The sequence below is a fragment of the Nycticebus coucang genome, chromosome 17, assembly GCF_027406575.1.
Source record: "Nycticebus coucang isolate mNycCou1 chromosome 17, mNycCou1.pri, whole genome shotgun sequence".
NCBI classification, from domain to species: domain Eukaryota; kingdom Metazoa; phylum Chordata; class Mammalia; order Primates; family Lorisidae; genus Nycticebus; species Nycticebus coucang.
Genome location: NC_069796.1, coordinates 876,643 through 948,322, shown reverse-complemented (window position 1 = coordinate 948,322; position 71,680 = coordinate 876,643). Strand labels below are relative to the sequence as shown.

The window sequence follows — 71,680 nt, the reverse complement described above, 5'->3', positions numbered from 1 at the left end:
GCCAGTCCTGGGCACTGACAGTGAGTACTATCTAAATGCCTCTGGGAAGCAAAAACAGTCCTGCTTGGCTCACACCAACTCCCAATTATTAAAGGCAGACAAGTTTATGGTCCATTGAGTCATCACATCCTAATCTTCCCAATTCCCTTTCTACATGCAGATTTCATAAGGCTTGCTATTTGTTTAAAGCAACAAAAGGAAATGAAATTCCTGTGTTTCCAAAATGCCACGTACAAATTTATACCTCGCGTGAGTCTCCTGATCACTTTAGCCACCAGAGGGGAGTATGAGCCCACATCTTAGGCTGAAAAACAGAACAATCTATTTTTGGCAGGTGTTTGGAAGGCATGAAATATTGGTCTCAGACTTTCTAAAATAATTTCAAAGATTATAAATCCCTTCTAATATTTTAAGTTGATGTCTAGAATTGTTCAAGGACATAACTTTTGTATGTTACAACAAAGGATGTAAGTTATGTTTTAAATATTGGCACTTTAAAATAAAATTGATAGCGTCTCTTCCACATGTCCATAGGAATCTCACACCACAGCAAGTTGATACCTCTGTCCACTCAAAAATTACATGGTGGGGGCAGCGTCTGTGGTAGGGCACCGGCCCCATGTGCTGAGGGTGGCGGATTCAAACCTGGCCTCGGCCAAACTGCAACAAAAAAAATAGCTGGAACATATTCTTCTTAGTAAAGTATCTCAAGAATGGAAGAAAAAGTATCCAATGTACTCATCCCTACTATGAAACTAATCTATGGCTTTCACATGAAAGCTGTAACCCAGTTATAACCTAAGAATATGGGGAAGAGGGAGGGGAATGAGGGGGTGGATGGGTGGAGGGGGGGTGATTGGTGGGATTACACCTGCGGTGCATCTTACAAGGGTACATGTGAAACTTAGTAAATATCTTAATACAAGACATATAAATATAATTGTCTTAACATAATAACTAAGAAAATGCCAGGAAGGCTTTGTCAACCAGTGTGATGAAAATGTGTCAAACTGTGTATAAAACCAGTGTATGGTGCCCCATGATCACATTAATGTACACAGCTATGATCTAATACTAACAACAACAACAAAAAAATAGCTGGGCGTTGTGGTGGGCACCTGTAGTCCCAGCTACTCGGGAGGCTGATGCAAGAGATTCGCCTAAGCCCAGGAGTTGGTGGTTGCTGTGAGCTGCGACGCAGAGGCACTCTACAGAGAGTGATAAAGTGAAACTCTGTCTCTAAAAAAAATAATAATAATAATACACGGTGGGATGTGGGAGAGAGAGGGCCTGGGGTGCTTTCTGCGGATGGTGGCCCACACATTCCCGTGGAGTGGGAGTATGTATATTATATGCCTTTATATATATATACACATGTACATGAACAAGCTTTCTTTTTTTTTTTTTTTTTTTTTTTTGTAGAGACAGAGTCTCACTTTATGGCCCTCGGTAGAGTGCCGTGGCCTCACACAGCTCACAGCAACCTCCAGCTCCTGGGCTTAAGCGATTCTCTTGCCTCAGCCTCCTGAGTAGCTAGGACTACAGGCGCCCGCCACAACGCCCGGCTAATGAACAAGCTTTCTTTAGCAATTTTCTATTTTGTTAACTTATACAAAAGTTCTATTTATATCACAAAATAGAACAACTCATAGGGTTGTTTTGATTACCTCATGCTTCTCTGCAATAAAAAAGTGCTGACATTATTTGCTGATGAGCCATGTCATATACTGTGCTTACTAATTTTTCTCCCTTGTAATTTGTAAATGTCTTATTTTTCACTTATTTAGTTTTCTGTGTACTTAATTTAGTCCCAAATTCCTGTAATTGTGTAAATCTCCAATTAATATGCTCAAACACAATAGGTACTATGTGGGGACAGGCCAGGAAAATTATAAAGGACAAAAAAGCGGGGAAGTGTTTGTGGTTCAAGTGGCGAGAGCCTGGGTTCTTACCTTGAAAGCTGAATGCAGGCCCAAGAGTAAAAAGCTTACCACAAAAATATGTGAGGTGATGGTTAATTAGTTTTATTTAAGCAGTACACATTGTATATCATATCATCATATTGTATCTTGTAAATGTATACAGTTATGGTGTAATAAAAATTAATTTAAAAACAGAAGAATACGAAGCTTAGCCAGTTTTGAACAAGTTAAAAGATTAGAAAGTAGCCGTTTGGGCTGGATGGGAGAGATCAGCAGTATAGATTAAAAGGTAACATCTCCTCACTTTTGTAGCATATATATATATATATTTTTTTTTTTTTTTTTTTGAGACAGTCTCACTATGTCGCCCTTGGCAGAGTGCCATGGCATTACAGCTCACAGCAACCTCAAACTCTCGGGCTCAAGCGATTGATTCTCTTGCCAAACAACCTTCCTGTTTGGAAATGCTCTCTTCCACACCTAAATCTGTTGTCAGGTTTATAGGGACTGAGACTACTGGTGCCCGGCACAACGCCCAGCTATTTTTAGAGATGGGGGGTCTCACTCTGTGTCTCCAACCTGTGAGCTCAGCAATCCACCCTCCTTGATCTCCCAAGTGCTGGGATTACAGGCATAAGCCACCACACCCGGCCTCAAATATATTCTTTTTAAAAAGTTAATTCTAACCAGACCCTTTGTCCGCTCCCCTATACATGATTCCCTGTAGGTCTTATGTGGGGACATAGTTTCCTTGACTCCTAAACAATGATAAATCAGCTAATGCTACATTGTAAATGTTGCTGAAACATAATGAATGGCCTGTGAGATTTCAGAGCGCTGTCCTTCTGGCCCATCCTTACCCTGCTCAGAGCGCTCGCCTCCCGAGCCTCCTGAGTCGTTGTCCAGCGACAGCTCAGTACGAGAAGCTTTATTTGTCATGCTTACTCCTCTGCTATAGCCAGGCTCCAAGGAAGTCAGTGGGCAAACAGTAACAGTCCCATGCCGCTTTCATCTTTAGAAAGTCTCTTCCAAAGTATTCTGACCTCTCCACTGGGACGGATGTGCCTCTCACCTGCTGTAAAACTGTGAACATGGTCTTCCCTTCACTAACAAGACAGAGCAAATGGACGGTGCACGTGCACTCTCAGCCCTAAAATCTATTCTTTTTTTTTATTTTTTTATTTTTGGCCGGGGCTGGGCTTGAACCCGCCACCTCCGGCATATGGGACCGGCGCCCTACCCGTTGAGCCACAGGCGCCGCCACCTAAAATCTATTCTTTCTATTTAGCTTCCAATGGCGAATGTAGCAATAGGTGTTACTGAGCGGTGTTACACATCCGCTCCCATCTTGTCATAAACAGCTCATTGAATGTGATCTGGGGCTGCTGAGGAGCATCGAGTGCCCTGTCTCAGTTCCGCGGTCATCACAGCCCGGCTTACTGCACTAGTGACTTTGAGAGTGTCACTAGGAATGAGCAGATAGCTTATCTCCCAGGCCCCAGCTACCCAAAATTAAAAACAAAGGAAAGGGGTTGGGAGTGGAGTTTGGCACAAGATAAGTGCTCAGTGTCTATTTAATGAATGAACAAATGGAATTCTTTATTCCAGCCATTTTTATTAAAAAGCTTTATAAAATGGACAGTACACCTTTTGCCTACTTATTTATATTGGATTCATAATGTAATTAAACCTTTTCTGATGACTCAGCTCCACTGCAGTGACCCTCATGGATGGCCTGGGGGTGCTGAGAGGTGTAAGCCCACTTGCCTCCACACGCCGCTTCTAGAATGACATGTCTTTGGCTCTGATGTGAGTTTGGAAGTTCTCTCTTTCACACCTAAATCTTTTGTCAGGTTTACAGGTGTCCTGGAAGTCACTGTACATGGGGGAAACGGGAAATTATAGCTAAAAGTAACTTTACTTATAAAATATTTACAAAATATGGTAGAACCTCTGTGAGGTGACCACCCCAGACACTGTAACAAACTGGTCAGCTTAGGGAGGTGGTCATCATAAGGAACTAGGCCAACTGATACGTCCATGTGGTGCATGTCCAATTTGCGAAAATTAGGTCAACTTAAGGAGGGGGTCAGTGTGGGAGGTGGTCAGTGTGGGGAGGTGGTCAGTATGGGAGGTGGTCAGTGTAAGGAGATGGTCAGTGTGGGGAGGTGGTCAGTGTAAGGTGGTGGTCTGTATGGGAGGTGGTCAGTGTGGGGAGTGGTCAGTGTGGGAGGTGGTCAGTGTGGGGAGGTGGTCAGTGTGGGAGGTGGTCAGGGTGGGGAGGTGGTCAGGGTGGGGAGGTGGTCAGTGTGGGGAGGTGGTCAGTGTGGGAGGTGGTCAGTGTGGGGAGGTGGTCAGTGTGGGAGGTGGTCAGTGTGGGAGGTGGTCAGTGTGGGGAGGTGGTCAGGGTGGGAGGTGGGTCGGTGTGGGAGGTGGTCAGTGTGGGAGGTGGTCAGTGTAAGGTGGTGGTCTGTATGGGAGGTGGTCAGTGTGGGGAGGTGGTCAGTGGGGGAGGTGGTCAGTATGGGGAGGTGGTCAGGGTGGGAGGTGGTCGGTGTGGGGGGTGGTCAGTGTGGGGGGTGGTCAGTTTTGGAGGTGGTTAGTGTGGGGGGTGGTCAGTTTGGGGGTGGTCAGTGGGGGAGGTGGTCGGTTTTGGAGGTGGTCAGGGTGGGAGGTGGTCAGGGTGGGGAGGTGGTCAGTGTGGGAGGTGGTCAGTGTGGGGGTTGGTCAGTGTCGGGAGGTGGTCAGTGGTGAGGAGATCGGTGTGGGAGGTGGTCAGTGTGGGGGTGGTCAGTTTTGGAGGTGGTTGGTGTGGGAGGTGGTCAGTGTGGGGGTGGTCAGTGTGGGGGTGGTCAGTTTTGGAGGTGGTCAGTGTGGGGGGTGGTCAGTGTCGGGAGGTGGTCAGTGGTGAGGAGATCGGTGTGGGAGGTGGTCAGTGTGGGGGTGGTCAGTGTGGGGGTGGTCAGTTTTGGAGGTGGTTGGTGTGGGAGGTGGTCGGTGTGGGGAGGTGGTCGGTGTGGGGGTGGTCGGTGTGGGAGGTGGTCAGTGTGGGGGTGGTCAGTGTGGGGGGTGGTCAGTTTTGGAGGTGGTTGGTGTGGGGGGTGGTCAGTGTGGAGGTGGTCAGTGGTGAGGAGATTGGTGTGGGGGGTGGTCAGTGTGGGGGTGGTCAGTGTGGGGGGTGGTCAGTTTTGGAGGTGGTTGGTGTGGGGGGTGGTCAGTGTGGAGGTGGTCAGTGGTGAGGAGATTGGTGTGGGGGGTGGTCAGTGTGGGGGTGGTCAGTGTGGGGGGTGGTCAGTTTTGGAGGTGGTCAGTGTGGGGGGTGGTCAGTGGTGAGGAGGTCGGTGTGGGGGGTGGTCAGTGTGGGGGTGGTCAGTGTGGGGGGTGGTCAGTGGTGAGGAGGTCGGTGTGGGGGGTGGTCAGTGTCAGGGTGGTCAGTGTCGGGAGGTGGTCAGTGGTGAGGAGGTCGGTGTGGGGGGTGGTCAGTGTGGGGGTGGTCAGTGTGGGGGGTGGTCATTGGTGAGGAGGTCGGTGTGGGGGGTGGTCAGTGTCGGGGTGGTCAGTGTCGGGAGGTGGTCACTGTGGAGGCTCTTCTGTATTTGCTCCATGTTGGCCACCTCTGTAAAATTTTGTAATGAATATTTTCTAAGTGAAGATGCATTTAGCGACGAGTTCCTATCTTCCCTGTCAGCAGTGGCTTCCAGACACCTGTATTTCCGCCGCTGCTGCCGTGGGAGCTTCTGCTTTGTTTGCTGCTTTTCTTCTGACTGAACAGGAAGTTGGTTGAATAAGAAAAAGGGCGTAAGATTGTATCTAAAATAGAAGTAACTAAACCCTGAGCAGTGTGCAGAGAGTTCTCCTGTGAGTGATATTCGGTAATATTTCTTTAGTGGTTCAGACAACTTTGTTTTTTCTTTTTTCTTTTCTTTTTCTTTTTTTTAAAGACCGAGTCTTACTATGTTGCCCTCAGCAGAGTGCTGTGACATCACAGCTCACAGCAACCTCAAACTCTTGGGCTTAAGCAATTCTCTTGTCTCAATCTACAGGTGCGGATAACTTTTCTTATTCCTGTTTATTTTTGACTGTGTTCTGAATAGCTGACTTTGCCAGATAACTGATCTAGGGATAAATGTAATTTTAATCTACACATGAAACATGATACAATATTATGCTGACTAAGGTGTAAAACGCAGAGCTTTCTTGCAAAAAATTCATGAGAAAGATTACACAGTGTTCTTGGGAGAGTCATATCATATGGACATATGGTAATTGTATGTATTTATGGGCACATAGTGATATTCCGATGGGCATAATGTGTGGTGATCAGGTCAGGGTAATTAGCACATCCAACATCTCAAACATTTATCATTTCTTTCCGTTGGGAGCATTTAAATCCCCCTTCTAGATGTTTGTAACTGTATAACATATTAGTGTTAACTATGGTCCTCCTGTAGTGATGCCATACACTAGAACTTTTTTTTTTTTTTTTTTGATAGAGTTTTACTTTGTCGCCTCGGTAGAATGCAATGGTGTCACAGCTCACAGCAACCTCAAACTCTTAGGCTTATGCAATCCCCTTGCCTCAGCCTCCCAAGTACCTGGGACTACAGGCGCCTGTCACAATGCCTGGCTATTTTTAAAGACGGAGTCTTGCTCTTGCTCAGGCTGGTCTCGAACTCCTGAGCTCAGGCAATCCACCTGCCTCAGCCCCCCAGAGTGCTTGGATTACAGGTGTGAGCCACCTCGATGGGCTAGAACTTATTTCTCTTAGCTAGTTCTCTGGGAGAGCGGCAGTGTGCAGGCTACTTCTCGGCTACCATCTTTGCCCTCCTGAGACTTTATATTACTGATTCAGTGGTGTTATATGCTGTTGATCTGCTGAGGTTTTCTATTACTTCTTGGTTCAAACTTGGAAATTTATCTATTTCCTATATTTTCTTGAATCTATTGACATATAGTTATTCACAGTAGTCTCTTATTACCCCTTGGGTTTCTGTAGTATCCATTGGGACTTTTCTTTTTTATTTCTGCGTTTATTTATTTGGGTCTTCTCTCTTTTTTTCTTAGTCTAGCTTTTTTGATTTTGTTTATCTTATCAAAAAACCAACTTTTTGTTCCATGGATCTTTTTTCTTTCTTTCTTTCTTTTTTTTTTTTTTTTTTTGAGACAGTCTCACTATGTCACCATTGGTAGAGTGCTATGGTGTCATAGCTCACAGCAACCTCAAACTCTTGGGCTTAAGTGATTCTCTTACCTCAGCCTCCCAAGTAGCTGGGACTACAGGAGCCTGCCACAACACCCAGACATTTTTTCTTGCAGTTGTCATTGTTGTTTTAGCTGGCCTGGGCTGGGTTCAAACCTGCCAACCTCGGTGTATGTGACTGGTGCTGAAATCACTGTGCTTTGGGTGCCAAGCCACTCTCCATTTTATTTCTGCTTTGATCTTTGTTATTTCTTTTATTAATTTTGAGTTTGGTTCTGCTTGGTAGAAATAATTCTAGTTTTTTTGGTTTTTTTTTGCCAGAGCTGGATTTGAACCCACCACCTCTGGCATATGGGGCCAGTGCCCTACTCCTTTGAGCCACAGGCGCCACCCTCTAGTTTTTTTTATGTAGGCATTAATTTCTACAAATTTGTCCCTTAATGCTGTTTTTATCATGTCCTGCAGGTTTTGGTATATTCTGTTTCTATTTTCATTTGTTTCAAAGAAATCTTTAGTTTCCTTTTGAATTTCTTTCTTCACCCATTGGTTGTTCAGGAGCATGTTGGTTAGTATTTATTTGTATAATTTTAAATGTTCTCTTCTTATTGATTTCTAGCTTTATTCCATTGTGGTCGCATAAGTATTTGGTACAATTTCAATTTGGAAAAATCTACTGAGACTTGTTTTGTGTTCTAAAATATGTTCCAAACTCTCTTGGAGTATGTTCCTTTTACTGATGAAAAGAAAGTACATTCTGCAGCTTTGGGTGAAATATTCTTTAAATGTCTGTTAGGTATATTTAGTCCATAGTACAGTTTAAATCTGATTTTTTTGTTGTTGTTGATTTTCTGTCTAGAGAGCTGCTCAATGCTGACAGTGGGCAATTGAAGTCCCCAACTACTATTGCATTGCAGTTTTCTCTCCTTTTAGATCTAATATTTGCTTCATATATCACAATGCTATTGTTGAAATTTGGAATTTTCTAAGTTCTTACTTAAGTAAATTGTCTTCTTATGAGGACTAAAACATATGGAGAGCTAAGAATTTTTAAGCACTGGGAGAATATTTGGAAGTTTTCCAAGTCTACCTGTTCAAATATGAAGAGATGATAACAGTTTCTCAAAGTTAATTTAGTTAGTTATTGTGAAAATTACATATAGCTATCTTTTATACAGAGCCCTAGGGAGAAATGTAGGGACTTTTTAAGTAATCATGTCTATTGATGGGCAAACAAGAAGCTTGAATCTATTTTTAAGTGAATGCGAGTTACAAGACAGCCTATTGGAAGTTAATTTTTTTGTTGTTGTTGTTGAGACAGAGTCCCACCGTATGCCCCTGAGCAGAGTGCAGTGGGCATGGTAGCTCACTGCAACCTCAGACTCGGGCTGTGGGCCTCCTGCTGCCTCAGCCTCTGGAAGCTGCTGGGATTATAAGCGCTCGCCGTGGCGCCCAGCTGGGTTTTTCCATTTTTTTTTTTCATGAGTTGGGGTCTCACTCTTGCTCAGGTGAGTCTTGAACTCCTGAGCTCAAGCAATTCTCCCTCCTCAGTGTCCCACAGTGCTGGGATTACAGGCATGAGCCACTGCGCCAGGCTGGAAGTTAATTTGGTGTAACTTAATTCTGCTAATCATTGGCAGGGCAACAACTCAATACCAAGGGACACATTAGCTGTCACTGAGATGAATCCTGAGGAAGAGATAATATTTTTCTGCCATTTGGCATAGTTTGTAAATTCTAGGAAGACATAATCTGTGGCTACTATGCTCTTTTATAGCCTAAAACACTTAAAATATTATACAGACATTTTAGTAACTTTTCTTGACTTGATAAAGAACTGAAAGGATGCAACATGCTGAGCTGAGTGTTAGACTGAAGACAATGCTTCAGTGAAGCACTGAAGACAATGCTATGGTTTGTTATCTCACCCTGGACTTAAACACTTATCTGTCTCATGTGGGGAGTATATGTAGTGCACTTGTTAGACTTCAATTATTACTTGTCTGACCATTTGAAAGAGTTCCTTCCCCACCTGAGACATTTCATTTGTTCACCTTGTTTGCTAGGTAGGCGATGCTCTTCTGCATTTAAACGTTTCAATACCAAGTTAAAACAATTTGCAATGAATCATTGTTCAAAATGATGACTCTTCCATTTGTGGCAGATGGCATTTTCCAAAGATATCTAAAACTATCTCTAACCTCACGTTGTCTTCTGCAATGTGGTCTTGATATTTCCCCATTAAAAGGTAGATTTTATTTCTTCATGTCCTTAAATTTGGATAATCCAAGTGCTTTGACCAATAGAATACAGAGGAAGCAACACTACGCTGGTTCCTGGCATAGCCCTTAACTATGTTTGACTTATCATCCTCCCTGGATATTAAGAAATGGTTCCGGCGCCTGTGGCTCAGTGAGTAGGGCGCCGGCCCCATATGCCAAGGATGGCAGATTCAAACCCAGCCCCGGCCAAACTGCAACAACAACAACAAAATAGCCGGGCGTTGTGGCGGGCGCCTGTAGTCCCAGCTGCTCGGGAGGCTGAGGCAAGAGAATCATGTAAGCCCAAGAGTTAGAGGTTGCTGTGAGCCGTGTGACGCCACGGCACTCTACCCGAGGGCGGTACAGTGAGACTCTGTCTCTACAAAAAAAAAAAAGAAATGGATCCTGCTCTGTGCTCACTTGATATACCCCCTTTCAGAGGGTCCTGCTCTGAGCAGCCCAAGTCAGAGTCGCAAGTAAAACCCAAATGCGTTACTCTAGTTCCCAGCCTGAGCTGCCCTCCAGAGAACAGTCACGTTAGCTACCGGCCATTTGAGTGGGCTGTCTCAGAGGTCCAGCCCCATTGAGCCCTTGGATCACTGCTGCCCCAGGTGACCTCTGACCACTGATAGACCCCAGGGACGTACCACCCAGCGGAGTCCAGTCAGTGCACACGCCAGGACAGAAAGTGCTATACTTTATTGAAGTTATGGGTAGGCAGAAAAATGAATTACACTTAATACAAGAAAATTATATTAGCCCATTTAAAAATACTTTATTTCAATATTGAACACTTCAGGTTGACCATAATTCCTTTTCGCTAGACTGGAAGTTACTCAAGGTAAGAAAATGTGGCTATTGAGTATTGAAACTTCACTTTTCAACAGAACAGTTTGTACCTAACAGGGACTCTGTGAACATTTGTTACATGCATGATTCTTCCCTTTCATGCTGTATTCAGTCCAATTTTTCATGCTATAATTGTCCAATTTTTCTACTCACTGAAATTCTTATTCAAATTCCTATTCAATTGTAAAGAGTTATTTTATAAACTGAATTCATAATACTATCCCATGATCGCCAAAGAATGTGGTTCTGATGTGTGGACAAGTTTTAGCACATTTTTATGAAGTGATTAGTAATGCTGAAACTTACATAAGGCTTTATTGGTATTACATATACACACATGTGTGTTTATACAGGTGTTTACACACAAAATAGGCTAAAAATTCTTTACCTTGAGTTTTTGACCCCACACATTCAAACAGAGATGATGAAATTAATTTTTATGATAACTAAACAAGCATTTGATAAGTAAGATTACAGGAGAAATATTTTCACTTTTATGATAACATTCTCAATATTTTAGATGCCATTAGCAAACAATTAAAATATTCAGAAAGAGGGACGGAGGGAGGCGGGTGGGGCCTTGGTGTGTGTCACACTTTATGGGGGCAAGACATGATTGCAAGAGGGACTTTGCCTAACAATTGCAATCAGTGTAACCTGGCTTATTGTACCCTCAATGAATCCCCAACAATAAAAAAAAAAAGAAAAAAAAAGAAAATATTCTGTTTCAATTTTTATGATAACTAAATAACCATTGATAAATAAGATTATAGGAGAAATATCTTCATTTTTATGACAACATTCTCAATACTTTAGATGCCATTAGCAAACAATTAAAATATTCTGTTTTACTTACAATATTTGTAATACTTACATATTCATAAAAGACGGGCAGTTTAACAGGGCTGTATGTCCCGATTCTGTTAGCATTTTCTTTTTTTTTTTTTTTATAGAGACAAGAGTCTCACTTTGTTGCCCTGGGTAGAGTGCCGTGGCATCACACAGCTCACAGCAACCTCCAACTCCTGGGCTTAGGCGATTCTCTTCCTCAGCCTCCCAGGTAGCTGGGACCATAGGTGCCTGGCTATTTTTTTGTTGTTGCAGTTTGGCTGGGGCTGGGTTTGAACCTGCCAGCCTCCGTATATGGGGCTGGCGCCCTACCCACTGAGCCACAGGTGCCGCCCTCTGTTAGCATTTTCTTTCCAGTGGGTGTTGTGATTCCATGTCGACCTCACAGCTACTGTGAGACATGGCTGGGCTGGACCACAGCTTCACGTGGAGAGCAGGGGTGTGGAGTCCGGTGAGTATGGACTCTGTGTAAGCTCCGTCCCCCTTTGACTGATGATCACAGTCTAATTACTCAACCTCTGCTTAGTTTCCTCAGATCTCACAGAGTCTGTGATGCGCTTGCCTGCACTGTGTCCGGACATCACAGGCGACCAACACACTGCCCACCCTTGTTCCTTCCACTGGGTTCAGGATCAGTCTGGCTCTGGAACCAGCTCCTCCCTTTCACTGTCTGGTCACTCATGTGTCCAGCAGGCAGGCATCAGGGAAAGTGTCTTCCCTCCCGCACTCCCTCCCTCCTGCACTCCCTGACTCTCCCTCTCTTCCTATTCTCTCTCCCTCCCCAAATACTATATTTACACATAGTGGGCACCACTGTTTTCCCTGGGGACACAACTACAAGCAGGAAAAAGGTCTCTGCTTTTATAGAGTTTACATCCTGGAGGGAGACACGCAATAAACTCACAACAGAGAGTGGAGGAAGATAGTGAAGAAAAACATACAGCAGGGCTTGGGTAGAGAGTGAAGGGGATCACGCCCCACGGGCTGCCATGGTGGGCTCCCGGAGCCAGGCAAACTGAAGGGCTTTACACCTGCGCATGACTGAGGGAGAGAGACCCGAGGGGCTGGAGATCCCAAGGCAGAGGGGCACCCAGCCTGGGCAGAAAGGCGGCCAAGCCTGCACCACGTCAGCTAACAAAGGGGCTAAGGATTGTTCTTAATTTAATTCTTAATACTTTTAAAAAATTTGGAAAAAAATATAGTACAATGAACTGTTACGTATATTTTACCTAAATTAACTACTTTTAAAATTTTGGCCACATTCACGTCTACCTATATACACATATGTACATGTGCACACAACTATTATTACTTTTTCCTGAATTTGAGGATAATTTGCATACGTGATGATCTTTCACCCCAAAATGTCTCAGTGTGTTTCTCCTAAGAACGAGGACAGTCTCTTTTAAACGTTTCCTTTTCCTTCATCAGAGTCCAGTCCAGGAGCCCACATGGTGTCTGCCTGTCCCGTCCTGTCTTCTTTATTCTGAAACAAAGCCCTAGCTTCTCTTTGTCATCTGTGGCACCCATCTTTCTCAAGGGTACAAGCCAGTGATTCTGTGGGATGTCTGTTAATGTGAATTTGTCCAAGGGCTCAGAGCTTTCATCTAAGTGTGACACAGAGGCTAACGTAACTGGCTTTCCTTACGGCTCAGGGCTCCCTGTGGCAGTGCACGGAGCTGGGGAAACTCCTGGAAGAGTGAGCGAAGCTGGAGGCTGACCATGAGGTCACTGTGCTCCAGGTCAAGCCCACGTGAGCGAGGCCAGAGGGCTGACCATATGGTCACTGTGCCCTAGGTTGAGCTCACGTAAGTGAGGACAGAGGGCTGACCATGTGGTCACTGCTCCAGGTTGGTCCCACGTGACCAAGGCCAGAGGCTGACCACACAGTCATTGTGCTCCAGCTTGGGCCCACATGAGCAAGGCCGGAGGCTGACCACACAGTCACTGTGCTCCAGCTCGGGCCCAGGTGAGCAAGGCTGGAGGCTGACCACACGGTCACTGTGTTCCAGCTCAGGCCCACAAGAGTAAGGCTGGATGCTGACCACACGGTCACTGTGCTGTAGGTTGGACCATAGAGGTGTGCACAGCAAACACTGACAAGTGGCCACATTTGGAATGTGGGTTTTAACAGGGTTTTCTGATGAATTTAATGCAGGGCATGAAATGGAAGGAAGACTAGGCTGACTCTTTCAGGCCACCCCTGGGGCCAAGGCTGGGTGAGGGCAGCACTGTCCTGAGGGTGGAGACCCTGGCTGAGCAGACCCTGGGTGGGAAGGATCAAACACTTGTTCTCAGACCTGCTACCTTTGAGACATCCATGTGGAGCACAAGTCTGGTGTTCAGGTGGGAGACTGAGGCTGGAAAGCCAAGCTCTCCATCACCCTGCTCACAGCAGGGACAGCTGCCTTTATCAAGCTCCACGAGGCACCAGGCATTCTGGCAGATGCCTTATGAAGGGACATGCTGCCCTCCAGCCTCAGCAAGCACCATCACCTCAGCACTAAACGCACCTTCCCAAGACTCCTGCCCGACCTGTCCCTCAGATTCTACTCAGAACCCTGAGAGGCCCACGGGGCCAAGCTATGGGTCAGCGGCTAAGCCTGGCTGGCTAATTGTGGCCTCTGCCCTGTGTCCCTGCTCTGCCTGATGGCAGCTGCTTCCCAGAAATGAGGCACTGATTGTGCTGCCTGCTGTGGCCCCCGAGGTCTGTGGTCAGGCGAGAAGATGCCACTGCCCTTTGTGTTACGCGTCTTTGTTGATCTGAGCTGAGCTGAGGGGACTGAGAATGTGAGCTCAGTGGGGGATGGAGCCCAAGCTCCATCAGGGCGACGAGGGGGCCAAGGGGGGTGAGGAGACCAAGAGAGACGATGGGGACGGGGTGACAAGGGGAGGAAAGGGTGCTCTGCCAGGAGCACCTGTGAGGCAGAGTGAGGGGAAGAAGCTTTGGTTCCCTGAGGCGCCTCCTTTACCTGAGAGAAATCTCAGTAAACCTCCCCTTTCTCCCTTATGCTGGAGATAGTTCAGATTGGATTTTGGGCTGGTTATTAATGCTTTCCACTTCCTGAAGGACACCTCGTAGATCTTGCCAGTGATTTTATAAATCCGTGACTTTACCTGAGTGTCCCCGCGCTGGTCTCCCCATGAGCCCTCAGGCGTTGCCTGGCTTTGTGTCTGGTCAGTAGTTTTATTAATCGTGCACAACTTCTGTCATTCCCCTGCCCTCAGCCACATGCCCCACTTCATCTTTCCCGTTTCTGTTATCTTTATAGTCTTTTCAATGTCTTTTCGTTACCTTTTTCCCACCTTGCCTTTTTACTGAGCGTCTGTGCTGAGTCTCTCACAAGGCAAATGATGTCAAGATCATTCTTTCCTAAGCACCAAAGGAGATAAAAAAGTTTCATCTTTTTCTGCTGCTCCCCTTTAATAAAAAGATTTGTTATGTAGAACTTGGTACTTGCAGACCAGGTTCCCCAATCTCTGAAAACATTTCCACATCCTTTCCCAAAGTGGTCTAACTCTCTTCAGTGGGACTTCGATCTGCTGAGGCAAGGAAGACATGGTCAGCCCAGCAATCTCTGCAGTAATTTCTCCAGGAGCACCTTTCCCCCAGAGTTCTCATGTCCCCAGGTCTCCCAAGCCCTGAAGCTCTGCCAGGACAAACAGGTGCTCACAAGTTGGGCTGCTGTCTCGGTATGAGGGGCTGGGTGGGCTTGGGCTGAGGTGTGGGAGCCACAGTGCAGAGCCGCAGGCACCGATGGGCGCCTTCTGTGGGCAGGGGGTGTCCATCCCTCCTGGGCGTGTCTGAACTCTCTGCAGAACTTCACCCCAGACCTGAATTCTTCAGTGTTCAGTGGAGCATAAACAGAAATTTAGTCATAGGAATTGCTCAGGGTTTTGGCAGTCCACAAGGTGCCCGTCCAGCCATCCAGCCATCCCAGGCCCAGTGTTGAGTGATGTGTATTGAGCACAAGGTGTGTCCCTGGTGCGAGGCTGAAAACTTTTGGTGCACTGACAAACTTGTATCACATAATGACGCTGAGGTGTGTGAATTCTAGTAGGATCCTCATTGTAAAAAGAAACGGAAGCTTCTGTACAGCCTGGCATGTCTAACCCGCACGCTAGGAAAGTGGGGACTTGTACTGAATTGCTCCACAGCTGTGCTCTGGACCAAGCCCTGTCCACCATGGGTGCAGCCTCCTGAGGTCAAATGCATAAAATAGTTATGTGTGCAGGAATGAACCCTTCATAATGGTCCTGTGGTCAAGATGTAAGCAGAATGCACTCTAGATTCGTCACACACCTTCCTCAGATGCACTCTCACCTCTAACCTCTTGATGTTGCCCAAATTGCAATTTGACAGGAAGCTGAGGACCTTGTGTTTTGTGCCTTTCAAGGGGGTGACGGATGCTCATGTGAACACTTAGCCCAGTTCTCTCCATTGCACTTGGAGGGAGCCAACCCACAATTCTACCAGAGTCCCCAACGTTGGTGACCTACAGCGTTAATGCCATTGCTATTTAGTGGCTCAAAAAAAGGCCTTCCTAGAAAATAAATTTGTCCCCCTCAACCCCTTCACTGAACCCTACCTCACTGCCTCCCCTCAGGCTCTGGGAGCCCTCCAGCTGTCAGGTGACACCATTTTCCTTTGGCAGAGTTGCCTTCTTGATCGAGATAATCCTATTTTCTGAAAATTATTTATGACAGGTACATTTCCTCCTTGGCTAAATCATCTGTGGCTTTGTCTTGTATATCCAATCTGCTAACAGGATGCTTGCTTGTTTTCTATTATTGGAGTTGAAGTTATTGTAATTGAAGTAAAAAGTGGGTCACAGAAATATCACCCATGAAGAAATCTCAATTAGAAAACATCGCCCGGCTGCATTCTTCTCGCTGGAACCTGACGGGCCTTCTTCCTCACACTCCCGTGGACAGGACTGGTTTGGTCGGTCGGTCTGAATGTCCCCCTACTGAGGTTGAGGGGACACAGCCCAGCTGTGCAGTGTCCTGCACCTCCCTGGGCCCCCAACATTCCAGTTTCCTGTTAACCTCACTCCACTCTTGAGAAGCCCACGTCGCAAGGCAGGCAGCCATGACGCCAGTCTATTCTATTATTTGGTTGATAGTAGTATCAAACCTCATGCTAATTAGAGGTACTTGGGAGAAGAGAAGTAAATTCAAAGGAAAATACCACCTGAATAACAACAGTCATGTGCATGTGACTGTCCATGTGGGAGCACAGGGGAGGGTGGAAGCAGAAAGGACGATATGTGAGCTGGGCACACTGCTTGCTGGGTGTCAAATGTTCTGGGTGACATACACGTGGGACAGGAGGAGACTCGCAGCAAGGCCCTCCCTCTGCTCAGAAAGGCCAGCGGCCCCCCAAGAGTGTGGATCCCAGGGCACTCTGGGCACGAGAATGCCACCAAGGCGGAGGCTACAAAATGAAAAATGATAAGCAAAATAAACCAGATAACAGAACTCTTAGGGTTCATATCACCATTTGCTATTTTTTTTGCAGTTTTTGGCCAGGGTTGGGTTTGAACCCATCACCTCTGGCATATGGGGCCAGCGCCCTACCCCTCTGAGCCACAGGCACCACCCACCATTTGCTATTTTTTAAAAAGATTATCTCCCTTATAGATTTCTGGAGTTCAAGTTTCAGTCCCTGAAAAGCTGGAGGTCTGCGCATGAACAGAGCATGATGAATTATTTTTGACTTTTAAGCAAAATCTACATCCATCATGATATAGATTACTGGCATTCATTCGGCACAGGCAACGCTCCAGGTACTCAGGGACTATGCGACCGTCCCCCTATTTTGAGTGGTTCAGCTGATGTGCATTTCAGGTTTTTCTCTGAACATGGAAACGCCGAGTGCAATGGTTAAGCTATTTAAGAAACGGTTGTGCATTATTTCCCCCCAGTCAGAACTTGATCCATTTGGTATCTTACCTAGTAAGTCAGTTTGGGTTTAATTTTTTCTCAAGCTTTTCTATCATTTGCCATGTTTCTTGAACAAAGACCAACTTGTGATTTCTGATGCCTCTGTTTAGAACACCCAAGAAGTGAGGATTTGCAAGCTTTCAAAGCCAGAAAGCCCTGTTCTCACAACTTGCCAACAGGAATCAGTGGCTGCAGCCCACACAGCCTGGGAGAAGCCCAGATCTTCCAGGGACCAAGGCTATTACCAAAGACAGAACTGTGGGACAGTTCAGCCGACCACTATCACAGACACCAGCTTATTTATCATCCCTTAACATTTAAAAAGGAAAAACTGCGTAAGTGGTCTGCTGGCTGCCAGTGACGTGAGGGATTAGCTCCCCTCCCCTCCTGCAGCTGCTGCTCAGCTCCCCCAGCAGGCGTCCCTGCAATCACAGAACCACATTCCACAGCATGGTAGCGACTTTATTTTTCTAGCATAATAATTTAGAGTATTTACACACTGCACACTCACTGTTTTACACAGATACGTATTCATGTACCTAGGAACCACATCTAAAGGTTTCTTTGTAAAAACTTGACACTATGGGGTTTCCAAGCATAACAAAGAGGACAAAGAAAGTTTTGAGTCTTTTTAAAGACAGCCATGTGGAGCATCTGTGCAAACAAGTGTTTTCGCCCAAGTTTGAAGCTCCCGGAGGAGACCTCCTCAACAGCTACAGGCTAGTCACAGGTTGGTATCACCCAAAACTCTTCTGGCAAAGGACTTCAAGAACCAACGTGGGCAAGCAGCATTTTCTCTAGAAACCCCAGAGAAGACATCTGCAAACCTTGCCCTTATCCAGAGAATTACTTGTATTTCTGAAAGGGATTTGTGGGAATTGTTTTACAAGGAAACTGATGAGAAGGAGAACAGCTGACCATGAAAGCGACCCTTGGAGCTGAATGGCATGGCAAAACAGCCAGATTTTCTCTTCCCAACTACGAGTAGAGGTGGTTGTTTTATTTTCCCTGAAAAGAACAGAAGTATATAAATCATACCTACTATAAACCCAGATACCATTGAAATTTTTACTATTGCTTTTACTTCACTTTCATACTATTTGCACAAAAATAGTGGTTACAAGTATCCTCCGTGTTTTTCCTGTCCACGCTACTCTACTTGGTACGCGAGTGAGCGAAGTGGCTGCTGTGCACAGCAAGCGGCTGGCAGGCCCTCGCCCAGCTTCCAGAAAAGGACAACAGGTCTCAGCCTGAGAGGCCACGGGCACCTTCATTATTTCCCCAGACTGCCCAAGACTATTCTCTCACACCCCAGAAGGCAGAGAGGTTTGCCCTCCAGATGAACTCACAAATCCACCCTGTGACTGGATGGCAAGTCAACTCACCAAGAAACAGAACTTCCCGAAAATGACATCCTCTTTTTCTGCCAGTCTGGGCCTCTGACAGTACCACTGCTTGATAGGACATGGCAAAAGAAATTACCCGGCCACTTAACTCTAAGCACAGTCGTGGCCTAAATTACTGTGGTTTTTAAACTTCATGCCTTTTGTTTCTGTTTATGTGAACTTGAATTATTTAAAGTACACACTGTGTCACTTCTTCCTGGAACCACACAGACCAACATCCACCACCTGTCCTGGGGTTGACTTTGTCAGTCACTGCTCCTGCCTGTGGCCCTTTTCAGTTTGTAAGGAGGAAGTGACACGGAATGGAAACGGCAAGAAAAGATTGTTTTACTTCATAGGGATCTCACCAAGTCACATGAGCAACCAATTAAATTAATACCCACAGGCATTACGAGACAGAGCACCTGATTTTAAAAAAAGACTGGGGAGCACAGGCCTAGTTAAGGAGAACTGGGGAGTAGCCAGCACCAGGAGCCGCCACACTGAGCCAGGCCAAAGCAGCTTCTCTGTGTGACGGTCTCCACCGTCCCATCACACACAGATGTCAGAGCTGTGGCCAAGGCTGTGGTGTGGGGGACGAGGAGCAGGAAGAGCCCTTGTGGTGGGGTCTAGTTTCTATACTAGAAAAACAATCTGGAGCCCAGGCCCTGGATCCCGGCAGCAAGGTCAGGTGGGCCAACCCAGTCGGGGGAGAGGGCTCCCCAGCACGCAGGACAAGGGCAAGGCCTGGGCTTGCACAGCCCTGCAGAGGAGAAAGGGCAGGCATGGTCATCACGGAATTAATGGTTTCACATTCTGCTCAACCTAGACCAGGTAAGAGGGAAAAGCTACCATTTAAAAGGGGAATGGGATGAGAAAAGTCTGAGAGCTGTTGGGGTCTAGCAAGGCGCCTTGGATTTACCTATGAAATCATCTCTAGACCCCAGGGAGCAGCCGCTCACGTGGCCCGGCCTGACACACTCTCTGCGGTCAGCTGTGTGATCAGAATTGGGCGTCGTAAGAAGGGCGGTGATACCGTCCCTTTCTGGAAGGGTAACAGCGGTTGGAGAGGAAGGGGGCTTTTGGGTTAGCGTCTAGCAGTCAAAAGTCACTGCACCTGTTCGGGGCTTCACCACCTTTCTCATCAAGCAGGGCAGGTCAAGGATGCAGCTCTGCGCTGATCAGCAGCCGCGGGAAGGGCAGGAGGGGACAGCGAGGGCGGCCACGGGCGACCGGACACCTGGAAGAGACGCTGCTGCGTGCAGCGTCTGTGTATGCACTGCACGTGTTAACCAGGTACACACATAAATATTTAATATATAAAAAATAAAGTGCTTTCTAACAGGTCCCCCGGCAGGGACATTATAAAACATTTCACAAAACTGCAAAACAAAATTGATACAATCAAAGAATACTACATCCAACACATGCGAGAACAGGCGACGCAGCTGTACAGTCCCGAGGGCGCGGGGCCAGCACCCCGTCATATACACGGTCTATACACATATGCTCTTTTACTCAATATATTATGACAATATATATTTTAAAATTTTGCTATAGACAAGAAATAAAAAAACGAAGACAACCCTACAAAAACAGGACGAGGGCGCAGCAGGTGAGCCCCAGGCCGGCTGCGGTGGCAGCGGAGCGCGCGGCCCCCGCGCGGGGGAAGATGTGCCAGCGCTCGCGGCGCGGGTGCAGCGCAGCCACATCAGCCAGCGCGCTGTGGGCGGCTGCGGTGAAGTTGGCGTCGCCCGTGGTGAGCAGGTCGAAGACGCAGGAGTGGAAGTAGATGTCCCGCACCGGCATCTTCTCGTGGCACTGGCTGCTGGCCGTCTCCAGCGTGTGGCCCGGCCAGGCCTGCCCCAGGGCCGCGCGAGGTGGGCCGCGCCCCAGGATGGCCGACACCTGGCCCTGGCCGTCATCGATGCGCTCGCTCAGGGGACAGCCATTCACGCACAGCTGCAGGTCCTGGCTCTCCTCGTAGGACATGGCTAGGGCCTCCGGCATGCGCACGGCCAGCGTCAGGTAGCGGCCCAGCTGACGCACGAACACCGTGGTGCCGATGTGGCGCGCGTGCATCTCCACGTAGCGGCCGCTCTCGCGCTCCACGATGAGCAGGTTCTTGGCATCGCCGTCCCCGCCGCTCGTGGTGCCGTCCACGAAGGCGGCGGGCAGGTCATCTGTCACGGCCTGGTAGACCTTCTGGTCTGTGCATTCCTGGTGCGCTTTGAAGATGATGGTGATCTGCGGGAAGAAAACGCACAGGGATTAACCTGGAGGCCTCCCAGCGCGCCGCGGCTGGAGACATCGGCTCCAAACTCAGCCCACTGTTCACACCTGCAAACTAACAGTATGACTCTTAGGAAAGATACCAGAAAGTCCCATGTATTTAATGAATTAACGTTTAACACAATTCCAGGGAATGTGAAACAAGAAAAACTTTACTTTCCTAAGACAGGAAACAGTGTTGAGGTTGGGATATAGGCAATTTTTATTGATAATTTAAATGTTGTCTCCTTCTAAAAATGGGTGAGCCATGATAGAGTTCTAGGAGAAAAAGAAAAGTTTCCCAAGTTATGCAGAAATGTTAAGGAGCTTAATTAACAGCATACTCTGCTTTCTGAAAGGATTCTTCACTGGACCATCACTCCAAACAGACTCTGGGGGCAGGGGTGGCCCCAGCTGCAGCCACCAGCCCTGTCCCTCCAGAAAGCTTCTCCAAGTCCTATCAAAAGTTTCACCTCACTGGCTAATCTCTGTGACTGCGAATCACTTGGCAAACACAGCTCCCAAGCACTGGTAGAGACCAACTACCCTAACGTGGTTACAGCAAATGTTTTCCCCCAACACACCATGCTCCTCTGACTCCTCAGAAATCCTTTTCCAGCCAAGTCTCAATTCTCCACCTGAAGCACACAATTCATAAAGAGAAAAAAAATCTACTGATAATACAAAAGACCTCCCTTTAGCAGAGCTATTTTCTTTACTGGAGAATCCTTTAATTAGAACAATTAAATAAAACCCCAACCTCTGCACACCTCCCACGTGCCCTGTGTCTGGGGACAGGTGGCAGAAGCAAGATAGCAGGAGGACACAGGGACTGTCCATGGACAAAAAGACCAAATTCTCAGATCTGAGTCATTGCTAGTAGCTGAGGAAACAGATTTCTCTTTCCTTCTTGAAAAAGCAAAAAGTATCAGGTGACTTCAGTCAAGGCGGAAGGCAGACAGGCCAAGCACTCTATGAATTACTCTGGATGGCGGAAACCTTTCACCTCCTTCAAGGGAACTAATCAAAACAATAGAGGCTTGTTAAAAAGGCCAGAAAACGCCCCCCTCCTGGGCCCACCCCCCATCCCCCCACCAGAGTTTATGTCTGAAGTCTTTCCTCAACTCAGCCAGCATTTGCTCACACTGTTTAATTCCACATGTTCACGCTGGTGTTGCCTGGCTGGAATTTTCCAGCCGTTTCACTTTACTTCAGCCAGTTATAAAGCAGATCTGGGCCAGCTGCACTGTAGCAACTGGTTAAATTCATATCCGTTGTTTGCAGCTGCAACTAAAAGCCAGACCATGTGCTGTAAAAAGCTGGGTTTTCTTCCTTCCCCACCACCCCAGCCACAATCTGATTTCGCTGCCAGCCTCTCACATTTCAGCACCTCCTTAACAGCCCAAAGGAGATGTACCAGAGATGACGCCAGGAAATCCCTGTGTGTCCAGCCACAGGCCTTTCAGAGTGAAGGGGGCTTTGCACTAGATATCTAACGGGCCTATAAAATAGATTTATTTGGTGGCTCTAATGTCAGTTTGACAACTGTGTTTTTGAGGTAACAGTTTGACAACTGTGTTTCTGCGGTCCCTTGGAAGTGAAAAGGTTAATTCAAAATTTTGCACTTGAAAACACTGATCGTCCACAACACAGATGGCTAGAATAAGATCTGGAGACAGAATTTTATATAATCACTGTCCTCACTTTCAACCATAACGTTCAATGATTAAACAAAGTCTTCTACAAAACTAAGTAATTTCTCGAGGTGGCCTAACAAACCTCAGATTTAAAGCAAGTTGATATTATTTACAAGAACTAAGTACTTTTTTGTCCACTATAGAAAAAAAAAAAAAGAGGAATTACTTTTGTTGGGACAACAAATCAGAGATCTCCAGTTCCAAATAAGTTTCCACAAAGGAAGCAAGAATCCGTACTAGGAGGGGTGGAATAACTCGCATGTCTCCCCAGGCCTGTGTCTCATTCTGCACACCAGTCCCAACCCAGGAGCTCAGGAAGTCACTTCAAACACCACCCAAGCCATTGTCCCCTCTGCCTGTGACACTGACAGTATCTCCCACAGAATTAGAAGATCAAATCAAAACTTGACTTCCACTCCAGAAACTACATCTACAAAATATTCCAGGTAGCTTAACAGATTTGTCTTTCTTTCCAATTTGCTAGTAGTGATTTTCCCTTGTTCCTCTCAGGGCAAAGCGATTTTCACACAGAAAATAGGTACAGAACTGTTCCTTGAATCAAAATGGTGAGGGGGATGAACCAAGTGTACTGAGGAGGTGTCTAGAGACACAATTGATGTAAAAAACACCAGGTAACAGTATCACTTAAGTTTCGTAATGTAATTTCATTCCTCATAATAACTATAACACGAGCTTTTTAAAAGCAAGCACTCAGCTAGGAAAAAGCAAGAAATTAAACTTGTCTTCCTCTTCAGAAAAACATTTATTCATTCTTAATAATTCTCACTTTAAAAACATTTGAAATTTAATTGAATTTCTGGAAATTCCAAACTTTTTATATTTCCAACTAGTAGCTATCAGAACATAAAAACAGCCCAAAGGAGATGTACAGGCCTTTCAAAAGCTCACACACAGATAATTTACAAACCCCAGGCCTGCTGCTGCTCCCTGCTATGAATTGATCTACACGCTGTCATCACTCAGTCTGGCACATCTGTTCCAGGCCACACCATTTATTATTGATGGGTGATATTTCTGTGCATTTAGAACATCAATGCCTTTTGTTGAACCTCCCCCACCCCGTCCCTCTCAACTCCCACCTTAGACCAACGACTCCACTTCTCGTCATTTATTTTTAATGTTTCACTGCCTGAGCTCTTACCACCCACAAGGTCTATCAGGGAGAGGGAGAGACACCATCTACAGATCAACCTTTCCACAGGAGAAGGGCAATAAGAACTTAAGAAGGTTTGCCGTGAAATATCAAAATTAAGAGGCATCTGCCTTTCCTTTCCATCAGGAGAAAATGTAAACATATTAAATAAAAACAAGGCAGCCACCAGAGAGGAAGGCACAGGCGCTGTCTTGTCAAGAGACAGTTATCTTCCCAGACCCACTGGCCTTGCAGACAGCTGCACACGGCCGTAAAGCAGAATCCCGATTGCAGTGTGAGAAGCTATCTGTGCACACTGCGTTCTGAAGGAAGATTTATCTGCATCTCATCAAGCAACTTGGCACTTCAAGTACAAGACTTTTCTGGAATCTTCAAATAACAGAGCTGGACTTGAAGATTGGAAGAACTCACATTGCTTAAGATGGATCAGTAGATGAAACTATTAACAGTCGTAGGAATTAACTTGAAACATATGGAAACATGATTTTGACCTTACCTGGTTAAAATTCTGCTTGTGTCAAAAGAAATTAAAATAAAATTTATTTCATAATCTGCATTTTGCCACATATGGTGCAAGCCATGTATAATACATACTCAAGTTTTTTGTGCCAAAATTTCAGGGGGGAAAAAAACTTAATTTTTTAATTCAAATTTTTATTTATATTCAGGTATTTCTCTTTTTATATTGTAAAGGAATGTTAGCATTTGTTTTTTAACATACATTATGATAGAAGAAATTTTATGTAACAAATAATTTCAAAATGGCATAAGAAATATTACATACTGGTAACAAATTAGTACTATACACAGCAAGATAGGGTAACTAGCGGACACTGGTACATCATATCCTCTTGTGACAACAACAGGCTGAAAACCAGCTGCCCCTACTGGTACCCTCACTCTCACACACATGAGTGGCACGCAGCCTCTATAACCAGTCTCCTCACTAATAAAAAGAAACTGTCCAACAAAAGCACAAAGAAGAAAAAAACATGCATGCTCTATCTTTACCCATAAAACACCCAAATTTTACTTCTGAGGGTCAACTTTTCCTAAGTCAGAGTCCAGGACAGTCAGAAGCACCATCAGGAAGCCGGGGCACTCTCAGGTGCAGCGGGGGATTACCTGGATGCAGGGCACTCGCAGGTGCTGCCGGAAATTACCTGGACGTGGGGCACTCGCAGGCACAGCGAGGGGCTTCCCTGCCCACCCTCCCTACTTACTGGGGTGGCCCTGAAGGTTGGGTCTGGGCCACAGTGGAGCTGGTCTGTCCAGACAGAAAGGTAACTGTGCACTGGTTATATAAAACCACAAAGGGCTCTGGGTCCCTCCCTCTTTGGAGAAGGAAGAAAAGGCATGTTCATTTAAAATGACTCATTTTGTGAACAATTTCATAGAAAACCCAGGGGAGTTTTTCTGTGTGCCATATTTAAGAAAAAAAGTTGGCCTGGAAAATATATGGTATCACTGGTAAGTTTCCTAAAAATATTCAGCTGTGAATTCAATGAACCAGAATGTAATTTTATAACCACTATTCAGCCTGTACATGAAATATCTATAGGAAGTTGAGTGCAAGCCCCACACCAGTATATTTTGTGACAATGTTTTCTTGGACTAGGATGAGACGCCAATAGTAAAACAGTACCTGTGCTTACGAGGCGAGTGGCAGGGTAAGAATCTCACCTGGATGCCTTTCAGGCTTGACACAGACTGTAAGAAACAGACTACCTTCAAAAGAGGTATCAACAGAACAGGCTTCTCTGCCCTCAGCCCCTCCCCACAGGGCGCTGTTCCAGGAGCATGGGCGGGATCCAGGGGATAGAACAGACCAGACTTATCCCTCAGTGTTGGCCTGGGTCACTCACATGTTGGGACAAGGGCTGACTCGGCTGTCCAGGAGTACTTGACAGCAGATGGAGAAAGAAACAGCACAGAGGGGAAGGATGCCCAGGGCTGAAGGCTGCTAGGGTGGTCTGGGGAAGAGGCGTCACGCTCAGTGGCCTGAGAGAGAATGAAAGGGAAGCTGGTAGGCCTTAAGTCTCAGTCACTCCCCCAAATCCAAGTTTCTCCTTCAGCTTGTCACGTGCAAACTCTGCACTGGCGGGAGGCCAGCAAGTGCAGGGCAGAGTGCTTCCAGGTGTGAGGTCAGGCACATGCGAGGCCGGGCACATGCAAGCAGGGCTACAGGCCTGGGCTGCCCTGTGCTTCAGACTGGAGGCTAAACATATTTTGGAAGGGGAGAGCCCGGGCTGGAGGCAGAGACTCTGCTGGAATCTGCCCTGGCAAGTCTCGCTTTCAGGCACCCCTTCGCATGAGGAGGGGGCCAGGCACAGAACCCAGGGCCCTGGTGGACCCTGAACAGTGCTCTGGGTCTAGGTTCAGCACAGCTATTTCCAGACCGAGGGGATTAGGAAATCATAGCCTCTTCCATCATTTCCCGTACCACGGATTTCAAAATGCCAGTTACCTGAGACCTTACAAAACACTACCCTGCTGTCTGCATGTTCCCTGGGTAGGCAGGGAACCTCAGTGCCCCATAAAAGCACACTGGCACACACGCATACCCCCCGACCTTAAACAGAAAGACCAGACCTTGGGCCCCCTTTCAGGAGCACGTGCAGAGCAGATGAGCAGTGTTTAAATATTGTCACAGGGTACACACAGTGTTCCAACATGAAAGAACTCCCCAGAATCAGCCAAACTTTCTTTTGGCTCTAACTCTTAAAATAACCAGCTGAGTGGAGCAGGCGGAGCCCCTCTCTCCTCGGAACCCTGTCTCACCCTAAGTTCTTTCTGGCCCAGCAGCACCGTGTTGTCACTGCCCAGCTGCAAGCTGTGCCCTGCACGTTAGTATCCTGACAGGTTGAGCAGTCTGAAGAGTCCTTAAGTCACCCACCCACAAGAACACAAAATACACAGCAGTGGGAAAGCAAGTTCTACTGCAGTCAAAACAAACAGAGCCACAAAGGGCCAGGCAGCCGTTCTCACCACTCAGCATGGCGGTGACTCTTTACACGCCACATTCCACAGGGGCAGGCACCGTTCGGTTAGCATTAATTGAAGTCAACCAAAAAAAAGCACCCACCATCATCCAGTGTTTCTCTCTTGCCTCTTCTCACAATGTTGACTTAAAGACAATTTAATGGGCCAGAGAGAGACATTTGGAAACATGATAGAAAAGTGTGTATGGGACGTGGCCTCACGCCTCTGGCTTATACTGTGGAGGAGGGGAGTGGGGGACGGGGACAGTCTGCTCTGCAGCAGAGGCCCCTGGCACCCTCGTGGAAGCCTGCCTGGCTGGGACAGGCCTTGGGTTAATGTCGCTTACAAACAGGGGGCTTTGAAAGCCTCTTCCTCCTCCCAAACCATTTCAGGGACAGGAGTGGCACAGGTAGGGGGATTAGCAATGTGAAAGGCTGACTACCAGAGCATTATAATGCACATGGACTGTAACACAGGTGCGCCTGTGTGAGAAGCATGGCAATGAGGAACCAGGCCACTCTGTTCATCTCACAGAGTGATCTTCAAACTTAGAGGCTCCACCTCTCTCTCCCCATATGCACTTACAGACCGCTTCACCTCCAGGCAATGTGCTACAGCTCCATGAAGGGAAGCTGAGGAGCTCGGGAGACCTCACCACCCACCAAACAGGAGCGCACAGGGCCCCAAGCTCAGGAGACCTCACCACCCGACCCAGAGAAGCGTGAAGGGCCTGGAGCTCAGGAGACCTCACCACCCGACCACCACCACCAAACCTGGAAAATGGCAGGAGCAGGCAGGGCTCAAAGACCTCACCACCCGACCCAGAGGAGCGAGCAGAGGCCCCTGGCACTCAGGAGCCCCCCCTGGAGCTCAGGAGACCTCACCACCCGACCCAGAGGAGCGTGAAGGGCCTGGAGCTCGGGAGACCTCACCACCTGACCAAGAGGAGTGGGCAGGACCCAGAGCATGCAGACAGCAGCTGTCACCAGGGATCATGGCCCCTCTGTGCTTCTAGGAGCTATCCTTCAGTGTTTCTGTACTATTTCTATGATAAACTCAAGGAGAATAAGAATATCTAACCCAGGCTTGGCGCCTGTGGCTCAAGTTGCTAAGGCACTAGCCACATACACCTGAGCTGGTGGGTTCAAATCCAGCCCAAGCCCGTCAAACAACAATGACCGCTGCAATCAAAAAAGTAGCCCAGCGTTGAGGCAGGCGCCTATAGTCCCAGCTACTTGGGAGGCAGAGGCAGAAAAATCACTTGAGCCCAGGAGTTGTAGGTTGTTGTGAGCTGTGATGCCACAGCACTCTACACAGGGTGACAGCTTGAGGCTCTGTCTCCAAAAAAAAAAAAAACAAAAAGAATATTTAACCCAAATTTTCCTGAAAGTTTTAGAGATGAGATGGGACCTGGACAATAAATGTACTCAGGAGCCAGTAACCGTGACCGTCAAATTCAGGAAAGCTTTTCGGTATAAAATCAAAGATGAGAAACCTTTCAGAAGTGAGAGTTGGGTTCTAGGACTTGTGAGGTTGAATGTTGGACAGGAAATGAAGACGTATGTGATAAGCTACCCTCGTGTGGGAGGTGGAGCAAAAACAGTGACTTGTGAAAACCACCAAGGCAGGGAGGCTTGACAGCACGGGACAGGCCTTCACAGCTGCCGACTGTCCTGGCCTCTGGACACCTGATTCAACTTTCCATGTCACTTCACTGGAAACCAGCCTGTGAATGTGGCTCTCCAGTGTTCTATAAAGAAACCTGGAAAATGGCAGGGATTATACTATGTACATAAACCGCATACTTTCCCCAGACTGCTGAAAATTTCAGGTAGGAGCTTAGACTGAGGGAGAGGCTGCACTCACCTCCGCCATCTCCCCCACATAGTGGGCCCTTTAATACTTGATGTTTTAAATATAGCACCAGATTAATCACATATTTTATCACAAAAAAACTGTGCTGGCAGGGCGCTATAATTGCAGATTCCTTTTCCAGATGTTCCCAATATACCTCACCAGTCTTATAACTTTTTAGCATCTTTGTAAGTCAAGAAAGATCATGGTAAGGAGCAAATTGCTAAGAGGTGGCAAGAATTACCATCTACAATCATAACAATTAAGGATTAATTACAATGGACCTGCAAGACAGTTTGTGGTCTTTAAAGAAAATGCCAGTGTCTCCAACACTGTGTGTAGGATACAGTCCTGCCTGCAGAAGGAGCCTCTTCCCGTGTCCTAAAAAATACGAGTGGTTACGGCTGTGTAACTCACATGGTCTTGGTGAAGATACTAAAAACATAATTGGCTGCAAAAGTTTGGCTACTTATTATAAACGTACGAGGCCTGGGGTCAAGCGAGGACAGAGTCCCAAACCTTGCTGCAGAGAAACACGGGAAGTGCCAGTAAAGCCTTTGCAATGCAGGCTCATTTGCCTCTGACTTTGTACCCAACAGAGAACAACCCGGAACACTGGCTTACACGCCACGTGCTGCTGTGGAATAACCACACGCTATGGGGCATCATGAAGCAGAGGGGACCCGGCTCATGCTGGGGGCTTGTGAAGGATGAGGCTTCATTACAATGGAGACCTGGCCGTACAGTCCAGGGATGGCATCGCCTAACAGAGCCAAGCCGAGTCTGCCTGGTCTCCAGTATCTTCAACCAGTGGGAGTTTTCAAGAACTTCCAAAGTAGCCATATAATTTGGGATTCGGGGATAATTACAGAATTTAAAATATTTACGCAGACCTGGTGGGCAAGGGCTCCTACTCTGCTCTGGGGCTCTGGATGCTGCGTGCAGGTCCCCAGGAGCTCACAGCCCAGGGCAGGCAGCCCAGCATGTCCACTCCACAAACCATCCGGTTTGGTTGAGCACAAAGAACGCAGCCTCTTCCCAAAGACAAATGGCCCTAAGTGAGCTGCCTTCTCTCCCAGAGGGCCGCGGCGTGCACAGCTCGGTGTCTGAAGCAGGACATGCTGTCACCCTGACCTCACCTTATTTTAACTTTTGTCTTATTGAGGTTGAAGGAAAGGAAAAGAAAAGTGGTGAAAAAGAGTCTGAGTAAAACAAAAGGAAAAATAAAGCAAAGGAACCAAATTATCTGTAAAGCAGTATTGCTAGAAACACTGTCACTGTATTATTGTATATGCACTGCTAAAAATCATCGTTTAGATACAATTTAATAATAAATTAAGTTTTGAAACTTTTTTTGAGACAGTATCTCACTGTCACCCTGGGTGGAGCGCCATGGTATCATCTTAGCTCACAGCAACCTCAAACTCCTGAGCTTGAGACATTCTCTGCCTCAGTTTTTCTATTATTAGTAGAGATGGGGTCTTGCTCTGGCTCAAGCTGGTCTTGGACTCCTGAGCTCAGGCAATCCACCTGCCTTGGCCTCCCAGCAGAGTGCTGGGATTTCAGGTGTGAGTCACCATGCCCTGGCCTTTAAATGTTTGAAATTTTTGAAGAAAAATAATAATTTTAAATGCATTTGGGATACTGGTAATTCTTTTTTTTGTAGAGACAGAGTCTCACTGTACCGCCCTCGGGTAGAGTGCCGTGGCGTCACACAGCTCACGCAACCTCTAACTCTTGGGCTTTCACGATTCTCTTGCCTCAGCCTCCCGAGCAGCTGGGACTACAGGAGCCCACCACAATGCCCGGCTATTTTTTTGTTGCAGTTTGGCCGGGGCTGAGATTGAACCCGCCACCCTTGGCATATGGGGCCGGCACCCTACTCACTGAGCCACAGGCACCGCCCGGGATACTGGTAATTCTAATATACAGTATGGGGAATACATTATTTTGTTGAGATAGAGGCTGGTAGAGTGCCTGGGCATCACAGCTCACCGCAACCTTCAACACCTGGGCACAAGCGATTCTCCTGCCTCAGCTTCCCTAGTAGCTGGACTACAGGCACCACAACACCTGGGCTAGTTTTTCTATTTTAGTAGAGATGGGGTCTCACTGTTGCTCAGGCTGGTCTGAGCTCAAGCTGTCCACCTGCCTTGGCCTCCCAGAGGGCTGGGATGAATAGGTATGAGCCACCATGCCGGACCTAGGAAACATTTCTGTAAATGTATTTCCTTCATAAAGTACAGAATTGACTCCCTGATCACCTCTTATGATCATGGCTTACCCAGGGCCTTACTGGGCCCACTTTAACAGACACACAGGTGCACAGTGAACTAGGCGAGAGCTGAGACCACGAGGCCGGGTCAGAGTGCAGGAAGCCACCCACCCTCACAGGGGCTGCTTCCACCTTCTCCTGAGGGCTCAGGTGCAAGAAAGCTGGTGACGTGTGTGTCCTCAGGAGCCTGTACTGTGCCGTCCCTCCATAACAAACAGAAACCGCCTTTCTTCCCAGGTAACTCTGCCCCCTCTGAGCCCATCCCTCCCACCAGCCTCTCCCCTCACACCTACAGACATCTCTGCCAGCCCAAGGTGGGAGAGAGGCCTAGGGCTGCTGGGGGCCTCAGCCACTGCGTGTGGGTGCGCCAGACGGCTCTGCGGCCCCTGGGCAGGGGGGAAGAGAAGAAAAACCAGCCCTGCTTCCCCTTCAGGAACACCCACTGGCAAGGTGGCCAGCTGCCACAGACTCCTCCAGAGACAGGGAGCACAGCAGGCTGACGAGGGCAAAGCCAGGCACAGAGCAGGCACCCCTGTGTGCGGTCCCTGGAATTGAGCCCCATCTTTCCCAGGCCAGGGGAGAAGGACCACGCAGGAAGAGAGTCACAGCCTGGAGAGGGAGGGCCCAACACCCAGGAGCACAGCCTACCTGCCCTGAGGCTGCTCGCCAGGTGGGGAGATAAGGCTGAACTAACAGATGGCCCCTCCAGCACAGAAGACTTCATTTTCTTTTGCTGCATGTAGCTTTTCCCCATTTTGTTGTTCGGTGTTGAGGGAAAAGAGGGTACTTATGGGCAGGCAGAGCTCACAAGCTTAGGCTTGAAGACGCTCCCAGTGCTGAGCCATCATCTCAGTGACCTCACTAAGCAGCGTGTCCGGTTGCGTGCTGCGGGGCTGTGCTAACTACAGTGGGATCGATGGATGTGGAAACACAGGGACTTCAGTGTCACAGGTGCCAGCCATCAGCCAGCGACACCACCAGCATCTAGAGCCAGTGACAGTGACCACACGGGATATTAAAATGCTTGAACACAAGGATGGCTCAGAGTCTGCAATGCACAGCCACCCAGTATCTGGTCACGGGTATGCTTATGCTCTCCCTGATGCCGGGACTATCCTGAAAACATTCTCAAAAGAAAGTATCAGGGTGGGTGGTGCCTGTGGCTCAGTGGGTAGGGCACTGGCCCCATATACCAAGGGTGGCTGGTTCAAACCCAGTCCTGGCCAAATTGTAACAAAAAAATAGCCGGGCATTGTGGTGGGCACCTGTAGTCCCAGCTACTTGGGAGGCTGAGCCAAGAGAATTGCCTAAGCCTAGGAGTTGGAGGTTGCTGTGAGCTGCGATGCCACAGCACTGTACTGAGGGTGAAAAGTGAGACTCTGTCTCTACAAAAAAAAAAAAGAAAAGAAAGAAAGCTTCAAAAGGCATCAAGGGGACGTTTCAGAGCTCGCTTGGAATTTACTCTGTACTTTGTGCTTCCTGTTTTTTTATTGCCACCATTTTCTCACACCTGAGGTCTTTACAGTTAATATGAGTCTTCAAGATGCTTATGGGAGCTTAAAAGAGCTATGAAAAGAGAAAAAAAAAATTAAAAAGCCAACCACTAGTGGTAGTGAAGGCTGAGTAGTATGCTGGTGAATAGCACGGTCACCAGACGCGGGAAGTACTTTCCAGTTACGCAGCAAGAATCCCAGGTGTCCACTTGACTGTGTCTGCAGCTGCTCTGTCTGTCTTTTTTTTGACTAGGGAAACCTTTACTGCTTACCAAACTGAGAAAGTGAATAAAGTTGTACTTTTTATTTGCTAAAAATTACAAAAGATTCAATAACTGAAATAAAATGATCTTAAGTACTTCAGTATAAATTGTTCCATTTACTTAAGATTAATACTCATGTTACTTGTTATCCCCCAAACATTTTCTCTATAATCAATAAAATGCATAGAATTTGAAAGGTTTAGTAACAAAAGTGACGTGATTGACAGAAGGTATGAAAAACTTTGGGCTTGTGAAAAGAACCACTATTTCCCCATAAACTGGTCTCTTAATCTCTGGAGTCTTTTTTTTTTTTTTTTTTGGCCTGGGCTGGGTTTGAACCTGCCACCTCCAGCATATGGAGCTGGTGCCCTACTCCTTTGAGCCACAGGCGCTGCCCCAATCTCTGGAGTCTTGCTTACAAAGTTCCTTCTTCGAGTCCTCAATTACATGGACAACTGATGATGACTTTTTTTTCCTCTCAGTGGACTGTCTTCCTGAATTCTCAGTCACCCAAAGACTACTCCCAGGTTCACGACTCTGCAGTCATGATGAATTTTTGGCTATGATTTTTCTTATAATTTTATAATTATTTAACTTTATTTAAACTTGTTGCAGAGACATATTCTGAGAGAGAGAGAGAAGAAAAACCATTTGCTTAAGTACAAATCCAGGGTGAGAATGGTTTCAAGATATAGAATTTGGTTGGGGCTCAAGACCAGCTCGAGCTTTTCCTGGCAGTTGAGGACTATATGTTTTGGGGTTCCCTGAGGTGTCTGACTAGGGTAACAGTCATTGTCTTTGTTCAGAGCAATGACCTCTGATCTTAGATTTGTGACACCCCTGGGTGTCTCCAGGTATCTCCTGAGGTGTTGTAAAATTCTCTCCATAGAATGACAAGCAAAATAACTTAAATTCACTAAACAAATATGCCAAACTTGTTTAAAGCAAGGGTGAGGGCACAGGAATTAAACCAACTTATGAACAGATATAGTAAATATAGGAAATTAAACAAGATGAGATGGTCTACATGTGGTTTCGGACACCATTTTAGTGGAAAACCCTTTCAATCGTATTTACTAATAGCCCTGCCTGGCACCAGAAACCTAGTTCGCAGCTCCTTCCTGACACTGGCACCCTAGGGCTGGCATCAAACATCTCCACACACAAAGATCTCTCGGAACAAACACACATGGGCCACAGACACTGGCAGCCGGACATGGCTGAATTTATCAGCTGTTCCCTCAGCTTAGTTCAGACTTAAACTGTGTCCCTGAGATTGCAGGGGAGTTACACATCACAGTCTGCAGTCACCAAGAGGCCGGCAACTAGACCACCCCTGAGGGCTCACAGCGGGAAGCTGGATAACTGCCTAATACTTAACCATAGCTTCCAAGTCACCAGTGAAATTTTACTCTGCCTCAGGCGTCACCCGTTCTTCACTCAGAACACCCACTTCAGTCATCTGATAAATCCAAACCTAGATTTCTCAAGAAGAGTCAGACATAGGCACTCACAGAACAGATGACTGAAAAAAAAGACCATACATTTTCCACTGGAACAAGCCTGCCTTTTCCCTGGAGAATTCCATTTCACTGTTTACTTTTTATTCTTTATATCACTGCCTATTTAAATTTAGAGCCACATTTTACATTCCAGAGAGAAATTCCTTACTAAATAATTTTTATTTAACCCTTTAAGAACTTGGTTCATTGCTTTCCAAGAAGACAAGAAAGTTTCTTGCAAGCCTTTTTATACATAATTCAAAAGTTATCTGAAGAGTCAAACACCCAGCAGTTAATGAGCAGGGAAAGAGGAAAGAGCCATGTACTTGCCTTATTTGTGGCAGTAGCGCTGGATCCAGGGACCACGGGCACATTTGTCACTTGCACCGAAAGATAATTGTTATCTATGAGAGGCCAGGCCCCTTCCACTTTGCACGTCTGGAAGTGATCCTTGAAAGTTCTAAGGTGAGGGTCTCCAAACAAGCCACAGAAAAGGTAGTTGGGAGTATCCTGGTCCCCTCCCCTATGTTCTCTGACGCCTGCCAGGCTGTGATAGTTACAAGGATCATGGGTCACTTCAGGGTTTGTAGAAGACGTGGGTCCGTCCTTGGAACAATTCCTCTGGCTCATGAGGTCACTGATGCCCAGCACAGCCGAGTGGTACACCAAGTTCCCGCGGCAGGCTTTCGAAGTTCGCTGGGTGCAGCCAGCATAGGCTCGTAGGGCCTTGCAAAACTCAGAGTCAAAGCCCTCAGTGGCAGAGTTCAGGTGTGAGGTCAGGGCCACGAAGTCGGTGGTGCATTTCTGAATCCGGCACTGGGCCGGCTGTTGGCAGTCACCTGTGGGAAGGGTGGTAAGACCAAACATTTGAAAATGCTTCAAAACTCCCTGAGCTACGTGTGGAAATGACATTCTCCCCTGGGCACTGTTTGCTTTACATTCTAGACTCCTATTTTAAGAAACTTTCAGAAATAGGGCTGCCCTGTGCTCCCCTGGCTCTCAAATTAAGCGCTGGGAGGAAGTCTGTGCATGGTGAGCGAAGGTAAAACTTGAAGGCACACGAGCCTGCTATCAGTCTGGTGCTTGTAATTAAAATGGCAAGGGAATAATAAAAAAATTTTTTATCAATGTAGCCAATTAGTCATAGATTTTGAGAAAGATTCTTCTACTCCAGCCAAAGACATGAAGTTTGTTTTGATTTTGAAAACTGTATGAGTAATTTGCTTCGGAAAGCATTGTAAAAGCAAAACCATGATTAAAGTCTTCACACCTCAGGAAGGGGTAAAATCCCAAATTATACTATGATTAGTTAGAACACCTTCACCTGACTTAATTTTAGGGCTACCAGGTAAGAAATTAAAATTAAAAAAAAAAAAAAAATCCAAGTACTAACCCATTCTATGTTTCTTGAGGCATTTTTACCAACAAACTGTAACTGACACAATTTCCTAGTTTCTATGAAATGTAAATGTCCTTTTTAAAAACATAAAGTGATTCATTTGCCAGGCTACATATTTCCCTTAACATTCATCTCCGTTACACTGGGTAGCAGAGCACAGGCCAGACAGAACTGAGAGGCCACAGGCCATGACCTTGAGAGTCTGCTGCAGAGACAGATGGTCCCAGTCATGTTTTTTTTTTTGTTTGTTTTTTAAAGAAAAAGAACCAGAGAACTATAAAGCACAAGATTCTTAGAATACACATAACTACTTTTCTCCTACAAGCAACAATTCACACAAACTTAATGATTTAACAATGCCACAATGAAGTAATGAAAATTCAAGTATGACTGCCCTATATTTGAAAAAACTCAATTTCCAAATGATGTTTTTGCTCCCAGCTTCTCCAAAAAAACCTTAAAAAACCTCTTAAAGCACAAAAAACACAAACAAGAACTGTCAATAGGAAGTTAGCCACTGCTCTATCAGTTTGGTATCCTGTTCCACAAAGAGGAAACTACAGACTTGCTACTTTTATCATCAACCTCAGACTCTGTATCAAAGAACTGGGACACTTATTTGTGCCATTTGAAATTCTTCGTAGGTCTTTAAGCTACGAAGAAGCCTCTTGGTCTCTTCAAGTGTTAGACTTCTCATTTGAGAAATGAATTTGTTTTAAGATAAACTCTGTGATCCTCTCCAGACATGAGCTATCTTATGTACACTCTAGATAAAGGGAAAAATTCAGTGCAATAGATTATTAATGAATATATATTAGTTAAAGATGTAGATACAATAAACTTTAGGAGAATATTAAAATTTAGCCCTTCATTCACAAAAACTTAAAATTGACCTGAGAAAACTACTTTAATATTTTCAGTAGTAAAAGTCTTCTAATCTGAATGATGTGGGTTTCTGTTTCTGGGTTTACTCGGGAGAAAAGGGTGGGAGTGGACGACCTCTGAGGACTGTCATCAGGTTTAAATTTCAAAGATCAAATAAGGAAATATTATAGTCTAGGCTTGGTATTTACTTTAAACCAAGTCAGAGAGCAGATTAACTTATTTTAATATTTTGGAGCTATGGATTTACAGCAATCACCAAATCACTTAAAAAAAAATCACAAACGTTGGTTTGGCGCCCGTGGCTCAAGTGGCTAAGGTACCAGCCACATACACCTGAGCTGGTGGGTTCAAATCCAGCCTGGGCCCGCCAAACAACAATGATGGCTGCAACAAAAAAATGGCTGGGCATTATGGTGGGCACCTGTAGTTTCGCTTGAGCCCAGGAGTTGGAGGTTGCTGTGGGCTGTGATACCATAGCACTCTACCCAGGGCGACAGCTTGAGGCTCTGTCTCAGAAAAAAAAAAAAGAAAATCACAAACGTGGGCGGCGCCTGTGGCTCAGTGAGTGGGGCCCTTGCCCCATATACTGAGGGTGGTGGGATTGAGCCCGGCCCTGGCCAAACTGCAACCAAAAAAAAAAAAAAAAATAGCCGGCATTCTGGTGGGTGCCTGTAGTCCCAACTACTTGGGAGGCTGAGGCAAGAGAATTGCTTAAGCCCAAGAGCTGGAGGTTGCTGTGATCTGCGACACTACAGCACTCTACTGAGGGCGACAAAATGAGACTCTGTCTCTTTAAAAAAAAAAAATCACAAACACATCTTCATGTGTTCAATCTACTTTAGGTTTGCTCAGGCCAAATCTGATGAAAGCAGCTCTGATATTTAAAGAATTTCTCTATCCAAAGCAGTTCAAGTCATTTTCAGCTATTTTTACTAAAAACAAAAAAACCCAAAACGAAACAGAGATCAACCAACCAAAGACTCTAAAGGGTATTAAGACCATTTTACAGATGGGAAAATCAAGGCAACCAAAGTCCTCACCCGAGCGGATCCTTCACAGCTAGTATTAAGACAGGGTTGGTGCCTTTTCCCTGACAACAGAATCTGATGCCTGGAAAAAAAAGACAAGTAACTCTAGTATTATTCTTCTTTTCAAACCAGATTCACGGCAAGCAGAAAGCAAAGAAATAAAGAGAGGCCGAGGAGCAGCTACCCTAGACTACAGATGAGCCACAGCACACAGCCTGGCACTAATCTGCAGTGGCTACTTGTTCTTTTTATGGTCTATACAATCTATCAGAGCATAGGTTTACGTATAATTATTTCAAATACTCATTAACTAACAAAAGTTAGAACAATATGGGAATGCAGATGGAACCGTTTAGAGGGAGTAAAATGTAGATTCTCAGCCCCTTTCTGGACTTCCCTCCCACCTCTAACCTTTCCCTTTGTTTCCCAGGCACTGATTGCTTTGAGAATTTACACAAAAAGCAGAACTCCTCGGGTTCCTCTGCCTGGGACAAGGTTTTTGACAGCCTTTTGTCATAGAGAAGGGAGGGAGGAGGGCTAACTAGAGAGAAAAGTGTGTTTGGGTCAGCATTTTACAGCCCCATAGCAGGCTCCTGTATAATGACTAATTTGTAGCATACACCCAGAAATAGCCAGGCTTCATGAATTTATAATGGCAACGCACACTTTGCCTGTTACAGGCGGTAAAGTAAACCTCTTGTCAAGATGCCAAGACAATGCTGGGGGGAAACAATCCTCAGGATGCATCCAGCAAGGCCAGGAAGCACATGCGAGAGCCCTGTCAGGCTGGACCTCTACTCAGGGCTGCCTTAAGACACAAACCCAACTGTCGGCACTCTTCATTTCCCAAGAGCAGAATTTAAAACTCAGCAGTTAGTAATGTCTCTGTTTTTGGACCAGATCATCAGGGAATGGTGTGACAATATTTTCATGCCAGTCATTGAAAAATGCTTAAAGGTTTGTGAGTCTAGAGCTTTCCTTTCATTTTTTAACAGATCAGACATAAAAGGCCTCACCATTCAAGACAACTCCCTTAATGCCGGTAATGCACGTGTGAAGTACAGCACAATCACCAGTTAGTAATAAAAAACGCAAGATGTGCTGAGGCTGAATTAGTGGAATGCAGGGCCCTGAGGGGTGCTGAGGGCAACAATACGGGGGTCCATCTGCAGAGAACACCTGCCAGGCTCCCTGCTGTGAGGCTCCCAGTACAAAGGGAATGCTCTCAAAGGAGCCTTTCTCCTAGACCAGATTAACAAATGGTCCACTCCAACAAGATGTCGGCAGAGACCCTTCAGCAGGCAGCACTGGGGCTGAACCTAGCCGGGACTTCAGTGAGGGCAGGCTGGGATGAGAGAGGAGCTTCATCCCAGAAGGAGTTCAGGTTCCTAGACTGAGGCACCTTTATTCTCTCAACCTTTGAGACAGGGTCTTACACCTTTCAGAAGCCCATGAAGAAATTTTTAAGGCCCACATTCCAATCCTGTCACAGGACCCTGTCTATGGCAATTCTGGGAACAAGACCCCTGCATAGCCCACTGGACACTTCCATTTCATGAAACACATACTTTAGTGTTACGGACACACTTTTTCACACAAAACGGTCCTGAATACTTTTAAACACACTAACAAAAAATTTCTATATAACTGCAAGCAGACTAACATTTTCCTAAGGTTCTAACATTACTAATTTAAAGCTGTTGTTATTATTGAAAAACTTTCTATTGCACTTGTACTGAAATTTCTAGTCTGCTTCCCCCAGTGACAGTGTTAAAATGCAGCTGTTACATCACAATGCAAAGTTACAATTACAAGGTAAATTAAGTCGTTTCCTCAAATGCCACATTTCCCCATATTACTTGAAAGGCCTCCCTGGTGTTCAGCGTGGCCGGTAAGATTTAACAAACAAAACCACTGGGGCACAGTTTGGTGGCATTAAAAAGTTCAGCATTCTCAGATCAGACTGTCCTGCTTGACCGCGATCATGCAAATAAGGACAAAAAGGCCTCGAAGACAAGAAATTTAATGCTATGGCTCTTCTCAAATTAAAAAATAATTCCCCTGTCAATTATGGCATTAAAAAAAAAGCCTTTGTTTAGGCCGCCACCTAAAAGTGGAGCTCATTTGTGAAGAGCACCCTGGGTTTTTATGACATGATTTCTCCAAGAAAAGCAGGTCTTCCGGCCAGGAGGCACACCTGCAAGCCCAGGGCAGGGACGCCCCCAGAAAGCGCGGCCGGGGCGCAGCAGCTGTCGGCCTCACCGAGCCAAAACACGCAGCGAGTCTCAGAGCATGAGTCCCTCCAGGGACTCAACACTAAATTAAGAGCAGATTTTGCAAAAAAGAAAAAAATCCCTGATCAACAACATTTTCGTAACTTGGAGATTGGTTCCCAGGTCTTCAAACTATGGTGAACACCTTCCCGTCGGGCGCGGTCCCTCCGCTTCGCCGCCCCGCCACGCCACCCGGCCTCGAGAGGGGACAGGGCTGGGAACCAGGCTCGGCTGCCTGAGTCCCCGGTGAGCGGCTGCTAGAGGGAGGCTGACCAGCGGCGGGAGCCAGAGGCTAAGTGCGCGCGCGCGTGCGGAGCGAGTGTGTGCGGGGAGTGTGTGCCGGGGGCAGAGAGGGCCCTCCCCGCGCCCAGGCGCCATAGCCGGCGAGTGTGCTACCGCCCGCGATGCGTGTCCAGGCCTCCTCGGCCCTCTCCGCCGCCCTCCCCCCGGCTGCACCCTCGGGGCCGGGACTGTCCGGGAACAAAGCCCGGCCGGGGCGGGCCCGCGCGTCGTACCTGCGTGGAGCAGCCCGAGGCTCAGCAGCAGCAGCAGCAGCTCCGGCGGGCGGAGGCGGCGGCGCTCGGCCCCGGCGGCGCGGGCGGGCGCGGCTCCCCAGCCCATGCCCGTCCATGCAGGGCCCGCGGGCTCCGGCGAGGGCGGCGGCGCTGGCGCCGTGGCGGGTCCCGGCCCGGGGCCGCCGCATGGGCCGGCGGGCGCGCCTCGCTTCCTCTTCTTCCTCCTTCAGGCCCGCGATGGAGCCCGGGCGCCGCCACCGCCGCAGCGGGCAGCGCGCGGCGGGCGGAGCGAGCAGGAGGCGGCGGCGGGGCGCGGCGGCATCGCGGTGGACGGAGGCGGCGGGGAGAGAGGGGCAGAGAGAGACAAAGGCGGTGAGCGGGCGCCGGGACCGGCTCCGAGCGCGGCGCCCCGGCCCCGGCGCGCGTGGACCTGCAGCGGCGCGCCCAACCCGGCGAGCAGCGCGGGGGCCGGAGGTCTGCGCGGCCGCCCGGGGTCCGTCAATCTCGGCCCCGCACTGCCGCCCCGCCCCGGCCGGCCCGCCAATCTGCGCCGCCCTCCGCCCCGGCTGCGCCCCTCCCGCCTCCGGTTGGCGGCGAGCGCACGTCCGTCGTGCCCGGCCCGCCACTCGCAGGAGCCGGAGGGCCCGCCCCGCGCCGCCTCCCGCCCGCCCGGCGTAACCCGAGTTCGCCCCCGCCCCTCTTCCCTGCGCCTAGTAGAAATGGGGGACGGCTGCTGGTTGTTGCAAAGGGATTGGCCTTTGACCTCTCTCTCCCTGAATTATCGTGATCGGGCTCAACTTGTCCCCGAGTTGCGTTTAATCGCCCCGCGGAGGAGGCCCCAGCGTTCCGGCTCAGCCAGTCCGGTCTGCCGGGCCGCGTCCGCCCGGTTGCCCCGAACCGCGTTGGAGGCCGGAGCGAGCAGCGCGGTGCGCGGCGGGTCGGACCGGCCCGGACGGCGCCCCGAGCCCCCGGGAGTGCGCGGGCGGCTGCGCGGGGCCGTTTCCTTTCCTGAGAGCCGCAGGGAGGGTGTGCGGGTGGGCGGACCTCCCGCGTTTGGTTACAGAGGGGCGAGTTTCCCGCAGTGTGGTTCTGCCACGATTCGTTGTTGGGCGGCGGCTTTTCTGCCCATTTTCGCAGTATCGGTAGGTTCGTCCAATGGCAGGTTAGTTTCTACTTTTGTGATTAGATGGGTGCAAAAATGAGGGGAAAAAATTGTCTGCGGGGAAGGAGGCTGCCGAGTGGAGACGTGACACGGGACGGCAGCTGTGAGGTTGATGACAGGTTCCAATTTGTTATCAGTAGGAGCGAAGTGGTATCTAATCTCAAGAATGGCCTCGAGGCCGTAGCCACTTCCTCAGGTCCTTCCGACAGCCTTTCCCTAAACTGCTCGGGGCTGCCATTTTAAATCCACTGAACTTCCGATCGCAGTTTGCCACTCTACCCCCACCCCCCACCCCCGTTACTCAGAATCCCTGGCTGGGAATTTTCCTATCAACCGCGGATTAGTTAGGATCCCACACGTTCCAATGTGCTAATCAATGCGCCGAGAGAACTGGGGGCGCAAACCCGAGGTCTCCACGGCTGACTCCTAGACACGCTGTGAACTGCTCAGACCACTAGGACCCTTACGAAGGTGCTTGTCTGCTTTCGGGGTAACTTTTCATTACTTAATTGCGTGCTACGACCCGTGGTCGGCCCCCTCTTCACCACCCAGATGTAGTAGCCCCAGTCCTGTGTACTCCTGATGTGCTCAGTAATAGCGTCAGAGTTGCCTGGAAAAATGACTGGGGGTGAGGGTGGGGGGTAACCTGACAGTTTAGATAATACTAAATAGTATTAGAACAAAAATTACTCTTTTGCAATCACTACATATAATGAATGAAATAGTTCATTAAATTTCAGCAGACACCTTTTAAAAAGTATCAAACATAACACCCAGTTCCAAAATATGTGCCTAACAAAGACTAACAGTAAAATGTCTTTTTCTCTTAATCCAAGATTTCAATTCGACCTCTACGTAAAAAAGCATTTAGCCTTATTGACCCTTCTTCAAAATATATAACCAATAGCTCCTGATCAATAAATTCAGTTTGGCTTGGTTCTTTCCACTCGTGACACGAGGAATTCGCCCCCCGCCCCGCCCACATCCTGTTCCTGAGCCCGCGGCGCGCCCGCGTTTCCTGGCACTAGAGGGCGGCCTCGAGTCGCTGCGAGGCTGGCGTCGGAAAACCCACTGTTCAGAGGGAACCTTCACCTCCCAAGGTGCGCTATTGTTCCTCTGCTGTAAAACTTGACAAGCTCGAGATTTATGCGCCTAACAGTTCACTTTTTATTGCTGCTTGAGTGTTCAGCCACTAGAGGAAAATGCTAATTTTCACAATTAATAAGCCGCAAGGTGGTTCCTATTTTCGAGACATTGGGTCAGTGGACACTCTGGCAGGTTCGGGAACCGGATTGGAGCGAGTGTGGTCACCGGTCGCTTCCAGAGCCGCCACCCTCGAGCTCCTCGAGAGTCCAGGAGGATTTTAGGCTCCACGGAGAGGAATCTGGGGAGGGAGCTGGAGCGCAAACATAAAATCTATGACGAAAGTTTTATATTTTAATCAGAAAAAAATTACGAAGCGACTGACAATTTGTGTAATTCATAAGACACCCCGTTTCTGGCCGCTTGTGCTCCCTCCTGGGTCTTAGCTTCCAGGAAGGAAAGAGGAGCGCGAAGAGTTCCCTCAGGTGACCCCGCAGGACACGCCGCGGGCCGGACGCACGAGCGGACCGTTAGGACAGGCCAGGCGCGGGGATGGCTCCGCACACCACGAGGTCCCTTTCCTGGACCCCTGCGTGATGTCTTAACTGTTCCCGGGTTCGTAGCTCTCCATTTCCAGGAAGCTAACCCGAGGACCTCCCAGGGCTGAGGCTCCGGTGCTGAGACCCGGTCTGCGATTCGTGCAGCCCTCACTGGAGCGCGGGCTCCCCCTCTGTCCGACAGCCCAGGGCCAGCAGCCTGCGGTTTGTACTTAGATCATGCTTAACCCTTCCGCTCCTGGACGCGGCAGGGTGGGATCAGCGGTCCCCCAAGCTCCGGAGCGCGCAGGACCTGGGTGGAGAGAAGAGCGCCAGCGCCCGGGGTGAGCGCGGCGCCGCCGCGGGGGGCGGGCGGGTGGGGGCTCGTCGCCGCGAGCTCCCTGCGGCCCAAAGCGGCAGGTGCAAAAAGCACTTGGGAGCCGCTAGCCAGCAAGGAGGTGATGCGCTTCCTGTCCATTTATCTCAGGAAACCAGCGCCGTCTTCCCTTCGAAACCAAATTAACCTCTCATTAGCCAGCCACTCACTCCCAAGAAGGCCTTAAAAGCTTTACCAGCTCACTAATGTATTTAGGCTTTTCTTCCAGGCAAACGCAGCCGCCGGTGTGACCTCTATCATCCCCCGGGGTCCTCTGCCCTCCCCCCCCCCGCGGGCCAACAGCCCACCTTTCTCCAGCCTGAAAAGTAGGAAACTTCGGCCAACCCAGGGCCCCAATTTGCAGTACGGGGCAGACCCGACACCCGCGAATGGATTCACGCAGGAAGCCACCAGAACAAGTTCCCACTAATTCAGCGGACGCCCTTCATGCAAAGCCCCAGCTCCCCTGTTTTCAAGGGTCGGAGGAGGGCCCTGGGTCCTGGGCGCTGACGGCCTTGTGGGTGCCAGCCCTGCCCTCAGCAGGGGCATGGGGGCAGTGTCAGCTGGGACCCTGCAGCTTCCTGGCGCGGAGAATGAATGTGGCTCTGAGCTTCGAGGGACCAAAGGGGCTTTCTGGAGTGTCAGGGTTTTCTCACCCCGGCCCCCCGCCGCCTGAGGCTGGCAGATTTATGCCACACAGGTGGACCGAGACCTAAACGAAACAGCCCCAGCCGTGCCTGCCGCTCGCCCCCCACATCCCCCTGGCCCACCGCAAACTTCAGCAAAATAAACAACTCACCACAGGCATTCCCTTGTCTGCAGCGCGACGCTCGCCAGCTGGGAAAATAAGCCGCGAGCCACGCGGCCGGCGCTGGGGGAAGGCGGCGCTCCCCGCGCTCCCCAGGCGGGGGCAGCTCCGCGCGGGAGGCTCTGCCGGGGGCTGCCCTGGGACCCGTCCCCGCGAGTGTCGCGCCCTTGCAGCTAGCTGACGTCTCCAACCACCTGAGAGAGGGGCTGGGGGCCAAATCCCTCCCCACCCCCCAACTTATCCGAGCTGCTTTCTTCCACTGTGTCTGAGAGAGGGCCAAACAGAGGGACCCCAGCAGCCTCTGCTTCGCCACACTGTCCCCGACCGGCTGCGGGTACTATCCTGTTATCCAGGCGCGGGGGGAGTGGGGGCTGCAGGAACGCCCCAACCCCCGCCCACGGGTCCCAGCTCGCTCCCTCCTCCCCGCCCGCCCTCACCCCTGCTCTTGCACAAAGACTCCCTTCACGTAGCTGGTGCCACCCTCCGCGCCGCCACCCGCCTCCAGCTGATTCTGGGTGGGTGACTGTGCGGGTCGTCGGGGACACCCGGTACCCCCGCAGCGGCGGCAGCTGCGCTCCCAGCCCCGTGCCGCGCCCCTAACAATCTGGGGGAGGGCGCCCCACAGCTGCGTACGTGACACCTTGAGGGTATTCCTGGGGTGTCGGAAGAGCGGGGAGGTGGCAGGAATGGTGGGTCCTCTGGACCTTCGTCTAAACAAGGAATCCAGAGACCTTCCACGACCGCCCGAGGTGCCAATGTGACTTTACAGCTGACAAAGCCAAAGATAAAGATTTGGGAATAAGGAAGAGCTGAAATGCGCCCAGGACCCTGGAGGAGACGCGTGCTCAGTAACGAGCCTGGGAGATGCATTCGGGGACGATGGTCGCTTCCGTCAGCGTGGAGGGCGACAAGAAAGCGATTAACTTTCTTCCAAATTGAAAACCGGCGTGGTAGACAACGCCGCGGCCCCTACTCGGCGCTCCCAAGGCCAGAAAGGAGCGGGCTGCTTCTCTTAGGAAAAAATACTCAGCGTCTTCACCGGGGAGGCCCCTTCCCGCCTCCTTACGCGAGAAGTTGCCTCCCGCTCCAGCTTTTTAGAGGTCAACCCAGTCCCCTCCTTCGCCTTCCCGCCTCGCCAGCCCTCGGCGCAGTCCCGGTTCCCACGCCAGCCGCGGGACCCTCGGGCGGCCTACTCCGGACCGGCCTGGGTTTTCGCTCGGATTCCATGACTTTGGGTCTTGGGGTCGTTATCAAGAGTGTATAAGAGGCGATAGCTTCTTCTCCGTCTGAAATTCTCTTGTAACAGGCGCCTCTTCGTATCATCCGCGGTCCCCTTCCGTGTTTTTCTGCCCAGTTTTATGTTCTCCAAGAGCCAATCAAATTGAAAAAAAAATTGAGAATATTTCAAGATAAATGTAAGATACATTGAAACATACTCTTTTTGCATCTATGAATTAAGAACAAAAGAACCGTACAATACTCAGCTTGTCAGTCCACAGAAACGAGGAGTTTTAATGTCCGCGCCTAGCTTGGGCTTTTTTTTTGCAGTTTTTGGCTGGGGCTGGGCTTGAACCCGCCACCTCCGGCATATGGGGCTGGTGCCCTACTCCTTCGAGCCACAGGCACCGCCCACCTGCTTGGACTTTGACAAGCCACTTGCAGCAGTCAGCAAAGCCGAGCTTTGATTTGGAAACTACAGATTTGTCTCTTGTGTTTTTCTTTTACCTTCCACCAGCACAAACACAAGCTGCAGCATAAAATAAAGATGAACAAGAGTTCAGAGAGCCGGCTCGGGGTGTTTGCGAATCCAGCCCGGCCCTCCCCGTGCCCCTGCCAAGCGCCTGTCACACCAGTGTCATGCCCAGGCCTCCAGGACTCTCTTTCCCTCCCACCTTTTCCCATAAATATTGCTCAGTGGAACCTGGGGCTAACTTGTCAATCACTCATCAAATCATACATTTAATTTTCCTTAATCTCACAATACTTTTTCTGATTTTCAATCACTACCCATTTTGGAATCTTGAACCCCTTTTTTCTCTCTTTGGGCAAATCTGTTCTCTGTGGAATCATCTCTGAAACATGAGCAAAAAAGGGCGAAATTTCATAACGAAGCACCAACTTTCAAGCTACAAATCTCTTCCTTCTTCAGTTTCTACAACAGAATTGGCTAGACTCAATTTCAGAATTGGCTAGATTTCATAGTAATGCACAATTTCAAAAGTTGTCTTTTAAAGAGAATTCTTAAATTTCTTTGGAAAAAAGTTTCTGTAACAACAGCAGTGGAAAAATGTCAACTTGTCTAATTCTGTTGCTTTCATTTTTTTAAGGTATATTTTAATTGACACATAAAATTATGTACATTTATGGTGTAAAACAGGATATTTTGAAATGGGTATACATTATAGAATTGCTAAGTTGATCTAATTAACACATGCATTGCCTCACATATCTTTTTTTCTTTTTTTTGGTGAGAACAATTATCATCTACTCTTTTGGTGATTTCCAAGAATACATGTTATTGTTAACCATAGCCAACAAGTTGTACAATTGTGTTTCTTGCAGTTGTATCAATCTTAACACTCTCGCTGCTCTATTTCTGATATTTCCTAGGATATTTCATGAATAAAGTGACACCCATTGTTTCCTCTTAATTTTTTTATCTTGCTCAATGCTGTCTAACTTTCCCCCCTTATCTTAATCCTCAAAATAAACGGAAGATGGGAATAGAAAAGGGTTAAGAACTCACTTTTTAGTAAAATAGATAGCACTTTTTCTACTGGTTGTAAAGAAACTTTCTGCTTATAGGACCTGTGAATGTACCATCTTCTGAAGGTCCACGTGCACTCGAGCTTTTTTTTTTTTTAATTTTTTAATTTTTTTAGAGACAGAGTCTCACTTTATCACCCTTGGTAGAGTGCCATGACATCACTTGAGCTTTTAAACCGTTCAGCTTCCAACTCTCCAGTTGTCAAGGTCATGGCTTACTTACTTCCTTTTTCTCTGAGACAGAGTCTCACTTTGTTGCAGTTCACGGCAACCTCAAACTTGGGGGCTGAAACAATCCTCTTGCCTCAGCCTCTGTAGCTGGGACTAGAGGTGCCTACCACAACGCCTGGCTATTTTTAGAGACAGGGTCCCACTGTTCCTCAGGCTGGTCTCCAATTCTTGAGCTCAGGTAATTACCCACCTGGGCCTCCCAAAGTGTTAGGGTTACAGGTGTGAGCCACCACCCCACCACTCCATAGCTTTCCTACTTTTGATGTTTCTAAGGTTTTCCTTTTGCAAATTGTGGGTCTCATCTCAATTATCTAGGAGATACAGATTCGTCTTCTAGTCTTTCTTGGATGTTTTGTTAGAATTCTTCTCTTGTCTCAGATTGATGCCTTTCATTACTCATAATGTTGGGTAATAATAATGATAATTGTTCTTTTTGGTTTGAGAAAGACTTATTTTCATTTATAAAGCTTAGTTAAGAAGGATACAAAATTCACGGCTGTTGTTTTCTGCCTTAAGAAGATTAAAAACAGAACCCCAGTCCCCCCAGCTTGTAAGGTTTCTGGTGAGAAATCTGCTGTTAGTTTGAGGGAATTTCCTTTACAGGTGATGAGATGTTTTGCTTATTTTAGAAACTTTTCCTTTACACTGATTGCAGGCAGTGTGATGGTTACAGGCCTGTGCCCCTGGTGTTCTCTGAGCCTGTCCTGTCTGGATATCTGAAGGTCTAGCACAACCAGGGCATCCTCCTTAGTTATTTCCTCAAATAAGCTTTTCAAACTTTTTACTTCGCCTTCTCCCTCAGGAATTTCTATGATTAGTAGGTTGGTTCGGTCATTTCATATAATCCCATACTTCTTGAAGGCTTTGTTTATTTTTTGAAAATTCTTTTTTTATTTTTGTCTGACTAGGTTAATTGGAAAGACCTGTCTTCAAGCTTTGAAATTCTTTCATGTGCTTAGTCTATTCTTTTTTTTAATGATTTGAACTATATTTTGCAATTCCTTCCATGAATCTTTCATTTCCATAAGTTCTATTTGTTTATTTTTAAAGATATCTGTGTCTTTAGTAAATTCTTCAATCATATCCTGCATTATTTTTCTGACTTGTGTTAGTTTTCAACTTTCTCTTGGATCTGATGTTACACTCTTTTTGTCATATTCCCAGAATTATTTCTCTAGTTTCTCCTTATCTCCATTATCTCTGCTTATAGTTGAAGTTACTTTTCTTTGGCCGGGAGTTTTCTTTTCTTGTAGAAGACGTGACTGTGTTATATGTTGTGTGGGTTCATTTGCCTTTGGTTCTAGGTATTTTCAGTTACAAGGCGTCTTTGTGAAAGCCCTGCCTTTCACCAGCGGATTTTTCACACACTGGTTCCAATGGCAGCAATGTGCTGGGCATGTGGACGGGCTCACTGCCTCCCGCAGGGTGGGATCACTGGGGTCTTGGAGACGAATCCCATTTCTAGGTGCTGTGTACGTAGTACAGCAGATTTTGTGCTGTGTTTTGTTCTGTGCTGTGCGGTTCAACCCCGAGGTTAGTGGGTGGTGCTGCAGGTAGAGGCCTGCAGGGGTAGCGGCAGAAGGATTTGTGCTCACTTTTGGTCTCTGGTGTCTTAGAGGTGAACACTGAACTCCAGAGGGGGGGTGAAGCTGGATTGCCCCCCACCATGTTTCTGTGTGTCAGGTGCACACTCACAGGCGCAGCAGGGTTGTATGGCACAACTTTTGGGTGGGGGACACATTACAAGAGGGAATCTACCTAACAAGCTCAAATATTGGGACCTGGTTGTTTGTACCCTCACATTAACTTAAAAAATAAAAACCCTAAGTATATTTTAATATAGAGATGATATATATTTATATATTGCAAGTACTAGCAAAAATTCCAAGGAGATACATTTTAATTCAACTGAATACATTTAAATAGTAATATGACCAAAGAAATCAGTGTTCAAATAATCAGAAGTACAAAAATATTAGATATTCTCCCTTTTCTCCATTTCTTCTTGTATTTTATCATTTTATCAGTTTGGATCCTCTGAGCCACATGAAGAGGCCTGGGTAGTGTTTATGCCACAAGCAAGATTAGACTCAAGCCTGAATGAAGAAGAATGAAGTCAGGAATGAAAACAGTGTGTGTTTATCAGCAGTTATGGTAGAGGAAATATGGCTGAATTTAGGTGTGGGGTTTGTTTCAAAGAAGGGGAAGGCTTGGGAGCTGGAAGGGATCCCCAGAGGCCTGGAGCCCTGCTGTTGAGCTGTTAATGTGCACTGCAGCTGTCCCAGCTGGGACTGTCCATCAAGGGAGAATGCAAGGAAATCTCCTGTTCCAAGGCTGTCTGTTTGCTTTGTTTGTGGTACCCTTAGCTCTGACAAAGGCCTGATAACTAGAATCTACAGAGACCTCAAATTAAACGATAAGAAAAGTGCAAGCAACCCTCTCAATAGATTTGAACAGAAACTTCTCTGAGGATAAAAGATGAATGGCCAACAAACACATCAAAAAATGCTCGTCTTTAATCATCAGAGAAATGCAAATCAAAACCACTCTAAGATATCACTTAACCCCAGTGAAAAAGGCCCACCTCACAAAGCTGAGATGCTGGGGCGATGAAGAGAAGGGAAAACTTCTACACTACTGGTGGGACTGCAAACTAATATAGCCCTTTTGCACAGAAGTATGGAGAATCTTCAAAGATCTTAAAGTAGACCTTCCATTTGACCCTGCAATCCCATTATTAGGTATCTACCCAGAAGAAAAAAAATCATTTTACCACAAAGACATTTGCACTAGAATGTTTTTTTTTTTTTTTTTGAGACAGAGTCTTACTTTGTCACCCTTGGTAGAGTGCTATGGCATCACAGCTCACAGCAACCTCAAACTCTTGGGTTTAAGCGATTCCCTTGCCTCAGCCTCCCAAGTAGCTGGGACTACCAGCTCCCACCACAACGCCAGGCCATTTTTTTTATTGTAGTTGTCATTGTTCTTTGGCAGCCCGGGCTGGATTTGAACCCTCCAGCTCCGGTGTATGTGCCTAGTGCCCTAGCCACTTGAACTACAGGTGCCGAGCCAAAACATATTCTTCTTAGTAAAGTATCAGCACAGCCACAGGAATTGCCAAGGTCTGCAACCGTTGTGGCCTGACTCCCTAACAGGTCAAATTCAGGCCCCACTGTTGCTTTTTTTCAGCCAGGGTGGGGCTAGCCGGAATTCAGGTTTGGGGTGGACGATTTTCCTCTGGCCAGAGTGGTGGAATGCTTCTCTGTGGGCACCAGCAGTATTCTGCAGTGTTCTTTGTGCTGGACTGGCCCTGAGTTTCAATGTAGAATCCTGCAATTCTCCCTCTCCCCAGGCACACAGGCCCTGGCTCCACTTGGCAGGCTGGTGTGCACTGAGGGGATGGAGACAGAAGGTGTAGGCCAGTAGTTCTCAACTTTCCTAATGCCGTGACCCTTCAATACAGTTCCTCATGTTGTGGTGACCCCCAATCATAAAATTACTTATGTTGCACTGAAAATAATTTTATGGTTGGGGGTCACCACAACATGAGGAACTGTATTAAAGGGTTGCAGCATTAGGAAGGTTGAGAACCTGTGTAGGCCATAAAGACCATCTTTTCTGCCTCTTTTTGATAGAATGTTCCAACATTGCTCACCTGAGGTTTGACTTTTACTTGCATGGATGGCTGTTGAATTTGTTCCCACTGCACGTTTCTGCTTGGCCATCTTGATATGCCCCAGCTCTGTGCTGATTTTCTGCCTTGAGGACCTGTCTAGTTCTGCAGTGGGGTTCAGGTACCCCCCGTATTATTATGAGGCTGTTTACTTTAATTCTTAGGTCCAGTAGTATTTTTTTTTTACATACCTGAAGTTTCACATACCTGAAGTCTTTTTCTGGAATGATGATCAGAGCTGTTGTTGTACAAGGGCTGACAATGAAGTCCACAAAGTCATCCTAGACAAAGTGCTTTGAAGGGAGGGCCAGGCACACAGCTTCCCAAGGGGAGCTCTTTAAAGGTGACTGGTGATATTCAGTGGTGAGGCGTGTACCACTTCTTCTAGGATGAAGTATTAATTGTCTGACATCTTATTTTGAATTTTAGAAACAAAAGGATTTTTTGGTAGATTGAATGGAGATGCTTGAGAAAAAGAGAGGACCCCAAGGCTTCTGGCCTGAGCCACCCTCTCCATGGAATTGCTGTCAATTAAGATTAAGAGTCGGAATAAGTGTTGAAAGACAACAGCACCCAGCAGGTAAGGAGAGTGTTTTATTCAGTCTATTGTAACAGGGAGAAAGTTTATTAATGAGGATGGTCCCAGAGAGAAGGGAGGTTATTTATTTATTTTTTTTTTGAGACAGAGTCTTACTTTATCGCCCTCGGTACAGTGCCGTGAATCACAGCTCACAGCAACCTCAAACTCTTGGGCTTACATGATTCTCTTGCCTCAGCCTCCCCAGCAGCTGGGACTACAGGCGCCTGCCACAAGGCCCAGCTATTTTTTGTTGCAGTTTGGCTGGGGTCAGGTTTGAACCCACCACCCTCGGTATATGGGGCTGGCGCCCTACTCACTGAGTCACAGGTGTTGCCTGGGAAGGGGTCTTTTTGAGGAGCAGATAGACAAGAGAGGGTCAGGTTGCCTCTTGAGTGTGGTGAGACAGGATGGGAAGTTCCCTTCCCGGAGCTGCTGAGGGAGGACAGAGGGCTGTCTGGGGAGGTCACCAGCAGGGCTCCTGTGGGAGCGTTTCTTTGAACACAGAAGACTGGGGACAGGGCTCAGATAAAGTCAGACTCTGTCAGGCAAAAAGCAAGAGTTTAGTTTGGGCTTACTAGGTTTAATGGAAGAAAAAATATCCAATGTATTCACCCCTACTATGAAACTAACTTAGGACCTTTACATGAAGCTATAACCAAGTTTCAACCTAAGAACAGGGGGAAGGGGGAAAGCGTGGGGAGGGAGGCGGGATGTGGGTAGAGGGAGGAGGATTGAAAGGATCACACATGTGGTGCATCTTACAAAGGTACATGTGAGCCTTGGCAAATGTGGAATGTAAATGTCTTAACAAAGTAACTAGGATGATGCCAGGAGGGCTATGTCAACTAATGAGATGAAAATGTGTCAAATGTTCTATGAAACAAGTGTATGATGCCCCCATGATCATATTGATGTACACAGCTATGATTTAATAAAAAAATAAAATAAAATAAAGTAAAATTCATTAGATTTTCTAGTAAAAATATCTTTAAGTATTTCCTTGCCCGTTATCAAAATGTTTGCTGTGTCCAACCGTGAATCCTCACACTGTATGATTGGAAGAATCATTTTTATTTTATTTCATCAGGCAGGTGAAGTTGATGAATTATTTTCTTTTTTTCGTATGTAAACACTTCCATTTTAACAGACTTTATGTTACCACATGACCTATTTTGGTGACAATTGGAGCCTTCATCTGATGCTTCTGACATATAGTGACAGGGCTCACGCGTCCCTAAGATGTGTGGCACGTGCTGACCTCACGTTCACACCCACCCACAGGCATCACCTGTTCTCTCCCTTTTGGGCACATGGAGGTCCAGTCAATTAGAAAAACTGTACCCTTCTGCAGTAAAGATAAAGAAGATCTTGATAACCATGTGACACGCGCACTGGTGACAGCCACACGGGTTCTCAGTCTGCACTTCCCCAGGTCATCCTAAGAGTCCTCAGGGAATATCTCAGATGTCATCTGATACCCAGGACAGCCAGTTTGATCACAATAGTCAGAGACGTGATAAGAAATGTGAACCACAAGGAAAGATGTGGGAGAAATTCAACTGCAAATCACAAGTCAGTGAGAAAAGAGCAGGTTGGAGAGGCTGCGTGGAAGAGGATCTGCTGGGAGGTTAAATTAAAGGCGCAAAAGATAGATAGAAATGGACACCAGCAAAGCGTAGTCCAAGGACAGAAGGCGCTCGTGAAATGTAATAAAATGTGGCAAGTAAGTGTTGTTTGCAGGTTTGGGAAGCTGAGTTATACTATTTCCATTAGTTTAGGGGAAAGAATGACTTGGTCTTAAAATAATCCATAGTTGGGAACTATTTTAGCATTGCCTCTATTAGGCTTTAGAAAAGTATTATTTTAATTATATTCTACTTTTGTGGAGACAAGTGAGGTCTTGTTCCCTGCTGCTTTGGCAACTCCTGGCCTTAAGGGATGTTCTCACCTCAGCCTCTCGAAGTGGCGTGAGCCCCCTACCTGGCCTGAATTCTATTAATTAATAAAGGAAATGAGAAACCAATTTAAACTCTGTATTAAATGTATCATCACACTTAATTCTCATAACAATCCTATATGCCTAAATGCTCTTATTTTGTGCATTCTGCAGATGAGGAGATTTAGAGAACTGCTTTAGTCCATCAACTCTCGCTCTTATTTTCTGTGGACAGTAAGGAGCTCAACAGGTAGATTCACACCCTTGTCTATGACTCCAAAACGTCTTTTTACCACTATACGTCATACTACTTTCCACTTATATATTATCCAAGATTTCTATCATTTTCCCTCTGTCCTCTTTTATTTCTGGGCTGAAAATTCCTGAAAATTTTGCATTGATGGTATTTCTTTTTTAACTTTTTATGAATTCATCTGTCACTTCCCTGCCTCTTTTATTACATATGACTACCAGAGTGAGCTTTGAACTTGAGTCAGCCCTAAACCAGACAGCACACATGAGGCTCCCTCGGTTGAGTGGAGTAACGTGTGTGTCTGTGCCATGACTCTCGGCTGGCACCTGGCGTGCCTCCTGCTTCTGTGCCCTGCTCTCTCAGCTCACAGCACCTCCCTCTGCGTGAACCGCTTCACACTTTCCCTTAGGGAATGTGCCCTTCACATTGTTCTTAACCCATTTCTTCAGCTTCTCATGCTTATATTGTATTGTAATCTTAATTTTCAGAAACACTGTAATATTTCTTATCACTTATAATTCCCCCCCCAAAACCGTTAATAGATTTAGGGGGTACGAGTCAAATTCCAGTACATGGATATGTTGTACAGTGGTAGAGTGTCCGAGCTTTTATGTGCCTGTCATCTGAGTAGTGTCTGTGATACCCCAGAAGTAATTTCTCCTCCCTCATCCCCTCTGAGTCTTCAATGTCCTTTATACCACACTGTGTCCTTGTGTACCCACAGTTTAGCTCCCCCTTATAAGTGAGAACGAGTGGCATTTATTTCTTTCCCTCGGTTACTTCACTCAGGATGGGGCTTCCAGTCCCGAGTCGCTGCAGAAGGCTGATTCCCTTCTTCTTGCTGAGCTGTATTCCATGGTGTGTGTGTCTGTACAGAGCACATTCTCTTCCCTCATTCCACAGGTGACGGGGAGTTAGGATAATTCTTTTTTTTTTATTTTTATTCATTTATTTGTTTTTAAGTTTTTTATTAAGTCAAATACACATAGATTGTAGATACATTTATGCATATGTGGGGTACATTGTGTTGATTTTTTTATACGATCTGATGTGGTTAGATCAAACCAATCAACATAGCCTTCACCTCATTCACTTGATTATTGTGCTAAGACATTTATGTTCTACCTTTGACAGATTTGACTTGTACCCTTGCAATATGCTCCATAGGTGTGGTCCCGCCTTTTACCCTCCCTCTGTCAAACCTCTCCCCTTCCTTCCCACTCCATTTCTCTCCTTCATCCTGGGCTATAATTGTGTTCTATCTTTCATATGAAAGTGTAAGTCAATATAAGTAGGTTTCATAGAAGTACAATTCTATCTTTGCAAATGGGAATTGTGCTGCAATAAACAATACAAATGCAGGTCTCTTTTTTACATAATGACTTCTTTTCTTCTGGCTAGACACTCAGTAGAGGGATTGCGGGATGGAACGGTAGAGCCACCTTTAGTTCTTTGAGAGAGCCTCCTGCTGAGCTCCATGCAGGTTGTGTTAGCTTACATTCCTGCTAACAGTGTACACATGTTCCCTTTTCACCTCATCTGCACTAACATCTGTGGTTATATGACTGTTTAATAGTAGGCTTTCTATTTGTAGTAAGATGGTATCTCATTATGGTTTTAATTGCATTTCCCTGATGATTAGTGATAGCAAACATTTTTCATACCTTTGCCGACCTTTTGTGTATCTTCTACTGAAAAATGCCTATTCATGTCATTTGCCCGCTTTTTAAAGGAGTTTTTTTTGTTTCTCTGAGTTGTTTAAGTCCCTCATAGATCCTGGATGAGTCCTGTGTTAGAGACACAGTTTGCAAATATATTCTCTCATTCTGCAAGCGGTCTATTTACTTTTTTAATTATTTATTTTGTTGTACAGAAGCATTTTAGTTAAGGCCCACTTGTCTGTAAATTTGATTAGTATCCACCTCTTCACTCAAAGCTTTTAATGAAAATGTTGAATGATGCTGGTTTCTAAGTAGTGTTTTATCCCATTCAAGACATCCTACCTTTACAATGCTTTGGGGCTCGATTTTTTTTTTTTTTTTTTGCCAAATGTTGTGCTATTTTATAGCAATGTAATGTAACCAACATTTTAATCTCAGTTTCTTTGCCCCAAGGATCTAAGTTACAGAAGAAACTGCCCATCGTTAGCATTGGGTTTGATGATAGTTTCTAAGTCAAGTGACTTTGGTCACTTCACTTTCCGAGTTCACAAAATTCTAATTGTCCCTGAGTGTTGCCTATGGAGACAAACTCTCCTAAAAACAAGTGAATCATGTATGTGCACCTGTCATACCGACAGCCTAGTGATTTTGGAAAGACATTTATAGCTACGGTCCCTGCACCTGGTGAGTTCCGGAGAGTGTTGTGACTCAATAAAGAAATCGGGAGCCAAGGTGTCACTGAACTCACCAGAATTTACCTACGCCACATTTATCACATGCAATTTGGGTCTTGGTTCTGAATTTTCTGTGCTTCTTTACAAGGCTGTGTTATCTCACTGATTTCCTTAAAGCGTCAAGACTGATGTCAGGCAAGCTGTCAGTCAGACACCATTTTCTGATGTGAAACTTTGAGTATCTGTTTTGGTTTCTGCCAGAATAAATTTATTGTAAGCCTTCAGGTCAATATTTTACTTCTATTTTTTTCTTTTTTACAATTTTTGATTAATATAAGAATACATACACACACACAAGTAAGTTACATTGCTTGCATTTGTTAGGGAAAGTCCGAGTTGATTTGAGTCCTTCACCCAGGAGGCGTCATGTCCCCTCACATTGTACCCATTCTGAGGGGCTTACTGAGCCCCTCTCCCTTCCACTTGCTTGAATTTAGCTGTGGTTTTTTTTCTTGTGTGGGCCTGTAGTTGTTCATCTCCCAGTTTCACATTAGTGCTCGTTATGTGAGATGCTTGTTTTCCTTTCTTGTGATATTTTACTAAGGAGAATGTTCTTCAGTTCCATCCATGTAAATTCAAAAGATGCAAAGTCTCCATCTTTTTTTGTGTGTGTGTGGTTTTTGGCTGGGGCTGGCTTTGAACCTGCCACCTCTGGCATATGGGACCGGCGCCCTACTCACTGAGCCACAGGCGCCGCCCAAGTCTCCATCTTTTTTATGGCTGAATAGTTATCCCTGGTGTACATACACCACAGTTTATGTTTTCTTAAAGAGAACTCAATAAAAATAAAATGAGCTTAGAGGAAACTTTTCTTGTAGTTATTCTTTAGAGGATATTTCTAATCAGGAGGGTTAAAAAATAATTTGACACTTTAAATTATAAAGGTGAAAGAACTCTTATATTGTCTCAACTATCCTTAGTTCTGAGAATAACAGGTGATTGATCAAACTTGGGGCTTTCCAATCATGTTCCTTCCCTTCTCTGATTTGACTATGTACAGCTAACATCCTCATACTATAAATTAGAGCTGTAATCAGCTTGGCGCTCGTAGGTCAGTGAGTAGAATGCCGGCCACATACACAGAAGCTGGTGGGTTCTAGCCCAGCCCAGGCCTGCTAGACAACATTGACAACTGCAATCAAAAGTAGCCAGGCATTGTGGCAGGCACCTGTAGTCCAGCTACTCAGGAGGCTGAGGCAAGAGAATTGCTTAAGCCCAAGAGTTTGAGGTTGTGGTGAGCTGTGATGCCACAGCACTCTACCCAGGGTGACACAGTGAGACTCTGTCTGAAAAAAAAAAGATAAAGAAAAAGAAAAATTAGAGCTGTAAGATTCCAGGCTATTTTGAGGTGAACTGTGGCATAATTATTTAGGTTTCTCCCCCCAAATATTAGGGCGTACATATGTTTTGCTTGTGTACTTCGCTTTACCGATTGAGTCAAACTTGTAAGAGCCCTTCACCAGATGGTGTGTGCTGTACTCCGCAGGTGTGAATTTACCCATCCCTCCCCCCCCCCCCCCCGCTCCCCCAGCTTGATGTCCACTGAGATTTCCTTCCATCTGTGCACATAAGCATTGATGGATTAGTTCCAGTTTGGTACCGAGTACACATGTTTGCTTCTCTGACAGGACTGGTTTCCAGTTCCATCTGGGTTATCACAAGAGACACGAATTCACCGTCTTTTTGGTGGCTAAGTCGTGCCCCATAGCACACACATACTACATTTTATTAATCTATTCGTGGATTGCTGGGGACTTGGGTTATTTCCACATCTTTGTGATTCTGAGTTGTGCTGCTATAAACATTCAAGTGAACATGTTCTTTCCATAAAATGACTTTTTATCCTTTGGGTAAATGTCTAGCATTGGGATTGCTGGGTCAAATGGGAGGTCTATTTTGTGTTCTCTGAAGCATCTCCATCCAGTTTTCCATAGAGGCAGTCCACGGACCGTGCACAGGAGCTCCTTTCTCTCTGCGTCTCGCCAGCATCTGTTATTTTAGTACTTTTTAATACAAGTGTTTTAACAAGCCCTCCAGGTGATTCTGATGCACCAAACCCTCTTGCTACTTAAAGTTTGGTTCTTAAAGCAGCAGCAAAGGTATCACCTGGAAGCTATTTAGAAATTCAGATTCTTGAGCCTTTCTCCAGACTGTGGACTCAGAATATGCATTTGAATAAGATTCTTTGAAGATTCCTCTGTATGTTAATGTTTGAGAAGCACAGGGCTAGCCATTCTGTCAGGGTTTTTGGCCTTGGGCTGCATAATGAGATCACCTGGGCTCTTTGACCGGGTACCTACCTAGAGATTCTGATTTAATTGGCAAAAACAGGTTTCCAGATATTTTTGATGGGCAGGCAAGACCCACTGTTCTGAGCTCTCAAACCTAGTTTGTTTACTTTTGTTCCCAGTAAGATTCTTTATTTGGGTTCTAAGCCTAGAAACCTTAAAAAAAATCTTAATTTCAGCTGCATTAAATGAAGACCATCCGAGGTAAGAGAGGTGATTATTGCACTTATTCTGAAGGTGCTGCCTCCCTTCTGGGCTCCAGAGTGGGGTTAGAAAACCCTCGCTCTCTGATAAATGGTTTCAGGAATTTGTAATGTCTAGGCAGCCGGGGTGAGCTTGGTGAATGTACAGCAGATTTTATCACCCCTGTGTCCGCCACATGCTGTTGTGTATATAAAGTAATGGAAGCCTGTGGCCTCTGCCCCGAGTGATCCGGGCCCCTCTCTCTCCCCCTTTCGACCCCTTTTCCTCCTACAATTTCTGACATTTGAGCCACAACCACCTCCTTCATCTTCCTCCTGGACTCTGGGAGTTTTCTTATCTGAGAGAGGATTCACTGGCTGTTCTTTCGGTGTAGAGAGCTTTGCTCACGGCTTTTCCCCTTGTGGAGCCCAAGCTTACAGCCCCCTCCTCTGTGCTCTGTCCCCACCTTTCTAAGAAAAAGCCGCACAGCTGGCTGGTCCTCGGTTCTTACTGTGGGTTCTCATCATCTCATTTGTTTTTTTGTCTTCTTGTTTATCATCTTCCCCACCAGAATAAAACTTTGATAGTCCCAGAATCTAGACATGATGTAGAGACGTAGTAACACTTCACTTAATAAATGAAAAATGAAAGAAAAGAGAAGACATTGGGTACCAGAATAGTTATTTTCAGGTATTTGAAGAACTATAATGGGAAAGGGATTTATTATGTGTCCTCAGATGTTAGAACTAAAATCAAAATGCAAACATTGTAAATGTACTGAGTTTGATTTAATATAGAAGAATTTGAGGTTGCTGTGAGCTGTGATGCCATGGCATCTACCCAGGGTGACATAGTGAGACTCTGCCTCAAAAAAACAAAACAAAGCAAAACAAAACTAACATTTCTTTAGACTGTATATAGTATCCATTTTGAAAATTTATGCCTTTATTAGAGAATTTAATATGTTAATAGTTAATGAGATTATTATTATCTTGTTTCAGGTTTACTATTTTGTTATTTATATTTTGTTTCTTTTTTCTTATTTGTTTTTCTCTTTTTCTCTTTTCTTTTTTTTTTAATTTTAAAAACATTTACATTCTACATTTACTAAGTTTCACATATACCCTTGTAAGATGCACTGCAGGTGTAATCCCACCAATCACCCTCCCTCCTCCCATAACCCCCTCCCTCCCCTCCCTTTCTCCCTTCCCCCTATTCTTGGGTTATAACTGGGTTATAGCTTTCATGTCAAAGCCATAAATTAGTTTAATAGTAGGGCTGAGTACATTGGATACTTTTCCTTTCATTCTTGAGTTACTTTACTAAGAAGAATATGTTCCAGCTCCATCCATGTAAAGATGAAAGAGGTAAAGTCTCCATCTTTCTTTAAGGCTACATAATATTCCATGGTGTACATATACCACAATTTATTAATCCATTCATGGGCACTTGGGATTTTTCCATGACTTAGCAATTATGAATTGGGCTGCAATAAATATTCTGGTACAAATATCTTCGTTATGATGTGATTTTTGGTCTTCTGGGTATATGCCTAGTAGAGGAATTATAGGATTGAATGGCAGATCTATTTTTAGGTCTCTAAGTGTTCAACTCTTTTTCTATTTTCTACATCATATCTGAGATTATTTGAATAGTTTTAAAATTCCATTGCTATTTTTTTAAATTGTAATTCTTTATATCACTTCTTTTAATGGTTGTTCTTTTTTATTTGAGGCAGAGTATCACTTTGTTGTTCTTGGTAGAATACTGTGGCGTTATAGCTCACAGCAAACTCAAACTCTTGGGCTTAAGCAATTCTCTTGCCTCAGCCTCCTAAGTAGCTGGGACTGCAGGTGCTCGCCACAACATCCAGCTATTTTTTGGTTGTAGTTGTCATTGTTTAGCTGGCCTGGGCCAGGTTTGAACCCACCAGCCTGGGTGTATGTGGCTGGCATTGCCCTTAAGGAATATTTTTACTGGATATGGAATGCTGAGCTGATGCTTCTGTTCTTGCAGCCCTGTCTTCCCCTTTCATAGATTTAATGAGAAGCTGATGGTGGCTCCAAATGTTGTTGCATGTATATAATGTGTCACTTTGCTCTGGCTGCTTTCATCATTTACTTGTCATTTTTAATTCTGACAATTTGCTTATTACGTATCTAGCCATAGTTTTCTTCATAGTTGCCCTACTTGAGTATCTTTGAGATTCTTGAACCTATATGTTTTTGTTTTCAATAAACTTGGGAAATTTTCAGCCATTGTTTCTTTGATGTTTTTATGCTTCATTGTTTTCTTTGCTGTTGGGACTCACCTGCGTGAGTGTTAGTGTCAGCATGTCTCTGAGCCCAGCTCATTTTTTCCCCAATTTTTTCCTATGCTCTTCAGATTGGCCCATTTCTGTTGGCTTACCTTCAATTTGTTGACTTTCTGACATCATTCATTCTATTAAACCCATCCAATATATTAAATATGTGTTTCCCATTTTAGAATAATTTCTGCAGTATAGGTTCAAGGTCTTTGTAGGTTTGGTAAAATTTGGGTGTGAAGCCACATGGTCCAGAACATTTTTGTTGTTGGAAGATTTTTTATTGCTGCTTCAATTTTGGAGTTTGATATTGGTCTGTGGACGAGTTACAGCCTTCCTGGGTGAGCCTGGGAGCTTGCGTGTTTCCAACAATTTGTCCACTTCCTCCATGTTTTCAAGTCTTTGAGCTTAGAGATTTTTATAGTATTCTTAGATGATATTTTGTATATCTGTAACATCAGTTGTAATTTTCCCCGTTTTCTTTTTAATTGAGATTATTAGGGTCCGTTCTCTTCTGGTTCTAATTAACCTAGCTTACAGATTATTGATTTTGTTTATCTTTCAACAAAACAACTTTTTGCTTCATTAACCTTCTATGTAGGTTTTTGTTTTAGATTTCATTTAGTTCTGCTCTGATCTTGGTTATTTCTTTTCTTCTGCTGGACTGGGGTTTGGTTTGCTGGTCCTTTTCCAGTTTCTTGAGATAATTCATTAGATTGTTGATTTGTGATCTTTCTGTCTTGTGGATATGGGTTTTTAAGGCTACGCATTTTCCTCTCTGGACTGCTTTTGCTGTATCCCATAGATTTTGATAACTTGTGCTCTTATTATTATTCAGTTTGAAGAATCTTTTGATTTTTATCTTTATCTCCTCATTGACCCAGCTATCATTCAGCAGTAGGTTGTGGGTTGCTCTAGCAGGTTTAGTGAACCTCTTGGGGTACCTCTGACCTGCTGTCTTAACTTCTTCCCAACAGAGTGTAGTGAGTTGGTCCCTCCAGCTTACTCTTGGTGGTGACATGTGTGAATTGACCACACCCTGTTTGCTTGAGTAGGAAGATGCTCTGAAGAGCTATGTTGCTGTTCTCCTGGTTATCAGTTGATGATTATGTGGGGAGCCAGCTGAAAGATGTTCTTTTGTGACTGGTAGATTCTGACCCCCCCAGGTGGAGTCCTAGAGTGTCCCAAGGTTTAGGAGGGACCCTGAGGCTCCCAGGACCTTCTCAATCTCCACCAACACCCAAGTGAGGAGAGGAAGAGGTATTTTGTGGCTGGCTTGGTGAGCCTCCCTGTCAGTAGGTGGTGTCTGCAGGGAGGAGCCAGCTGCAGCCCTGGTTCTGGTTCCTGGACTAGCTCTGGCCCCATAGAAGAAGGGGAAGAAACTGAGGTACTCAAATGCCTGAAACTTCAGCCACTAGCTGCTCACCAACATGATTTGTTTACAGCATTCTACTGTTCCCCACTGTGTCTAGACACATCCGAGCGTCATCTTACTCAAGGTGGTGCCATGGACGAAGAAATGTAACTTAGTTCACAGCATTCAGTGTTGACAGAACATGCTACCAACGTTGCCTCTTGTGTAATGAAGGGAAAACAAGCTTTAATAGGATCTCACACCTCGGCTGTGCAATTCAATGCAATATAGTATGCTCAGGTGCAAAATTATTAGTAAGATAATACTTTCACTTCGAGAATTAAGATAGAAATGGGATTTCTGTCTGTCAAGATTCACTGAAAAATTCAAGATGTGATTGTGAAGTAGCACATAAAGTTTTAAAGATTACCTTGTCTGATCAAATCCACGGAGAGAATTCTGTGCACACAAATAAGGAATATTTGATGTAACGACACTGGATCGTAAAGATGATGTTAAATCTTTGATACCTTTTAGATGAAGGGAGAAATGTTATTTCATGAACTGGTGGCAAGATATGGAGAATGAAAAAACAAGTTAAAAAAGATGAGAAAAGGAACAATAAAGCAAAAAGAGAAAATTTCTGTGGAGATTCTGTGGAGAATCTCCAAGGTTGAAATCAAGAACCCTGAAAGAAATCTGAAAAAGGGCAACTGCCACAGTAAAGTGATAATAGAGCAGTCCGCATTTTCTTGCTTACAAAGAATGGACTTTCTGAGAGATGGTTTTGGAAATGGGCTCTAGGCATTTCATAAATTTAAGTAAAAACCACATAATAATACAAATGTTAAAATTGTTAACATTCTTTCATTTTGATTAATCCTATGATGTATGGGAAATAGACACTGTTACTCAGGTTACTTAGGAGCTCTCCCTCTCTCTCTCTCTCTCTCTATATATATATATATATATATATACATGCACATACAGACAGATACACAGAAATATGTACATATTTTAAGAAGTGTATTAAAATCATAATACTCGGAGGGGGAGACAAGATGGCGGACTGAAGCCAGCTTTCAACAAAGGCTCCCGTCCAGAAGGAGAGTTAAGGGACAGGAATTTAGTAAGTATCCTGGTGGACTTGAGCCTCACCAAGAGAGAAGGCTGAAGAACGCACATCAACACCGCTGAGGCAAGTTGTGATCACAAGGACGCAAACAAAAGGTACAAAATCCACCACCAAGCGGACGGGAGTCCCCCTCCCCCATGAGACCGGCTCTAGAGCCCCATAATTGAACAAGCGGGCAGAAATTAAAGGCCCTCCCACTACACTCCACAGGAGAGACCTTCTAAAAACTGGACCTACCTCCCCTACTGGGGTGCCGTGGCGTTCTCCTGCCGGACATAGGGCTGAATAAAACTTTGGGAATCCTCTGCCGGCAACCCTGAATCCCCGGCGCTCCCCTCCCGCCCACTGAGGTCTGGAGGCCTGTCCCCCAGGACTTCGGATCCTTGGGTGATTTCTCAAGGGGAGTGGACAGTTCCCTTGAGTGCGACTGGTCAGCATTGACTCTGAGGCGCGCCGAGTGAGGAGAGGGCACCGGGCTGAGGGGGAGTCACGCCTCGCGGCACTTCCCTGCAGTGCAGTGCAGCAACCCTCCCCGGGCATAGGGGACCCAAGACTGAATCAGACTCTGGCCTCCCCGCTGAGAGCTGAGAGCCCCTACTCTCACTCGGGGTCTGAGGGCCTATCCCCCAGGAGTTCGGATCCTTGGGTGATTTCTCAAGGGGAGTGGACAGTCCCCGAGTTGCGACTGGTCAGCATTGACTCTGAGGCGCGCAAGTGAGGAGAGGGCACCGGGCTGAGTCACGACTCGCGGCACTTCCCTGCGGTGCAGTGCAGCAACCCTCCCCAGGCATACGGGGCCCAAGACTGAATCAGACTCTGGCCTCCCCGCTGAGAGCTGAGAACCCCTACTCTCACTCGGGGTCTGAGGGCCTATCCCCCAGGAGTTCGGCTCCTTGGGTGATTTCTCGAGGGGAGTGCACAGTGCCTGAGCTGCGTCAGGTCAGCGCTGACTCTGGGATACGTGAGCGAGGAGAGGGCACTCTGCTGAGGGGAAATCAAGCCTTGGTGGCACTTCCCTGCGGTGCAGTGCAGGAGCCCTCCCCGGACCGTAGTATTGCGTGAAACTGAATGAAACTCTAGCTTCCCCCCGCCCCACTCCCAATCGGGGTCTGGGGGCCCATCCCCCAAGAGTTCTGATTCTTGGGGGATCTCTTAAGGGGTGTGGACCCAGCACAAACTGCGGCCGCTCAGTGCTGACTCTGGGGCGTGGGACAGAGGAGAAAAGGGTCGCCTGAGTGCCCACACCAGAGCAGCAGTTCCCTGGAGGTAGATCAACAGCCATTTTTTCTTTAACGGCAGAACGCTCACTTCTGGATATTCTGAGGCCACACCCCCTGTCTCCCTGGGCAACCAGAGGAGGCCACCGGTGACACGGCTCACAAACCCGGAAGCCTCCAGGGCGGGGCTGACCCAGAGAGGTGTTCAGACGCAATTCTCCAGCAGCAAAGACGTTTGAACTCAAAACAGCCCGTCTCCTGTAGGCGACGACAAGAACAGAGACAGAACCTCACAAAGTTGTCTGTTCTGTTCTGTTAGCAGCATCCATCAGGGACGGGGCTAAGCCTGAGTGAACACCTCCTTCCCATCACCTGCATCAAACACTCAAAGATGTCAGGCCCCATCTCCTCCTGCTAGATAGCGGCAGTCTGCGGGGGCCTGGCAGACTTCCTCGCGATTCAGGCAGGTGCAAACCCCTGGAGTGTCTGTTCACTGCAGGCAACTGGGTTAGCCATCTGCAGAGATACCAGTGACTGGGTCCGACGGAGGGGCAAAGTGGGGAAGGAGACGTCAACCTTCCCAGACTGCTCTGTTTGCTGGGTGGCTCCTCCTGACTCCATGCTGCACTGGGGTGAGCCGTGTCAGAGGAGTCACCAGGCCCCTGTGATCCAGTTCCCAGAGACCTCTTGAACCCTTCCACCCGAGACAAGTGCCGATTGAGACAGTTGATTCGGACCTTTTGAACTGGGCTAATAGACTGAGGACTCTTCAGGCGGTGCCCTGGGTGTGCGATTGTAGGAAGGTTTGATTCTCCTTTTCCAACTGGGGCCAGAGGTGGGCAGGCGGGGTGACTTAATTGCTGATTTTTCCACACAGCTGAGACTTCAAGCCAGAGTAGAAGTTGCAATAGGGTCGAACAGAAACCAGCTGAAAACAAGACAGAACCACTTTGCTCCACCACACCAGACAGGGCCCCAGTTTCTCAGGCCACAACACTGTACGGGCCCTCGATAAAACCCCAGGGGAAAAACGAAAGGGAGTAAACCATGGGGCGGAATCAGCGGAAAAACTCTGGTAACATGAATAACCAGAATAGATCAACCCCCCCAAGAAAAGATACGGCAGATGTGATTGAAGATCCCATTCATAAACAACTGGCTGAGATGTCAGAAGTCGAATTCAGAATTTGGTTTGCAGACAAGATTAATAAAATGGAATTAGGAATTCGAGGAGAAATTCAAAAATTGTCTCAAGAATTTAACGAATTTAAAGACAAAACCACCAAAGACTTAGACACACTGAAACAAGAACTTACAGCCCTCAAAGATATGAAAAATACAGTAGAATCCCTCAGTAACAGAATGGAGCAAGCAGAAGAAAGGATTTCTGACATTGAAGATAAAGTCTTCGAACGCTCCCAATCTCTCAAAGAGGAAGAGAAATGGAGAGCAAAAACGGATCACTCACTCAGAGAGCTCTCAGATAATTCGAAAAAAAACAACATAAGGGTTATAGGAATTTCGGAGACTGATGAAGTAGCTGCCAAGGACACAGAGGCCCTTCTACATGAAATTATGAAAGAAAATTTTCCAGACATGCCTAGAGAATCTGAAATTCAGATAGCAGACAGCTTCAGAACCCCAGCACGATTCAACCCCAATAAGCCATCTCCCACACATATCATAATTAGCTTCACTAAAGTTAACATGAAAGAGAAGATTCTCAAAGCAGCCCGGCGAAAGAAAACTATAACGTACAAAGGTAAGAATATTAGAATAACTGCAGATCTCTCTGCTGAAACTTTTCAAGCAAGAAGAGGCTGGTCATCAACTTTTAATCTCCTAAAGCAAAAAAACTTTCAACCCAGGATCTTGTATCCAGCTAAACTGAGTTTCATCTATGATGGAGAAATTAAATACTTCAATGACATTCATATGTTGAAAAAATTTGCCATAAGTAAACCAGCTCTTCAGGATGTTCTCAGACCTATCCTCCACAATGACCAACCCAATCCTATACCACAAAAGTAAACTCACTCAGAATCTTCGGATCAAACTCCAACTTCCACACTGGCGAAAGGATTAAAAATGTCCACTGGACCTTTGAAAAACTCAATACCCAAAATTCCACCAGACTTATCAATACTCTCCATCAATGTGAATGGCTTAAACTGTCCTCTAAAGAGGCATAGGTTAGCTGACTGGATACAAAAACTCAAGCCAGATATTTGTTGCATACAAGAGTCACATCTCAACTTAAAAGACAAATACAGACTCAGGGTGAAAGGATGGTCATCCATATTTCAGGCAAATGGTAATCAGAAAAAAGCAGGTGTTGCAATTTTATTTGCAGATACAGTAGGCTTTAAACCATCAAAAGTAAGGAAGGACAAGAATGGTCACTTCATATTTGTTAAGGGTAATACTCAATATGACGAGATCTCAATTATTAATATCTATGCACCCAACCAGAATGCACCTCAATTTATAAGAGAAACTCTAACAGACATGAGTAACTTGATTTCCTCCAGCTCCATAATCGTTGGAGATTTCAACACTCCCTTGGCAGTGTTGGATTGATCCTCCAGAAAGAAGCTGAGCAAAGAAATCTTAGATTTAAACCTAACCATCCAATATTTAGATTTAGCAAACATCTACAGAACATTTCATCCCAACAAAACTGAATACACATTCTTCTCATCAGCCCACGGAACTTACTCCAAAATTGATCACATTTTAGGTCACAAGTCTAACCTCAGTAAATTTAAAGGAATAGAAATTATTCCATGCATCTTCTCGGACCATCATGGAATAAAACTTGAATTGAGTAACAACAGGAATCTGCATACCCATACAAAAACATGGAAGTTAAATAACCTTATGCTGAATGATAGCTGGGTCAGAGATGAGATTAAGAAAGAAATCACCAATTTTTTGGAACAAAATGACAATGAAGACACAAACTATCAGAACCTCTGGGACACTGCAAAGGCAGTTCTAAGAGGGAAATTTATAGCACTGCAAGCCTTCCTCAAGAGAACGGAAAGAGAGGAAGTTAACAACTTAATGGGACATCTCACGCAACTGGAAAAGGAAGAACATTCCAACCCCAAACCCAGTAGAAGAAAAGAAATAACCAAAATTAGAGCAGAATTAAATGAAATTGAAAACAAAAGAATAATACAACAGATCAATAAATCAAAAAGCTGGTTTTTTGAAAAGGTCAATAAAATAGATAAACCTCTGGCCAACCTAATCAGGAAAAAAAGAGTAAAATCTCTAATATCATCAATCAGAAACAACAAAGACGAAATAACCACAGACTCATCAGAAATCCAAAAAATCCTTAATGAATATTACAAGAAACTTTATTCTCAGAAATATGAAAATCTGAAGGAAATAGACCAATACTTGGAAGCACGCCACCTTCCAAGACTTAACCAGAATCAAGTGGAAATGTTGAACAGACCCATATCAAGTTCAGAAATAGCATCGACTATACAAAACCTCCCTAAAAAGAAAAGCCCGGGACCAGATGGTTTCACGTCAGAATTCTACCAAACCTTTAAAGAGGAATTAGTACCTATATTACTCAACCTGTTCCAAAATGTAGAAAAAGAAGGAAGACTACCCAACACGTTCTATGAAGCAAACATCACCCTGATCCCCAAACCAGGAAAAGACCCAACAAGAAAAGAAAATTATAGACCAATATCACTAATGAATATAGATGCAAAAATATTCAACAAGATCCTAACAAACAGAATCCAACAACACATCAAACAAATTATACATCATGACCAAGTTGGTTTTATCCCAGGGTCTCAAGGCTGGTTCAATATACGTAAATCTATAAATGTAATTCAGCACATAAACAAATTAAAAAACAAAGACCATATGATTCTCTCAATTGATGCAGAAAAAGCTTTTGATAATATCCAGCATCCCTTCATGATCAGAACACTCAAGAAAATTGGTCTAGAAGGGACTTTTCTTAAACTGATAGAGGCTATCTACAGCAAACCCACAGCCAGTATCATATTGAATGGAGTTAAATTGGAATCATTTCCACTCAGATCAGGAACCAGACAAGGCTGCCCATTGTCTCCATTGCTTTTCAACATTGTAATGGAAGTTTTAGCCACCGCAATTAGGGAAGAAAAGGCGATCAAGGGTATCCATATAGGGTCAGAAGAGATCAAACTCTCACTCTTCGCAGATGATATGATTGTGTATCTGGAAAACACTAGGGACTCTACTACAAAACTCCTAGAAGTGATCAAGGAATACAGCAGCGTCTCAGGTTACAAAATCAACATTCATAAATCGGTAGCCTTTATATACACCAACAACAGTCAAATTGAAAAAGCAGTTAAGGACTCTATCCCATTCACAGTAGTGCCAAAGAAGATGAAATATTTGGGAATTTACCTAACAAAAGACGTGAAAGATCTCTATAAAGAGAACTATGAAACTCTAAGAAAAGAAATAGCTGAAAATGTTAACAAATGGAAAAACATACCATGCTCATGGCTAGGAAGAATCAACATTATCAAAATGTCCATACTACCCAAAGCAATATATAATTTCAACGCACTCCCTATTAAAGCTCCACTGTCATATTTTAAAGATCTTGAAAAAACATTACTTCGTTTTATATGGAATCAGAAAAAACCTCGAATAGCCAAGACATTACTCAGAAATAAAAACAAAACAGGAGGAATCACACTACCAGACCTCAGACTTTACTACAAATCGATAGTGATCAAAACAGCATGGTATTGGCACAAAAACAGAGAAGTAGATATCTGGAACAGAATAGAGAACCAAGAGATGAATCCAGCTACTTACCGCTATTTGATTTTTGACAAGCCAATTAAAAACATTCAGTGGGGAAAAGATACCCTATTTAACAAATGGTGCTGGGTGAACTGGCTGGCAACCTGCAGAAGACTGAAATTGGACCCACACCTTTCACCATTAACTAAGATAGACTCTCATTGGATTAAAGATTTAAACTTAAGACATGAAACTATAAAAATACTAGAGGAGAATGCAGGGAAAACCCTTGAAGAAATTGGTCTGGGTGAGTATTTCATGAGGAGAACCCCCCGGGCAATTGAAGCAGCTTCAAAAATACACTACTGGGACTTGATCAAACTAAAAAGCTTCTGCACAGCTAAGAACACAGTAAGCAGAGCAAGCAGACAGCCCTCAGAATGGGAGAAGATATTTGCAGGGTATAACTCTGACAAAGGTTTAATAACCAGAATCCACAGAGAACTCAAACGCATCAGCAAGAAAAAAACAAGGGATCCCATCGCAGGCTGGGCAAGGGATTTGAAGAGAAACTTCTCTGAAGAAGACAGGCGCAAGGCCTTCAGACATATGAAAAAATGCTCATCATCTTTAATCATCAGAGAAATGCAAATCAAAACTACTTTGAGATATCATCTAACTCCAATGAGACTAGCCTATATCACAAAATCTCAAGACCAGAGATGCTGGCGTGGATGTGGAGAAAAGGGAACACTTCTGCACTGCTGGTGGGAATGCAAATTAATTCATTCCTTTTGGAAAGATATATGGAGAACACTCAGAGATCTAAAAATAGATCTGCCATTCAATCCTGTAATTCCTCTGCTGGGCATATACCCAGAAGACCAAAAATCACAACATAACAAAGATATTTGTACCAGAATGTTTATTGCAGCCCAATTCATAATAGCTAAGTCATGGAAAAAGCCCAAGTGTCCATCGATCCACGAATGGATTAATAAATTGTGGTATATGTATACCATGGAATACTATGCAGCCTTAAAGAAAGATGGAGACTTTACCTCTTTCATGTTTACATGGATGGAGCTGGAACATATTCTTCTTGGTAAAGTATCCCAAGAATGGAAGAAAAAATACCCAATGTACACAGCCCTACTATGAAACTAATTTGGGACTCTCACATGAAAGCTATAACCCAGCTACAACTTAACAATAGGGGGAAGTGGGAAAGGGGGGGGTGGGTAGAGGGAGGGGAATCGGTGGGATCACACCTGTGGTGCATATTATAGGGGTATTTGCGAAACTTGGTAAATGTAGAATGTAAATGTTTTGGCACAGTAACTGAGATAACGCCGGAAAGGCTATGTTAACTACTGTGATAAAAATGTGTCAAATGGTTTATGAAGTGAGTGTATGATGCCCCATAATCATATCATTGTATACAGTTATGATTTAATAAAAAAAATTAAAAAAAAAATAAATAAAATCATAATACTCAATATATACCAATAATGTTTGTTATCTTGCATGTCTTGTAATTGCAAATATGACTTGAGTATTACAATTTTAATACAGTTTTTTCTGTATTAAAAAAATACAGAAAAAATGTGTCTTTTTTGTCATGTGTGTACATGTTTTTGCATCCTCTGCATACACACATATAGCACCTAAGGGGACAGAGATCTCCCGCTCAAGTCTTTTCCTACCCCCTAAAGATTGTCCATTTATCTTCAGGCATTAGCAGGTTAGAATTCTGGAGACAAACAGGATGTCTGATTTGAGTGTCTCGATTTTATCCATGGGCCAAGTAATGTCTTTTTGTGACTATTCAAAGTAACTTATGAAATGTAAATTATTCAAGTCTTGGCAAACCGAGAGTCAGATCTTGTGGCATCTCAGTTGAAGACATGATGCTGCTGTTTTGACTCCACCAATGAACTACTCTCAAAAGTTATACTCAAAGAAGGGAGGTTCTTTGGTTCTAACCTCTATTCATGTAGGGTTAGGGTCAAAGGATTTTGGAAGAGAGGGACCCTGGCTAACCCCTGTGCCAGATTGGCCCACATAGTATCTTTTCTCTCCCTACACATGGACAAGCCCCCAAAGTTTGAGAAAACACCAAGTCTCAAGGCTTAGCCTATGAGATACCCCAGTATCTGTTTCCTAGTGAGCAAGATCCTTGTCACGGTGTCCGTGGCTGCTCTGTGGCATCATGGATGGAGCAGGACAATCAGAGATGATGCTGAGAGGCAAACGTGTTACCAGGTGATTTAATCCCCAGTGTCATATGTTTAGACAGCCATATTTTGATGGCCTAAAGAACATAATTAAAACTCAACACTGTTATTTCAAAGCAGAAAGATTAAATCATTTTAGTATATTTTTCCTTTGTTTAAATTTACAAACCAAAGCAAGTCAATATTTATACAGACACACATATTCCAAGTTTATTTATTTACTAACTTTAGTGCTTGGCAATCAGTATAGACCATGAGTGACCAAGAATTGCATGTAGACAAAATAAACCAGCAACATGGACCATCAACATCCTCCGTCTTTCTTTAACCACTGTCGCTTAAAATGGAACCAATCTTCATCTT

The 71,680-nt window shown here is 45.9% G+C and overlaps 1 protein-coding gene and 1 long non-coding RNA gene across 2 annotated transcripts; both read right to left on the bottom strand.

Moving 5' to 3' along the window:
- Positions 1-17,465: 17,465 nt before the first annotated feature.
- Positions 17,466-40,261, bottom strand: RGMB (repulsive guidance molecule BMP co-receptor b). The gene is made up of 3 exons (XM_053566866.1): positions 40,021-40,261; positions 34,251-34,759; positions 17,466-20,656 (listed from the first exon to the last, which is right to left on the bottom strand). The coding sequence occupies exons 1-3, from the start codon at positions 40,124-40,126 to the stop codon at positions 19,997-19,999; spliced, it is 1,275 nt and encodes a 424-aa protein (XP_053422841.1). The 5' UTR covers positions 40,127-40,261; the 3' UTR covers positions 17,466-19,996.
- Positions 40,262-42,325: 2,064 nt separating this feature from the next.
- LOC128568895 (uncharacterized) lies at positions 42,326-46,618 on the bottom strand. Its single transcript, XR_008375242.1, has 2 exons — positions 43,977-46,618; positions 42,326-43,114 (listed from the first exon to the last, which is right to left on the bottom strand). It is a non-coding gene; the product is annotated as an uncharacterized LOC128568895 (long non-coding RNA).
- Between the last annotated feature and the right edge of the window lie 25,062 nt (positions 46,619-71,680).

Bases quoted from the DNA above. Each gene is read 5' to 3' on its own strand.
- RGMB (XM_053566866.1), bottom strand. From the start codon at position 40,126: ATGGGCTGGGGAGCCGCGCCCGCCCGCGCCGCCGGGGCCGAGCGCCGC. The intron at 34,760-40,020 runs GTACGACGCGCG...CCCTTCCCACAG, and splicing joins CCTCGGGCTGCTCCACGCAG to GTGACTGCCAACAGCCGGCC. The intron at 20,657-34,250 runs GCAAGTACATGG...TTCTTCCCGCAG, and splicing joins GCGCTACTGCCACAAATAAG to ATCACCATCATCTTCAAAGC.